At 46.8% G+C, this 70,969-nt stretch overlaps 1 protein-coding gene and 1 long non-coding RNA gene across 2 annotated transcripts; both read left to right on the forward strand.

Annotated features, from left to right (window-relative positions):
- The first annotated feature begins 7,211 nt into the window (after positions 1-7,211).
- On the forward strand, positions 7,212-15,109 carry LOC129736294 (uncharacterized). Its single transcript, XR_008732666.1, has 3 exons — positions 7,212-7,452; positions 13,901-14,127; positions 14,964-15,109. It is a non-coding gene; the product is annotated as an uncharacterized LOC129736294 (long non-coding RNA).
- Positions 15,110-22,948: 7,839 nt separating this feature from the next.
- Positions 22,949-48,482, forward strand: LOC102051540 (heat shock factor protein 5). Its single transcript, XM_055712001.1, has 8 exons — positions 22,949-22,958; positions 24,963-25,148; positions 25,520-26,134; positions 28,938-29,312; positions 32,263-32,360; positions 37,374-37,892; positions 42,625-42,784; positions 47,052-48,482. Exons 1-8 carry the CDS (start codon positions 22,949-22,951, stop codon positions 47,117-47,119), a joined length of 2,031 nt encoding a protein of 676 aa, XP_055567976.1. The 3' UTR covers positions 47,120-48,482.
- Positions 48,483-70,969: the final 22,487 nt, after the last annotated feature.

Raw genomic sequence — 70,969 nt, forward strand, 5'->3', positions numbered from 1 at the left:
AATGTTTGGAAGACATACTGAACCAATTTCCTTTCCGGAAAATCTGAAATTGCAAGCAGACAAAAAAAAATAATAAATCAGACATATAAGATAATTCATCTGTGATGATGTTCTGCGCCACTGTGCCAATTTTTCACCCACAGATCTAAAAATATCTTAATACAATCTCCAAACGTTAGGGAGTTGGAATTGATGAAAGTTTTGTTTTGTTTGGATTGGGGGTTTTGGGTTTGTTTGAAGATTTCTGCACAAAGTCTGTTTGAATGTAGCGGTCCTGAGGAATTGAGAGGATTGCTGAACACAACTTGATGATCGATGCAGATCAACATTTACCATGCTAAGCAAAAAGCAAGCTTAATCTGACTGAACCAACTTCAACTTGACTCTTGCTCTGATTAGTACTGCCTATTGATTTGTGGCCTGATGGCCAACTCTTGCTCACAGTCATGTTCAAGTACAAAAAATCTGTAACATCAGCAAGGCTTTGGGAACACAGGAAAAACCAAAGGATAAGGCATGGTAACTAAAAGTCTGCCAAATTAGGTCCCTCCTCTGGTAAATTTAAGGTTTTATCCGGAGAAATTCTTCCTGGCATCCACTTAGCTCATTATTGAAGTGGAACAACTGAATATGCAGCATCCCAACATCAACGTCTGCTGTTCTTTGGACTCACATGCAAATTTTGTATTGTACAGTAACGCCTGGACAAAGACAGATAAAGCAGTTACTCATTATGTCAAATCATAATGGCATCCTCTGTGGTCTGACTGTTAGTGTTTTGTATTATATACGGATTCCAGTGAGCACAAGAAAAATAATAAACATTTCCACTGTTTATAGTATGACTATTGTCAAGATTCATTTTTATTCAAAGTACTGCTACTATATGAACTAATGCTTAGAGAAAGAGAAAAGAGTTTGATTGTTTTTTGAATGTCATGCTAACTTTGGTAATCCTTTTATTATATACCTTTTCATCAGGCATTCACTGTATATCTATATTTTAAGAGAAAACATACACACAAAAAAATCCTGTCAGTTCAGTCTATTAAAGGATTTTTTCTCTCCCGAACTTTGTAATCCTTGCTTGGAGTTCTGACAGAGGAATGGTAATGGGAGAGCTCCACTTTGTCAAAGACTGAAAAACAGCAATGCTTGCTTGCTGACAAAATCTTGAACAAGTAAGTTGAGCATAATCAAAACAAATTTTAAAATAATTTCTCTCCTACTGCAGGATATTATTTGAGATTTCTCTCAAATTAATTGCAGTGCAACACTATTGGCAGTAGCATGGAACTTACTGAAGTCCTATCTCCTGTATTAAGAGAAATGTTAATACAGTGAAAACTTCCTATACGATACCCTTGACCTCATGAAAGAGGAGGGAGAGACTTGCCGGGCCGACCCTGTCTGTAATGCGGTGGATTTCTCTGTCCTGCAGGGCAATGGGTGGGAGTGAGCCATCACCCCCCCGCCCCCGCCCCCATCCCCCCCGGGCAGCAGGCAGTGAGCAGCAGGAGCAAAGGCATCTGGAGGGGCAGGAGAGGAGCGGCAGCAAACTGCTCTCCCTGCCTGAAATCCTGAGGCTGCAGAGCAGGCACAGAGGCTCTGCAGAAGTTTTATTACAGGTCGATGTTTGAGCGTATTCAGGTGAGGGAATAGCTGGGGAAATGGTAGGTGAAGAACTAACTGCTTAGTAAAAAGGCTGCTTATTCCGTCTGACGTGCGGAATTAAACTCCGTAACCCAGGGTAAGTTATAAAGCGGGGGTGTTTATTGCGGTGCCGGGTGCAAGGGGGGTCGCTCCTCCTGACTTGCACACGTAGTTTTACTCACGATACATATTTACACAGTGAAGTTGGTTAGTTCTGCCCAAAGTCTACACCTACGAGCTAAATATTGGTTAGTTGCATTCTTGCTTCAATTTAAAGGTAGAGTTCATTTTAAATTTACTCCCCGTGCTCCCCGAGCGGGGAGATTCACTCTCTTCAGGGGGCCCATTTGAGTAGGAGGTCGGGATCTCCCCCTACCACAGTGATTGTACCCTGGTGTCCTTGAGCCTTACCCCTTCAGCAGCCTGTTTTCTTCCAGCAGCTCGCAGGCCCTTGCCAGCAGGCTCCGTATTCCCACGCCGGTGGGGCTCAGCTCCCCCTGCCCTGGCTGCCCCCCGAGGCGCTGAGCGGGCCGAGCCCCAGCCCTTCTCTGCAGGCAGGGAGGCTCCTGCCCGCCTGCCGACGGCTGCTGGCCCCGGGGCGGCTCCTGCCTGCGGCCCGGCTTTCGGGGGGCACCGCGCGGTCTGGGGTCGGGGGGGCACGGCCCTGAGCGCTACAGCTTGCCTACCGGGAGGCAGAGCCGCTCCGCGTTAAGGTCAGCGTAGTTTTTGCGTGTGTTTGGTCGTGATTTGGCTTCAGGAAAATAATGCTTTGAGGTATTGATATGGAGAAATAGTGTGAAATGGGGACAATGGACATCGATTGTGATTGTATATGTTCAAAACTTGGAGTTATGAAATGTATGTTGAAAAATAATAATATTCTGGTAATTCTAGGCAAATAGCGGAAAACTTTAAACTCTGCATAAGACCAGGAAAAATTTGGTTTTTTGCTTGTTGTTTGTTTTTTGGCAATTGTTCATTGAAATGCATACTTTGGGAACTGTCAGTGTTCCTAAAAGTTGTACGTAAGTGCACGGTACCGTATAACATACTGCTTGTGTGACTGCGGGCTGCCCGGAGAGTGTGAATGGTGTGATTGAGATGCACATTTTGATTTTCCGTGTATAGCTTAGTTATTTTGACTGAGTGTGAGTGCAAGAGTGGTTGAGACACGTGTTTGAGTGCAAAACAAGTAAGGAGCTCTATCCACGTTTCCGACCTTGGGTGGCTAAGGCGGCCGGAGAAAAACAAAGTAATTAAAATTGCAAAATGGGAAATGGAAGAAGTAAGCCCTGTGAAAAATCGCCCTTTGGTTGTATATTAAAACATTGGAGGGATATTGTAGGACAGGGTGGTACCGAAAATAGAAGGAAGTTGATTAAATATTGTAATCAGTGGTGGCCTTTGTATAAATTGGAGAGTGATGCGAAATGGCCTCAGGAGGGAGGAACGTTAGATTACAACACTCTCCTGCAATTAATGTTGTTTCTGAGGAGAGAGGGAAAATGGGACGAAGTATCATATGCAGACATGTTCTTCGTCCTCCGGGACAAACCCGAGTGGCAAAAGGACTGTGGATTAGTACCCCCTCGGGATCCTATGGTACTAGCACTAGAAAGAGTGCGGGATTAACATCACCTGATCTTTGATTATGGCTCTAGAAAAGGATAAGGAAAAACACCTGAGACCTAAACTAGAAAGATGTTCTTGTTGAAATTTTTGTATTAAAAAGCCCAGGTTGTGGTTCCTTCTGTGGAGCAACCAGAATGAAACACGTTGTTAAGATAAAAACTTGTACTAATGTATGTAAAACCTGAGGCGGGGGGGTGGGGGTGGTGGAGAATCAAAGACCTTGTGAAAGTGTTGAAGTATTGGGGTGAGTTTGTACAAACCCCCGTACCCCCTCGAAGGTGCGACTGAATCATGCTGGGACGCATGGCAGGGTGTTTGCTGTTTGCCTGCGAAGGCGTGATATGTAAGAACACAGAGCAACAAGTAGCAGATTTGCATTCAGGGTAAGAAAGAGTTAAAACAGAAGTGCTGTTGCAGAGGCAGGCCTGTGTAACCTGCAGAGCAGGAAGAGCATCTCCTGCCCCGAACCCTTCTGGTGGTGAGGAGGAGGGGGTTGCTGTTGCTGACAATTGAGCAGAAGGACCTGACAATGTCACCCCAATTGCTGCAGCATTTGCAGTACAACGGGACCGGTAATGGCCCCTCTAGGGCAGGGAATGGGTATGAGGTGGAATTTTAGTGAATACAAAACCAACTTATTTGTTAAACTTCAGTAAAAAAAAATAATTTGTTACAGTTGTGGGAGCTGCTGGCCACCAGGAAAACATCCTGAAACCTTTAAAGTACAAACTAAGAAAACAAATAATGCCAAATTCACCAAAATCTTTGTTGGGATGAGATTTATTAGAACATCTAGGCGTTTAAAGAAGGAGAAATGAAACTAAAAGTTAAAAATGATCAAGTAATTGAAATATTGAGTTTATCTTCAATTCAACAGAAAAGAGGAAAAGAGGACCTCCCTGAAGTAAAAGAAATTTTTAACCAGGTGTATCTGAAAATAAATTCCAGGAAAGGTGAAAAATGCTTTACCTGTTACAGTAAAAATGATAAGGGGGAGGCTTGCCCAGTTCAGATAAAAACAATATCCCGTGGTCAGCAGGGCTGTGGGGGATATTGGCACAAAAACTGAAATAAAACGCACTGTGTAGTGGTTCTACTACCAATGTAAATCTGTGTGTTTTGCCATGGCAGCGACTTGTTATGGGATGCGCAGATGAAACTCTGCATTGACAACAAAGTACAAGGAATAAGGTTGGTCAAGTGCCTCCTACCGTAGTCAAGGGCAAGACTGGGTTGGCCTCTGTGTTTGCCACCAAGAAGAATCTTGAATTCTGCTGTTGGCTGCAAGCCAGTAGGTGCCGAGTGGTGGGAACATGTGCCATGCCAGACCTTGATGTGAGGAATGGCCCTCGCTGGTATAAGAGGGTCACCCAGGAAGGAAGAACATAAGATGGCCCATTGAGGCACTGATTTGGAAATTGGAAACCGCCTGGTCAACCATGAGGCCAGACAAGTAACAGAGGAGGTAGGAAAGGAGGAATTATCCTTAATACCAGATGATAAAATCCAAACTGAAAGTACAGATCAGGAGCCAAACTATTCTAAAGAAAACTTAAAGGTAATTCAGGACATGAATGATAAAATAAAAATAAATAAGTGGACTTATTTAAGGGATGGTCGTATAGTGGTACCATCCAATTTAATATTGACCACAGCCCTATTATTAATAAGACGCATTGGGGAGCTGATACTTTATATGAAAGTCTAAATCAGAAATTGATTGGGGGAAACTTGTATACTGTAATAAAACAGGTGACTCAACAATGTGAAATGTGTTTACACAATAATCCCAATACAGCAAATAAAATAAAACTAGGGAACATTAGTAGAGGAAATTATCCAGGACAACAGTGGCAAGATGATTTTCCGAACTCCCAAGAAAAGGGGGGTACCAATATTTATTAGTTATGTCTGATATGTTTTCAGGCTGGCCAAAAACCTTTCCTTGTCGAACAAATAAAGCAAGAGAGGTAACGAAGGGATTGTTAAATGAAATTATCCCCCGCTTTGGGGTTCCGGCAACAATCTCTTCCAATAGAGACTCACACTTTTGTGCCAAAATAGTACAACAAGTGAGTACAGTATTGGGAATAGATTGGCAATTACATACTCCTTATTACTTCAATGTTCTGTTTGGTGCTGCCGAAGAATGATCAGAAAGCATAATGATCAGAGAGCATAATGATAGTTTTTAGAACAGGGGGGATTGAATAATGAGCTACGTACAATGAGTGATGAATGGTATACTACTTTTTTAGAAAATGATGTGCTTATATATAATTATTCAAAGCTGGGAGGTGTTCAAGGACCCTTATTGTCAACATGATGAATACACCAAGACCCTTAAGTGTCAGCACCACGGATGTACTAGACACAAGGTCCTTGGATTTGTTATAAGGGCCATCTGGTCCTAAGTTTCTGTTGTGTATATAACGCTACCTAAACAAGGAATTTGAATCATGCTCATTAGTCTATCGAGGAAGAGAGTCTGCGCAGAAACAAGAAGGTAAAAAAGGTTCACTGAATCACCTACAAACCTGCAAGACCACCACATTCCAGGCAACGGACTGATAAGCTAATTAACATACTAAGTGAGAGTAAGCGGGTTTAGGTAACGAACTGTGAGATGGTTCGTCACTTCAGGCATGCACGCTTGTGGAGGAGCGATCCCCCGTGCATCTGTGCTCAATAAACATACCTACTTTATAACTTTCGAGTTATAGAGTCTAATTCCGCACGTCAGTATGATGTAATGAAATGATTTAAACAGAGTAGGCATTTGCAGTAGAAATACCAGCTTGGGTGTAAGTCAGTGAACTGTTTTGCCTCTCCGCAGCATTACCTTTAATGTTCGTTGTTGGAGGCAAATCTGTCCTCCCAGAGGTATCAGCCCAGGAGAGAGGGGAGGCTGCTGCAGCCCCGCGCCCCGGCTGCGGCCAAGAAAGTGTGTTCCAGTGGGCACACGCGTGCCGAGCGGGCATGCCCGCCACACACACGTGTGCATGCAGTTAGGGTCAGCGCTAGGTTATGCGGTGTACACACCCGCACAGGCAGGCAGAGGCAGCCCCCAGCCCCTGGTGCCTGTAAGCACGCCGCAGGGGGCTGCGCTTTTCCAGCGCCGGGTGGGCACCGGGGCCCGGGGGGCAGCGATCTCCCTCGGGCTCTCGGCAGCGGAGCTCGGCAGCAGCCCGGGCTGCGAGAGGGGGGCGGCTCGGGGGGCGGGGGGACACCCGGGGCGGGGGGACACCCCTCCCGGCCGGCGGGCGGTCCGGCACCGGTGCCGCGGGCTGGAGCGACCCCGCCCGCCCCTCCGTCAGGGACAGCCGGCGGCTGGAGCCGGTGGCCGCCCCCCGGCGCCGCGGTGCGCTCGCTGCGGGGTGCGCCGGCGGGGCCGCTGTGCCCGGGCCGCAGACCCCGCACGGCAGCCGGGGAGGGCTCCGCCGTCCCCCCCCGCCCTGCCCGGGGGCGGCTGCGGGAGCGGCGCGGGCGAGCCGGGGGAGCTGCGGGTGACGGGCGCCCCCCGAGCGGCTGCGGAGGACGGGCACGACCGCGGCAGAGGCCGCGAGTGCGGCGTGAAGGTGCCGGTCAGCCGGAGCCGCCTCCCGTGGGGGGCCCGGGCTCACTGCTGGGTCTCCGCGCGGTCGGGGCTGTCGCTGCCGAGGTTCGAGACGTTTCGCCGCCGCCCCTCGCCCCGACACGCTCCTGCGACGGCGGCGCTGGCCGTGCCCGGCTCGGGGCAGGCGTTGGCCAGCCGGAGAGCGGACCCCTTCTCCGGGAGAGGCCGGAGCGAGGCGGCGAGCGCCGGGGAGCGCGCAGGGAAGGGAGCGGGCAGCCCTGCGCAGGGGGCGAACCCGGGGGCTGCGCCGCGGCTCCGCACTCGCGGCTCCGCCTCAGCCGCCGGCAGCACCCGCAGAGGCGCCCCCGGCCCCGCACCGCGCCGCGCCGCAGGCAGCCCCCGGCGCCCCGGGAAGCGTTGCGGACCGACGGCTTGCACGTAGGTGGTCAGCAGAAGGCAGCTCTGCGCCTTAAGTGGCGACGTAGAGAAAAGATGTGAGGGTCTGCAGCGAAGCACAGCAGAGGGTCCGGAGGACAGGCGTGTCGCAGGCGCTTGGCAGCACACGGCCTCGGGAGAGGGAACAGACGCCATGGGTCAAGCTGGGGCATAAGGTAAGCTCAGGGAGAACCAATTGGGTAATGAGACCAAACAGAAATTACTTGAACTGTGCATGAACACTTGAGTGAAAGTAAAGACCGCTGTGCCTTTAAATGGGGACGAGGCTCGTAAGACCCAGTGAGGATTAAGTGTGACTAAAGGTCATTGTAAACGGTTTTTCCAGGTGTATAAAGTATTTTCCTGTTGCAAAGAGCTGTGCTAGCTTTGTGGGTTTGCCCCCCAGCTCCCGTCCCCGCAGACACGCGTAGCTGGTCCCTCGGCCGTGCGGGTGCTCGATCCGTTGCGCGGCGGGCGATGGGATCCGGCCGTTGGACGGCAGCATCAGGTCCCGAGGAGACGGTCGCTGCCAGCCCCGGCCGGCCTCGGTGCTCGGAGGGGCTGCACGACGTCCCGGTGCGACAGCGGCCCTTCCCGGGGCTCGCCCCCCGTCTGGGTGCGAGGGGGGTGGCGGCCCGGCGGGTGGCGGGCCTGCCGGGGTGGGAGATGCGGCTCCAGGTGCTTTGGCCGCCGGCCCGGACGGTGCTTTCGCCTCTCGTTACGCGTTCGGGGGAGGCAGGAGGGTCGCCGTTACCGTCAGCGAGCCCGTGCTGCCGCCGCTGCCCGGCGTCGGGGCTGTGTGGCATCCCGGGGTGGCGGGGAGCGGAGCGATGCGCCTCGTCCTTGCAGGGTGCTGAGCTGCCCTTCCCCGGGGCCAGGGCTCGCTGCCGCTTCCAGCTGCACAGGATTTGGTCCCGCAGCCTCAGTGTGAGGGCTGGATTTTCGCGAAACGAGGAGGAACTGCTGGCACCTTCTGTACTAACGGTCGGCTTGATTTCTTGCTGTGCTTTTCATACATTTTTAATAGCCAGGTGGAGTACAAATTGTAAAGGAAACTTCATACACAGAGTTTTAAAGTTTGAAGAGAGATTATTCACCCTCTAGCTGTCGTGAGGTTTCACCTCTCCTTCCTGGCAGGACTGATCTTCCAGTTAGAAGTGAAACAAGGTCAAACGGTTAAAAAAAAAGGTTTGCTTCTGTCAGGGCGAATCTAAATCAATCAAATTCCCGGGCACCAAAGTGTGTTGTGTAACAAATGTGAGTGCAAAGGTAAGCACGTAGCTACAGGTAGCAGAAGAGCATGTGCGAGAGAAGTTGTGGGTCTTCTCTCTAAGTTCTAACACCTTGCTCTTTGCGCTGTTCTGCAAATTTGCCTGGATTTTAAGTATGGACAGAAGAGGGAGAGAATGAACATGTGCATTTGATTTGCTTAATAGAAAATACCTTGGCAGAAACACATGCTTGTGCTGTGTATTCTGTTGGAGTTTGGCTTTTTAAAATACTCACATGTTCTGTCTAATGAAAAGCTGATAGTATCTCCCATTCACCTAAGAATATGTTCAAACATAGCTTGAGATATGCTGCTAATCACGTTAAGAAAAATGTATAGCTTAATATCAAACTAGCTAAAGTGCAGTCACTGGGGGATATCTTGGTGCTTGTAAACTTTAAATTAAAGAGTGCTACGAGGCTGGATTACCTGATAACCAGTACAATTGAAACAGCAGTATAAACCCTGTTTTTTGACGGAAGACTGTAGGTAATTTTGAACAGTGTAGAATCATAGAATCATTTAGGTTGGAAAAGTCCTTTAAGATCATTGAGTCCAAGCATTAACCTAACACTGCCAAGTCCACCACTAAACTGTGTCCCTGAGCACCACATCTACATATATTTGAAATGCCTCCAGGGATGGTGAGGCCACCCTGAAACTTGCCTGGGCAGCTGGTTCCAGTCCTTGACAACCCTTTCAGTGAAGAATTTTTTCCTAATGTCCAATCTAAAACCCCCCTGGGGCAACTTGGGGCCATTTCCTCTTGTCCTATCCCTTGTATCCTTGTTGGATCTGGTAGAAATGATCCCCAAATGGCAGTGTGTGAAGGATTAATTTAAATTCCAGATTCCTGTTGCCTGGCATTAGCAAAAATAAAGCTTTTGTGTTATTTCTCTTAACAGTTAAAAATTAGATGCAGGAAAAATAAAGAGAAACACTTAAGTTCTGAATTTTTTTTCCCCCCTCCATTTACGTTTTGGTAAAACAGAACTAATTTGCTCTCCTATCTGCTGTGCATCCTGCTGCTGAACTAATCTTTTCTATGCCCTAGATTGTTATTAGCTTTGTTTGCTTATTACTGAAAGATTTACTTTCTAGGACTCCTTTTAATTCCATTTGTTACTACGCTGCCTTTTGTCTTAAATGTTATTTTTTTGTAGTGTCCTTTAAAAGATTCTTGGCTTTTTCTAACCTGGGACAAATTTATAGTAGCCTGGTCAAGTTTTCCTAATCATTAATGATCTTCCCAGCAGGATATGTTCTTTGTCTTCTTCCTAACATGATTCAGGACACATTCTGTTTTAAAGTGCCCTTACCCTTGAACCATTGTGCTGGGATTTAGTGTATTAACCCAAACTCTGGTAGATTTTTCTTGAGGCTTTTCTCTGTCACTTTGCACAGCGCTCATAAGATACCTGCTGTCAAAGTGCTTGCATTTTAGTAATAACACCTTGGCATTGTTAAAGTAAGTATGTTTAAATTTTCCTTTGGCCGACTCATCTGTTTTTAATTCCTTAAATATTCAGATTTCTTCTGAAACAGGTCGAGGAAAGGAGCACTTGTTCTTTACAGATGATGAAATAGCAGAAATAAATGTGTAAATAGGCATGACCATTAGGGGTGTTTCTATGGGTGTGTCTGCTATGCCCAGAATGGTGTAAGAACAGTTACCGGCTTTGCAAATTTGGCTGTATGACCATATCACTATGTTTAGAGGTGCAGGCGTCAATAGATGCAAGTGTTTTCACAGAATTAAGAAAACCATCTTGTCCATGCAGTCCAGCCATAAATGATGCACAGAACAAAAAATGATAGAAAAAAAAAATGTCTTTTCAGACCCATATGAGTAAATAGAGTATTCTGTGCTGTCCTGTACACGCATGTGTGTACATGTATTCGCAGCCAGTGAGTCACGGCTCCTAAGCCTGATTTAAAAACTGAATGAGTTCATTATAATCCCCCCCCCCAAAAAAAATATCTGAGGAATCAATCTAATCTGCTTTACTAAATGAACATGTGAAAGTGCTTACTAGGGATAAACCTGGGGACTATACATATTTCTCTCTTTTTCCTCCAACAGAATGAAAACACCTTTGAGACAATAAAGGAGTTGGAAGAGGAGCCAGTGTGTCCCATTCAGTATTCTCTGTGTATCTGCGTGCACCGCTTCCCCTGTTTGGTTTCTGATCTAGAGGGGAAGGACAGGGAGGGTGTAAGGACATTGCAACTCTCAGAGAGAAGATAGGCTTTTGTGCTGGCTTCAGCCAGTTCTGAGCTCTTCGGGGCTTAAATCTCCCCAGAATGGGTGTTATGTTGAGTTCGTCTACTCCGGGGCAAATGGAGAGGAGGAGGGGCGCCTGGAGGGAGGACCACTGGCGCAGGGGACACCCTGAGCATCAGACGCTGTTGGAACCACTGATGACTAGAGCTGTGACCAGGGGGGACCTCTCAGATTTCTCTGCATGGGGTACCCCAGTTGCTGGGACATACATTAAGCAGAGATTGTGCCGTGTGGTGGGAGGGTGACTTGGTTTGCAAAGGGGGAGCTCAGGCCAAGCCCCTGCAAGGCAGGTAGAACTGCAGATCCTCCCTGTGCTTCGTGTTCACCTTGCCTATGGCAACCTGCCGCAGAGAAGCTGAGCACAGCCCTTTGCTGACGCCCAGCAGCTTGTGCTCCCTGCTGTGCCCCTCTGAAATATTTTGGTTGATCGTCATTTCATGGCGAGCTCTATTGTCCCCACAGCCAGGGCTACTGCAGCAGTAGCAAACCAGGGCTTCTAGTTACTCCCGGACGCCTGCCTTCCTGCCCCCTCTGCATCTCCCCAGCTCACGGAGGAGGGGTTGCCAGTGGTGCCTTCTCCAGGCAGGGCACATCTGCAGCTTCCCATTGAATACCCTCCTTCCCTTTGAAAGCCCTGCCTCTTTCTGGCGGGTGGGGTTTGCTCATTTCCGTGAGCGCTTTTACAGGTGGTGGTGACATGGGAAGGAAAGGGACATACAGTGCTGGAGGTAAAGAGCCGCTCTGCTTCTGTTTACACCGTGTTTGTACAGCTGAGGTGGATACAAATCACGGGTGGCTTTGCTGGAGAACTTTGCCAGGGATCTAACTGACCCCCTGTTTGGGAGTCCCAGAGCAGCACGTTCGGTAACAGGAGATCGCTGCGCTGCCTGCCCTTGCCGTTGCTCTTGTGCATGCGGCAGTAAACACCTCCTCTGCACAAAACTGGGTCCGGGTAGAGTTCATGGAGACAGTGTTGGTAAGAATCCCAGGTGCTGCAGAAAAGCAGTCTGAGGTCTCAGCTGAGCTGTACTGCTTCAGAAGGGAGATTAGCCATAGATGCGTACGTGCTCTCTTTCTCAAAGTGGGGAAGGATGGTGTGGGATAGTCCTTTGCTCGGTGGTCCTGTGGGCATGTGCACTGGAGAGGAGCCATCACAGGCCACCTCTTCTTGAGCAAGCCACCACTCTGGGACGCACTGAGATGCTCAGCAGAGGCAGTTTAGGAGCGACAGGGGTGGCTGGTGATCTGTCCCGCTGCTTGGAGGTAATCCCCTCCATACAACCCTGAGATGCAACGTACCCAGCTAGAAGGAATCCCAGTAGAGATGGACAAAAAGATGAACACGTGCAGGTATTGCTCCCCAGCAACATGCGAAAAAATTCATCAGCAGTACATATCCTGGCATGTATCCGTTCATATGGAAGGTGGATATTTATGGTTTTTAGTGTAAGTCAAAAGTTGTTGGACAGTCTGTTTTGCCTTGGAACGAAACTATAAAATTAAATTTCGCAAAGCAACCCGTGTTTCAAATCCGTGGACAAGGTGAAATGCCATGGCATGAGAGCGTTTCTCGTCAGCGCGGATCTTTGCTGTCTCTAAGGCAGTGCAGGCTGGGGCTGTGGGTGCTACTGGAGATATGCAGCCCGCCTGCACTGCAGGAAGGTCATTCTGGTCTGACTGTCAGATGGAGCTGTATGTTGTGCAGTATTGTACGTGTTGTGCCAAGCTTTCTGCAGGTAAAGAAAGAAGCAGTCATGTTATTTGACAACAGCAATCACAGGTGATTCTATGAAGAAATTCAGGGAAAATCTGTGGTGTATGTGATTTTGACTATTAGTAATGTGTCATCAATTTAAAAATAACCAGTGCAGTTAAAGAGCATGGGTGTTGGTCAGAAATGCCTGGTTTCTCATGTGTAAATTCACCAAGTCAGACGCACTGATGCAAGTGCCTGGATGAATCGGTAAAACAGGGCTGGGCTAGCCAGGGCGGGCACGGGCAGCGTGTGCAGCATGTAGTGGTTTAGGCAATAGCTCTAATTCAGAGTTATGGTGGAGGTGCTGAACGTGCTTGGTTTTGAAAGCACACAGTCTTCGTTAGCTTCAATGGAAACTGCAGGATTCTGCTGTCCAAATCAATGAAACTGTGAGATACAATCCACTGTTCAGGAAAGTCAGAACATGTTTTTAAGGAGGTCTCTGTTGGGAGGTAAAACCGCTGCTGAAGCAATAGCAGCGATGGAGCGTGTGTAAAAGAGCCTGGGGAGACCCGCAGCCTTCTGGAGCCAGGCAGAATATTTCCTCTTCACTTGAGCTATTCCTCATGAAGGGAAGATGCTTCCTACAAACCGGGTTTTGTTCTAATGGAAATAGGTGACTGGTGAATAAAGAGGGCAGTGGAGAGTTGTCTTTTTCCCCATTTTTGGAAAACGGAATGCATTATTGTTCCAGTTTAACAGTAGGTGGCATTCGGTTCCAGTGCAAGTAGTTATCACTTCATTCCCTTAAAAAGAAATCCATACAATTCTATCGGTTCTGATTCTGAATCAAAGAATGAAAATAGCTTCTGAACAGGGTCTTGACTAATAATTCATGTGCTGTGATATCTGCATGGTGTGTCTTCATTGCCTTTCACTAAAATTCCTCTTTCCTGTGAAACCAGTTGTGTTTGTGGGTTTGGGATCTTTTTTTCTTTCCTCCCCTTGTTCAGGGAGCAGTAGCCCAGCACAGTTCCACTTGATTTTTTTCTGGTGGTGTTACAACTAACATTGTGCAGTCCTCCTAACTCTTTGTCCATCAGTAATGCTTTCACTTTTTTTGTTGTTCATGTTTTAAGATACTGTTTTCTTTCTAAGGGCTGTATTTTTGTTATGTCTTGCATCATGAGTGAATTCAAAGTACTTTCAATGGCGTAATACATTTTGTAGTGTAATTTTGTGAAAATGCTTCTCTATGAATTAAAAAAAATATTTCATTTTAGATTATTTCAGGGGTAAACCCTGAATTAATCAATCTTGGATGTGGAGTTTCTGTCTTCTAGAAATACATGAAGCTTAACTTTGTTTTTATAGGTTGAGAACGAAAAAAGCAAACAAAGATGTTCAAAAGTGCAGGCCGTGGCAAAACAGGAATGTGTGGATAAATTAAATAACATCACTAATCGGCAAATGAAACAAAAGATTACTGTAAGGAAGAATGACTGTTTGAAAATGGAGAATGAAAACACGATAGAAGAAAAAGACAAAAAGAGTTTTTCATCTGGGGAGAGCTCAAAATTGATTAAAATGCCAATGAAATGGTAAGCTAAGGAAATAATCTCTAATTCTTATTTGTAGTACTATGTAAGTGTCTTAGGTTTTCTAATACTGTAGTAGTTGAAGTAGTTTCCTCAGTGGTGAAAGCCATAGTGAGTAGTCCACTGCTTCTCAAAAAATGAAGAAAATTTCTTTTTAGAAAACACGAAGTGCATGATGGAGGTTCAAATTTATTGCCTGCTCTAAAAAAAGAAAAGGGGAAAAAAAAAGTAAACCCCCACCCAAATTCCTGTGATTTCCTTGTCAATACTGAGGCAAAATGCATCTTCAAAACCAGAACTGAAGACTAGAAAAAGCAGTTATTTTTGTAGGAAATGGCCACCTAGAAAAGAAAAGTAGGAACTTGCGGTTTGCTACTACTCCCTTTTTTAGGTGATTTTAGTGATCTCTGTGCAGTTGGTGTTTTCATTAAGTTAATATGCCCTTTGTCAGGAAAAGATGATAGTATCAAACCAATCTCAAAAGTCTAAAGAAGGCACACATATTTTAATGTAAACCTAAGCAGGAGTTTTTTCCTGTCTGTTCTTCAAAGATGAAGAACCTCTCTGCTCTAGATGCTTTCTGTACTGTGGCTATTTGGATATAGTCCAGCTTAACCTGGATCTAGCTCAGATTCCATGTGTCCCCCTGACTCCTAGGGCAAGGATTTTAAATACTTGGGTATCTTTCATGATCATTGCAGTCAGGTCTGTGATTTTATCATAGATATTTGTTGTCTCAGTTGTTTCTGGACATCATCTTAAGTATATCTGTTTCACAGAAATATTTTTTGCAAACCTACTCACTTGGTGATTTTTTTCTTTCTTTCTGTTTAATGCAGTAAAATTGCCCTGAATGCCAAAGTTGCAAACAAAAGTAAAAGACAGCCTTCAAAGCAGAGGGCTCATCAGCAGATGAGCTCTTCCAGTGGCAATCATGGTCAAGTACCGGATGATAGCACTTCCAGTGAAACATCTGAGGATGAAGGAAGGTATGCATATAAGGAATGTTACAAATACAACTTACTGATAAAAATTGACCTGAGAGCTGGAGGCAAGTTTGGGGTTTTGTTGTGTTTCAGTTTTTTTGGCAAATATGATGCATATGAAGATTCTTGTTCTTTCGTGTGACCACACTACCTGATGCGCTTTGTGTTGACAAACACTTCTTTTTTGTTTAGAGTGCCTTGAGCATGCTGGCCAAGTTAACGATAAGGTCACGTGCACAAATTCTGATTAATTACATGAGTGTGTGCACAGGCATAGAAGTATTTCATGTGTTTAAAAAGGGTGAGGTATCTCAGGTTTTTGCACTGCAGGTATCTCAGGATTTTTTGCCCTGCTTCTCGCTCCACCTTTTCTCTTGCAGCTGTGTACCCTCCTGACTTCTTGCCCACCCTGAACTTACTTGTGTGGGTTGTGGCAAAGTGAGAAAGAGAAGTTGTTGACGCTGTTCAGCCCTAGGTAAAAATCTGGTGTGTTATCAACACTGTTTTGGTCAGAAATCTAATACACAGTGCTGTGTGGGCTGCTGTGAAGAAAATAAACTGCATCCCAGCCAGACCCAGGACAGCAGAGAATCCAAAATTACAGTTCTTTGACCTGTAGGGGAAGGATTCTCAGTACTGAAGAACTGCCTTTTCTGGTGGCCAGCTTTCCGAAGAGGGTCTCACACAGGCAAGAGACGAGCTTCTGCAGAACCAGAAGCAGGCAGGCTGTGTCCGGGCTGTGCTGGATGTGGCGTGCCAGACAGGAGAGGGGGTCTCTGCCTGTGCACTAACTCAGCCAGGGCCAGAGAGGTGCAGCACAGGCAACGCACAAAACCGACAACACGCTGTGCAGGATACAACAGGGCCACATCATTTTCTTGATGTCCACAAGGCCGAACCAAAACCTGGTTCATGCTCATCTGCGACCCAGGCACGTTCCAGGCTGTCTGCCCTCCCTCCTCTCCCCTCTGTGTGTGTAGCTCTCCACATTACTCTTGACCTCTGCATTGATCCTTTTTTTCTGCAGCCACTAATTCTTCCCACTGACAGCAGGATGCCCCAGATTATGACCTCCAGAAACTTTGCGCTAGCCTTTCCTCTTCCTTTAGTTTTCCAGAGGGAGGCAACTGGGTGTCTGTTATTATCCCTCCCATGGCTGGAGCTCTCTGGTTAGGGGCTTAGGGTGGTCTGTCAGTTGTCCAGGCTCTGCAGCCGCCGACTGCCTCTTGTACCAGGGAGATCCAGCTTCATCTGGAAGCCAGAGTGGCCACCCAAGCTCAGCCCACCCCTCCCGCCCACCCATCAAAATAGCTTTGGGGACCATGCTGAGTGCAGGAACGCGAAAGACCGGCCCTGCTTGTTTGCCCATGGTGTGACAGTGAAGCCACGGGATTTCATGTGGAAAACACCGAGGAAGTAAGAAGAAAGAGCAAGGAAAAGCAAATCTCTGAGACGGTAAGGGATTTTTCTGTTTGCTTTCCTTTTTTATCGTTAGTGTTTGTTGGGGGTTGCATTTAAGTCTGCAGGACTGTGTCACAGCCCCCGGACACACAGGAGAAACAGACACTTAAGGCAAACAATGTTTGCCTCATTAGCTTGCCCTTCTCTTGAGTAAGTTCACAGACGGCTTGTAAGAAAATGTCAACGTCCCACAGAATCTGTAGTATCTGAAGCAGGAAAACAAATTCCTCTTTTCTTGCTGGTGCTTAAAGACGGTGACAGTCCAAAAACTAATGCTCTCTTCCATTTGGCTTAATGCATATGTGGTACGTCTATTTCAATAGTGGAGAAAAGTGATAATTTTATAGGGAGATCAAAGCTTCAGGCACACTTACTGCATGACTAGTTTTCTGCTCTTTCCAAAGCCACAGCTAGTCACAGTTGCAGTATCAGGTGCATCATTCACCCTTCCACTTCCGTCTGCATCGGGACTTGCAAGCAGTGAGCTGCAGACACAGCATTTGCCGTGCACCGAGCTTCATGTCTTCTAGCACCACATCTCAGCATTCCCTTGCAGAGTTCTGCGAAGAACACGTGCACACCCACCAGCCCCGAGCCCAGCCATCTGCAGGAGGATAGCACAAGAGAAAGTCCAAGACCCTCTCTGACTCCCTTCCACCACTCAGAGGCAAATCACACCATCAGTCATCAGGGGCTGGTAAAGACTGAACTTTTCTTCATACCTTTACTTTGGTCCGTCTCCATTTTCTCTGCTGTTTATAAATTTGACATGTTGAGGCTACCGCTCATTTGTGATCAATACCTTTCACAGTGAAGTGACTAAGAATATAAATTTCTTGTGTCTGCCACCTACTACACTGTGCTTTACTACAGAGCAGGACATAAAACAAGTTTATGGTGCCATTTTATCACTAAGGACCAAGTGAAAGCAACCTGAGATGGGAGCTGTGAGAGAAAAGCAGAGCTTGTTTTATAAAGTATAGTTTATATTCTTACAGATTTGAGCATTACTTTTTCATGGCAATGAGGCTTTGGGTTTCTTGTGTTTCCAAATTAAAAATATGATGCACAATTGGGCCATACACCAAACTCCTCTGTAAATTTTGCTATGGCAAATGTCAAACAGGGACAATGGTAGGGAAAGTGTGTTTTCCTTTCGCTTTCAGGAGTAACAAGGGGCATATAAATACTTAACTACTTTTGGGTTTGGGACATTTTCAATAAGGAACACCTGGGGAACTAGTTCAGCTTCTTAACCTTAAGCACAAAGCAAGGAACAATTCCACGGTTAGAGCTCAGGCAGAAGAAAACAGAGCAAAGAGGCAAAGCCGCCCAGCAAGCCCCACTGTTCCGCAGGGGGCAAGGTGAGGTCTGCGGAGAGCAGCAGGAGCCACAGGCAGGTGCAGGCAGTGGTGCCTGGCAGGGGCGGCTGCATGGGCGACATCGGCCCTGGAAGGTGGGAGATCAGCAGGGCGAAGGTGGAAATAGTATCTCGACAAGGACAGAGGAGTAGGATTAATAGTAAGAGTGGGAAATGAGGATAGCCACCCTCCTTCAGTTTACAACATCAGGAGAGCTCCCAAGATCTGGTAGGGGCAGCAATGCAGCAACTGGGGAAGCGAGGAGGGGCTGCGTAGCAAGGGAAGAGCCAGCGCACCTGCTGGGAAGGGTACGGAGAGAGGGGCACATGCAGCTAGCAATTACTCAACTTCTCCTTCACAAGTAGAAGGGTCCTGGTGGCCTCTCTGTGGCCCTCATTAGCAGGGAGGGATTTGGGAAGCATGCAGCTAGCAAAAGAAAGGACAGTCCGCAGGAGCAAACCGTTCCCGTTCTGCTGAGCTCAGCAGCCACAGGGAAATCTTAGCTGCTTCCAAAGCTTTCAGTGAGCAGGAGCGTGCTGCGGCTGGACTAAGGCTTCCAAACAGAAATGACCTTACGTGTTTAAAACCTGTGTCTCAGCCTGAACTTTCTTGGCCTCAATATACAGCTGACGGGTCTTTTTGTAACTTTGCTGACTGGGATATCATCAGTTAGGCACAACATCTGCTGTCGCTTAAGAAGAGAAGCTGTTCCAAGTGTCCTGAGGGGAGCAGACCATAAGAAATGGCTGCACGGTGTCTAACCCTGTGTCCTGTTGCCAGTCGTGGCCACCAGCAGGTGCCTGGGGATGCAAAGCCTCCAGTGACACGTCCTGGTATGCACTCTTGCCAAGAATGTGCAGCTTATGGACCTCTCCAGAGGGATTCAGGAAAATCTTTGCATTTATTAGCTCAACAGAATTTCCTGTCCAGGCTTTTACACAGTGTCCTCTTGAGATCGTGTAAATGGCCATCATTCATAGCATCCTACAGCAAGGCTTTCCACCAGTTTAACTACATATTGTATAAAGATTCACCCGGTTTTGTTCAGTGTGAACTTGCCTCCTGCGAGCTTCATTGGCTGAACCCTAATTGTCCCACAGGGAAAGAAAATAAACAATAAACTTCTCTGGCTATTTGTGCTTTTATATGCCTCTGTCACATATTGGAGCTTTTCTGGGCTGAAGAGTCCTGGTCTGCACAGTCTTCCTTCACATGGAAGATACTCCATACCCCTGATCTTTGCTGTTCTCCTATGAGCTTTTTCCCACTCTGTCTTTATGAGATGAGGCAAATAAAGCAACACATTTAATAACTGGGTGCAAAATATATCTAAACAGTTTCTCAGTTTTGTTAGCAGCTTCTGCAGTCCTTGACAGTTGCTCCATCCTGAATAACTTCATATTATTTGTAAAGATCGATTCCTCATCTGTCATTGATACCTACTCCTAAGTTGCTCATGAAGGTGAAAAACAGCCTTCCGACCATTTACTGAACGTTTATCCTTATCTTCTGTTCCCTGTCTTTTACCCAGTTATTTAACCATGCAACTGCCTTCCTCCTTATAATGTCTGAATTTCCTTAAGAGCCTTTGGTGAAGGACCTTGCCAAAAGCCTTCTGGAAAACCAGCAGTCAAGCCCCTATCAATATGCTTGTCAACTCCTAGAACCTGCAGGTTGGTGAGACAGGACTGCTCATCACAAAAGCCACATGACTCTGGCTCAGTATCTGATATAATGGTCCAAATCTGCATTAGATAGAAATTAAACTTCTAAGATAACACCAAAAAATCCCAGACATTTGATGTGCGGAAGGAAGAAGACAGAAACAGGGCAGTCAGTAATACTATTGGAGAAGTGCTTCAGCAGAGATGGTGAAAAATTGTGGAGGATTAAGAAATATTTCAGACGGAAATAGAAGTAGCAGTGATGAAATTTAACTTGGAGTAAGTAAACACACATTAGCCTAAAATAATCCCATACTTCAATTACTTAGCACAATTACTGTGCTCTGGGTAGGCAGAACCTCTCCGTAGGAGCAAACATAAATAGCAATATCGATTTCTGCCCAGCCTCCACCAGAAATTACAGAAAATACAGATAACACATTTTTTAAATGAGCAGAGGAAAATCAAACATATGACATCTTTATATTCTTCAATGCTATTGTTGTATTTGAAATGCTTTGCTAAAGCAAAGATTTTAAGACACAGGGACTAGCTGAAATGGTAGCAGGAAAAATAAGCTTTAGAGTTCCTTTTACTGTAACATTTGGCAGTGCGAATGGAGAGAAAGAAAAGGAAAGAAGCGGCATGTTTTACAATTATTGGGAAATATATTTAACATGTGTAAGTAAACTGTGGGATTCACTGCTGCAGGAGGCAAAATGTCTGTGATGACCTTGAATGATTAAATGACACATCCCAAAATATCGTGAAGGAAATCACATGGGCAAGGCCACAAACAGGAGTCAGAAAAAGATATTCCACATTAATCTGTAATATTAGAGAACTGACTAACAACAATAGGAATTATTGGTCCTTGAGGAACTTTTCACTGGATGGATCAGAACATGGTGTGTGTGGGGTGATTTTCCTTTTGAAAATTGCAAAGTAATAAATATGAAATGTAAAAAAGTTTCTATTTTCCAAATGCTAACTTAACCCCTCCTAAATTATAGAAGCAGCTAAACCAAGCAATGTGTGATCAGCCAGCTAGCTGTCTGCAGTATTTATGGGTGTCATGGGAATAACAGTAAATGTCAGAACTGAATGTATGCTGTCATAGCCACTAATGCAAAGTCACAGCAACTTAATTCTTCCGGTCTTCTTGTTAGTGATACAAGGCTTAAAATGGTTTTAAATGCATTTAGAGAGTTCTTTGTTAAAAACCTTATGAATGTCCAAATGCTGGCACGTTCAAAAGAATTTTGGAATAACGTATTATGCTAAACTGTCTGAGAATGGCTACGCATCATTGTAAGTATCAGCCTGGCTTATCCATCTCCCAGACACTGTGAATTTGGACAATGAAGCCAAATCCAGAATTCTCATTTTGTTGTACCTGCCCTGACTTCAGTGGAGGACCTTCCTGAGCATGATCACAGCATTAACTGAATACAGGAACTTAAGAGCACATTCTGCGCGACACAAACACAATCCCACCCCACATCCCTCAATATAGAAAATCAGACAAAATTCCTGACAATGTGTGCAGAAGTCCAGATTTGGTCATTCTACAACCTTGGCGAAGAGTGAGCTACCAACTCTTCCTTGAAGATGATCATACTCTGATCTTATAGTCATTGATACATGAGAGTTTCAAAGATGTGTAAAGAGAGCAATGAATTTCACTGCAACAATGATGTAGCCAGGAGATAGCTTTTAAGGACCAGATTATGAGAGTATGTAACAAAGCCACTGACTTCCCTATTGTCATATTTTGTTTGTCATTTTACATATAGTCATATTACAATAACGGTAATTTTTCATTTCTGTGATTGGTTTGTGAGGACCAAAACTTTGGGTTTATCTTGCCTGAGGTAGTTCAGATACTTATCCACCTGGATCTGAAATATCTATGCTCTTACGATCCAGCCACTTGTCCTACATCTTGGGAACACTTCAAAATTTTTCCAAAGTATGTCAAAAAAGATGATCTGTGTGAATGGATAATTACAAGAAACAGTCATTTAAGGCTTGTCCTACCCTTAAAACTTTTTGTATCAGAAGATGCTTATCTAGCCAAACTGCTTTGCAACTCAGGCTGACCAGAGCACACCCGTTGCTACCGTAGCTCAGCTGACAGTATCTTATGAAGCTGCATTAGCTTGGTGGATTAGGACCACCAACTAAATTCCTGCGCTCTGCACCCCAAAATCATGATAGTAGTGCATGAATTTTTGGGAGCATGAATTTATAGAGCACTCGTCTTGATAAACATCAAAGTCATCAACCCTCTTTCCTCCACAGACAATGGAGTAGAGCCCTATGCTGGGAGCCCTCACCAGCATCTTCTGGTTCTCAAATGCTGACTTAGGGGGGGCTGCCTGTCCTTGGAGCGAGTGTGCCCTGGGCTTGGGGGGTGCCACCTCGGTACCCTTCCTGCCCCCACCCCCACCCCCGCAGACTGCTCACCCATCAGACCCCAATCCACAGCACAGAAGGGTGCTGTTTGCATCCTGCTGACCCCACACCAGGGAACAGCAGGGAGTGAAATGAAACCGGTTTTATAGAGGGTGCAATTAAAGGAAGCAAGGGGCAGAAGTTCATCATCCCCCTTTAACAGGTGGTGAGTTTAGGTAAGCTGCTCTGATGACAGAACTGCTGTGCAGTTGGATAGCCACAGACTTCTGAACTTTGTGGAAGACAGGTCTTTGGTTTACATTTTGGTCACAAAGGATTTTTCTTCCCACTGACATACAGTCCTTGCCCTGACATACAGCAGACAAGCTAACAATAACATTTTTGTTCAGCTCTGCAGAATCAGTTTGCAAAATGTGTAATTTCCATCGTTAAGTTGGTAGGGTTTTTTTGTACTATATATATGTATAAGCAAGGGAAATGTAGAAAACTAGGAGGTTATTACAAAAGGTTGGAATGGAGGTTAAGTACTGGCAGAAGAGGATTATGAATTTCTGGCAAAGGCGCCCCTTCTCGTCTGTACAATGGACACATCTCTGGTGTCCCGCAGCAGGGAAGGAGAAAGAAAGCTAGCTGCAGAGAAAGGCACAGCTGTGAGAGAGGCACACACCAGAGAGTAACTGCCATGGTACATGGCAAATAGGGGCGTGCGGGCTAACAGCAATTTGAGTTCATATGGGTGAACAAGAAGGAAAGCACTGAGTTCATATGTCAATGACACAAATTAGTAATAAGCTATTTATTCTTGCAGCTCCCATCACCTTTGGCTAATAACAATCTTTGACGATTAAAGTAACCATTTAAAGTCCTCAGGACCAAATTTAACCCACTGACCACGAAGTGGCAAATGAATCCACTCTTGTGGCTGAAGTCAAGAATGGCCAGTGGTACGAAAGGGACCGCTGTTTCTGTGTGTTAGTTTTAGGGAATCATGCTCTGCATTTCAGTTATGGACTACGTATTGCTGGCTCTGCCCTGAGTTACGGATGATACACTAAAAACCTCACCTGTCCCACCATCAGGTAGTCATGGTCTTCTGGCACTCTTGCTGCACAAGGAGAGAGAAACCCAGATTCATTTCACTGAAGTAATGCAAAAGACAACCTCAGGAATGCCAAGAAGAATTTATTGTGAAATGGACATTTTTCTGGATTTTTCAGATTTGCTTTACTTAAGTTTTAGCTGTTTACACTGAGCAACATAATTCTTAATAAGTTATTACCGAGGGGAAAAAAATTGCAAAGCGTCTTGGGAAGATGACAGCATGAGCTTACTAGAATCGTAGGCCATTAATTCCTTGGGTAAAGCAACATCCTTCTGTGGTGCTGGATTTTAGGTTTGATATGACAACACTGACAAAATTTCTGCTTCTGGTTTAATTTGAAGTGTGAAACTCTGTTAAGCAACCCAACCCAAACATCATTTTCCTCACTTCAGCTATGCAGAAGAGCAGAGGGATTTTGCTTTCAGTTTAAAAATAGGAACAGTTTCCCATCAGCTTATTCAATTTTGTTCCCTTTCTGGAACTTACTGCGCTTTTACTTGCCTTGGTGGTTAGGGGCTGTGCTGTAAACCAAAGCAATAAGGACGACTTTAGTTAAAGAAGAGGTTTGGTTTTGTACCTTCTTGCTAAGAAAACTTACGACAACTCCAAGATAATGTATTTTGAGGTCACAAAACACACAGGTGCTCAGTCTTCTCACTACTGTCTTGCTTTGAGGGCAGCCAAGACAGAGGAATGTCATTTTCTTCTGCCACTGCTGGTGACCTGTGGGCAAATGCAAGCAGAGAGAGAGATCACCGCACTCTTCCTTCCCCGGCTCCCTGCTCTTCTTTGCCTGTTGGTTCATAGCAGATTCCTGTTCTGCAGCGGTAAGGATGGTTCTGCTGGTTCCTGCAGTCTGCCTGCAGTCACAGCTGGCAGCACAAGGCTGAGGAGAGGGCAGATCTGCACCAGTGCAGCTCAGGCACCGCCTCAGAGCTGTGCCAGCGCACAGTGCAAGCACTCGCAGTGACAAAGGTGCCGCTTAAGAGTTCTGGCCTTTGTGAATGTAGCTAATCTTGTTCTTTTTTCCTCTCTCTTTTCTTCACACACACGCACCCCCCCACACCCTCCCTTAGCCAAGTAACATTATGGTACCCAAAACATCCTGTGGCAATTAGTTCCCCGGTTTCCCTGTGATTAAGTACCTGATTTGATTTCTCCTGTTTGAAATCCTCCATGAGTCGTGCTTGCCTCCTTTACACTAACTACAACTTTACTACCTATATTTTTATATAACTGCCCCTCTGAAGATTCCTTCTTCAGTATTTCCTTCCGCTGAAGCTAGTTCTTACCCTCGCTGCTGATTTTCTCTGCCCCATTTTAACTCCACTTGATCTGTTCTGGTGTGGGGATCAGAACTGCACAGGTCCTGGGGGGTTTTGGGGCAAATGTGACACAATTCCCGATTTGTTCCGCGTTCCTCTGCACTCCTTATAAATTTGCTTTTCCTTTTGTGAACTGCCAGTGGTTTTTAAGCCGACACTTTGCAACACCTGATCTGCCGGCAGCATTCCTCCCGGCGGGGTAAGCACCAGCCCGGTGCACCCCCGGCACATGGAGCAGCTCCCCAGCCCCACGCTGCCCGCGTCCCCCTCTGTCCCCCTCTGTCCCCCCCGTCCCCTCCGTCCCCGCCGCCCGCACCCCGCGGCAGCCGCGGCGCCCGGGCAGGTCCGGCTGCTCAGCAGAACCCGCCCCCGCCCCGCCCCTCCCCTCCCTGGGATTCGATGTTGTGTCACGTGGCCCTGCGGCCCCGCCCCCTTTCCCGCGCGCGGTCCCGGGGCGCCGGGCAGCCATGGCGGGGCGCGGGGCTGCGGAACGCGTGTTCCCCGCTCTGCCCCGCCTGCAGCCGCTTTCCACGGCCCGGCGCCCGCCCGCGCCGTGGTTCAAGGACGTCCAGGCTGCCCCCGGGACGGCTCCGGGCTGGCGGCGGGGCCGCCCCGAGCGGCAACTTTCGGCCCCGGGCCTCAGCCGCCCGGTCGCTCACGGAAGCTAGGGGAGATGCTGGTGGCAGCGGAGCTGAAGGGCCGGCGGGGTGAGGGGACCGGCGGGGCGGAGGGGGATGGCTGAGGGACATGGTGGGGGCTGAGGGACATGGCCCGGCTGAGGGGACTTGGGGAGCTGAATGGACGGGGGGAGTGAGAGGGATGGCGGGGCTGAGGGGGGGCTGAGGGCAGCGGCGAGCTGAGGGGGATGGCGGGGCTGAGGGGGAGCTGAGGGGTTGGCCGGGCTGAGGGGATGGCGGGGCTGAGGGGGGGCCGGGCTGCGGCCGTGCCGTGCCGAGGGACCGGGGCGCTGCGCGGACCAGCGCCGCGGCGGGGCTGAGGGCCGGGGGCCGCGCGCGGCGGGCGGCGCCTCGCAGGCGGGGCACGTGCCGTTCGGCGCGTGGCGGGGGAAGCGGAGGAGCGGGGCGGCGGTTGAGCGCGGCGTTGGCGCCACCTACCGACACGGACGCGTCGCAGCAGCCCGTCCCCGTCGGTGCCGACACCTTCCCCGCCAGGCTGTGGCGGCTGGTCAACAGCCCGCGCTGCCGCTCCGTTCGCTGGGATGCCTCCGGCCAGGGGCTGGTCATCAACCAGCCGCGCTGTGAGTGCGAGCTGCTGGGCGCCGGGCCGGCCGTCGCCGCGCAGCCGGGTGGCCGTGGGGCAGCGGCAGCCGCCGGTTTCTTCAAGACCAAGAACTTCAGCAGCTTCATCCGGCAGCTCAGTCTCTATGGCTTCCGCAAGGTGGGGATGTTGCCGGGGAGCAGTGTGGTGGGGCCCGGGCCTGGGCCGGGCCCAGAGGGTGGACAAGGCAACGGTGGCAACTGCACCGGGCCCCTGCATCGCTTCCGCAGCCCCCACTTTCGCCGCGACCGCCCCGACCTCCTCGTCCACCTGAAGCGCCTGACGAAGGGCAACAAGGCGAAGATGGCAGCGGGCCTGGATGTGACCAGCCGCCCACCCAACCGCTTCCAGCGCTTGCCTGGCACGCCACTGAACGGGCAGCCGCTGCCTCCGCCCTCGACGCTCAGCAGGCCTGGTGAGTCAGAGTGGGCCATGTGGGGCCTTGGTGGGTTTTTGAGAAGCGCTGGGTGGCATGGGATTTGAAAATCAACGCTCTCCTGAGGGAGAAGGGTTACCTGTCCTTGCCGGTGGCATCTCAGTTCAGCTGGTGTAGGGAAGCTGTTGTTGTTTATGCAGGTAGATCTGCTGCCAGTAAGCATGAGTAGCATGGTTCACATGTATTTCAGGTTGCCTGTAGACTACAGTACAGTCTCCATTGCGTGCTACACTAAGAACACCCTTGCTCGATCTCTGTGGAGCTGGCACAGCTCTACCAGATGAACGTTACTGCTTCTTGCCCGTCAGTAAGGATGCCCATCAGTAGGGATGCTTAATATGCTGTCAGTACATGTGTGTGAAGCAGTGAGTCATGTGAAGTGATAACTAGAGCATCCTGTTAGTTTTGTGCAAAGGAGACGAGACCTGGTAGTAAGATTTTTGTCAGTTGTCTCCTGAAAAAGAATTCACAAGCTATGTAGTTTTTAAAATGGAATGAATAAGTAGGTGAGAGCTAATGAGAAAATAATACTGCTGAAAAGCCCTAGAACATGTTTTCTTTCTTTCTAACCCTCTTTGAGAGGATCTGAGTTTTCCCAAGATAAGTGTGAGCCCTCAGGATTTTTCCACAAATTTTATATCAGCCCTAAAGCTTTGTAGTTGGCGCTGTGTAAGGAAGATGTGAATATCTTGCTTTGCAGTGCTCTTGGGCTGCTGCCAGAAGAGCACTCCGGCTTCCCATTCCCTTGGTGGCGTGTTAACTGTCGTCTTCCTTGCAGCTGATACAGCAACATGTTGGTTCAGTTCAATGATCGGAGAAGACTTTAATAGCCTGGCTGGCTCTTGGACCTGGGTGATGCACCCCATGGGTGCAGAGCTGTAAGGTGCGGTGTAGGAGAAGCGGCAGGACTGTGCGACCAGGAGAAGGGGAGAAGCAGTTGACGGTACTGCTGTCTGCAGCACCGGCTGGCCTTTAGAGCAGAGTAGGGTATCCCCATACTCTTGGTTACTGTGTCAGGGTAGGAACTGTCATCTAATTCAAGTGGTGTTTTCTGTGATGTGTGTGGAACTGCACGTGCAATACCAAGAAGGCAAAATGAAGCATCTGAAAAGGGATGGAACTTACTTCAGTAGGGAGGCTAGGAAGCATTTAAAGTAATGACTTGATGTTAACCTTGTTAAGGCTAAGGTGAGTCATTGCAGACTTCAGTGACATGTGGTTTGTCTGATGTAATGCAGACCATTGGTAAAGGAAATTATTAGAAAGAGATGACACTTTCATTTTTTGTCCTCTTTTTATGGCTGCAGTTTCAGAGTTTTTGCTCTAGGAGTCTCATTTTCTAGAAAGACAGAACAAGGAAAACATTGGGGTTTCTATGCAGTCAAGTTCTGACAGACTGACAATGCACTGTGCGCTCTGTACTGACTATTCAGCGGCATGTCTTTGCTGTAAATGTGAGGTAATTTGATAGATAAGAGATACTTGTGTTTGCAAAGCGTCAGTCTGTTCCCAGTGTCTTGCAGCGTGTAACGCTGTGTTAAACATTCAGGAACAATTCCTGGACAGCAACTGGAGGTTGGTAACTTGGCATCCCGTGGTGTCTTGTTTACGTGTTAGAACTAGATAATCTTCATGTCCCTATCCAAAGGTAAAATATAAACAAAAGAATTTTCATACCCCTGTTCCTTCTCTGTTTATAAATGGTGAAAGTACTGAACAGGAAATAAACGGTCCTATACATTAAGTCTTAGCAAATCTTCAGGGTCAGCTGGTATTTATTTAGTGATTCTTAATGGTTAAATGTGAACTTGCAGAATAATGACTGTATGTTACTGATTTCATCAGAGGAGTGCAAGAGGTAAATGTGAGGCTATTTTTAAAAAAAGTCCTTTTGGGTGAGAATTGGAAACTACAGGTCTGAGAAAGCCTGGCTTCTAGATAAACCCTATTGACGTGAACCATCCTGAAACTTGTAATTCTCATGGCTAAATGCAATCCTGCAGGGGAGTCACAAATGCAGTAGTTCTTGCAGAAATCAATGAGCACAGGCGTTTGCGGTGTTACTGTCAGTGTTTCCACAAAGTCACCAAAACAGAAATTGAGCTGTCATGGTATAAAAGCAAATGCCATTTCATGAAACAGTAACTGTCTGAGAGAGGAAACTATAAAATAATAGAGAAGAATAAAAGGACTGTCTAGGAAATAACAAAATGGCAAAGACTGGGATATTTTAGTCTGCACTGAACTAGTTGAGCTGACTGAGAAAAAATTGGCTTTGAAATTTTTTCTTGACCAAATAAATGACTTGTCATAAAGTACTTGCAAAGTCCATTGGAGGATTTTGACATTGCCCTTCCCTTAGCTGTTTGTGAGCTGTCAGTAGTGGAGTTTGGTCAAATCTTGCTTTATGATGTCCCTTTTTTAAAATGTATTGTCTGATTTAACACACAGTATTTTCAAAATTGCTTTTGTTTGGTTTAGTAAGTTACTACACATTTTGATTTATAGCACATTTCTAAATATGGGTAACTCGTTACTGCCAGTTTAAGGAGATTGAATGCTACGCAGACACCTCTGGGTTGGCGCTTCGCTCGTGTGCCACACAGCAGTTAGTGCATGCTCGAGTCTAAGAGTACAGTCTCCTTTCTGGATTAAGTACGCTGGAGCAAAGGTAGTCTTCCCAAATCATGTTGTAGAGCCTTGGCTCCTCATATTGCCTTTCTTTGCCTGTGAAAACTCCTTTCCTTAACACTTGTTTCGCTTTATTTTGTACCCACTGCAGGACTGCTGACTGTAGGACAGTTTCATCAACTTTACGGTCAAGGTGTTTTCCCTCCTTACTCCTACATGGCAACCTCGTGCCAAGCCCCCAGCACTTTACCAGCACAAAGATTAGATCCGACTCCAGTCCCTTCCACTTGGATCCAGCAGGGACCACTTGGGTTGCTGCCAGGGCAAGGGGCTTCCCCAGCTTTTCCAGATAAAGGGGCTGCGTTTCCTGTACTCCAGACACTTCCAACAGGAGCCACGTACACCCTCCAGCCTGTGGCTTCTCTTCCGCCACTTCAGCAAGGGACTCAAAGCGTTGCCGCATCCATTGCAAATTGCAGCAGCTCTGCATCTTCAGTGCCGTACTCACAAGCCTGCTATCCAACAGGTATGAAAAAAAATTCTGCATTTGCTTTTCAAAAATAGATTTTAAAGTGAGACTTTCCAATATTTTTCTACAATACTCCACCATGTGTATATCTCAAGTGAGAATTAGAAAGTGTCAAGTCTAAAAGGAAGATGGACCTAAAGCAAAAGGAGTTTCTGTTTGGTATTCGTGTCCTTCCTCCAGATTTTGTGTGTCCCCTGGTGATTTTCTGGATAGCCTTTCTGTTGAGGTGAAAGGGCGAGGAGAAGAATATTTGTCCAATACTAGTCGGTGTGAGGCTAACTTTCATTTTTGTTTTTTTAATTAAGCAAAACTTGGACAATGGTATTAAAGCACTGAGACCTTGTTAAGAAGTAGTATCCTAGGCCTTGGTCTCATGTTTTTCCAGGTTAAGGTTTTAAACTCAAAGATCAGTCAAAAGTATTGTGCAGAACAGGGGTCCTCAAACTTTTTAAACAGGGGGCCGGCACGCAGATTAGGTGGCAGGCAGTCATCTGCAGCTGCTTGGTTTCCCCCTCCAACCCCCGGTGGGGTGGTGGTGGTGTGGGGGTTCTGTAAATACGGGGGAGCGGATTGAGGACCTTGGGGGCCATATCCGGCCCGTGGGCTGTAGTTTGAGGACTCCTGGTGTAGAATATTTCGTTCTGCTCATACTGTTTTTGTATCTAAATTTTTTTTCTTGCTTAGCTTCTTTATGTTGTATTTTTTTACACACTGAAAACTAGAAAGTACAAAGTCTTGGTTCCTTTCTTTTTTCTAAATTATTTCTGCCACAATTGTCAGTCACATTTAATCACTCAATTACAAAGTAAATCAGTCTCACTGAAGTGTTTTTATCCTTCAGAAGAGGAGTTGAAGCAAATTACTGTTCTTTTCCTTGCCCTTACCTTGAATGGGAAAAATCACATGATAGGTTATTTTCTGGGGAGTGGTGGTGTATTTGTTGTGGGTTTGTGGTGTTTATTTTAATTTCCCTAAAACTTCTGAAATTCAGAACAGTGACTCTTTCCTTGAACAAACTAAAGCTCAGTTGTTATTCTTTCCTTCTGCCTGCTCCTCCTTTGGCAGCCGCACCTTCACAAAGACAGCTATCTATCCCTGTTTAGAAATCCTACACAGTGAAATCATTACATCTTTTGTGCATGTCTTCTGAGACCTCTGCTGAGAACATTTCGGACAATAATCAACAGTTTCTGTAACGTCATTTTTGTCAAGGAAGGGTTCTGAGGAGCTGGGCATTTCTTGTAGACACACTTAAATGTTTAAGAGACAGGCAACTTCTGCCACGTGCTCCTTGCCTTGTGCCCCTTATGCAGAGATTACTGTGGTGGCCAAAGTGTGGAGCCTGCCTTACCAGCTGCTAACTATCAAGTCTTCTCCCAGGAGCAGGTGTCCTGAGAGTCATAGAATGGTTTGGGTTGGAAGGGACCTTAAAGATCAGCAAGTTCCCACCCCCCTGCCATGGGCAGGGACACCTTCTATTAGACCAGGTAGCTCCAAGCCTCATCCAGAATACTTGCTTCATTAAGGTGGGAGGTGGTCCCCGCTTTGCGTTTCTATTGGTTACAGAGCATAGGCTGAAACTCATCATGATGAATTGTAGTTGTCTCTGTCTCAGCTAAGGCCCCAGCCCTCTCCCGTAGTCAAGGGAAGGAAAGGGGCGTCTCGGGTGCGATTTCACGTAGCTCGGTTTAGAGTTTGTCTTGGGGTAAGATTACTGGTGTCCTGGAAGTGCCTGTTTTGAAGTACTGCCTGTAGGGGAGCTGAGGGAGACCAGCGTAGATTTAGACATGAATATGGAGATCTCTCTCACTGGATGACGCTCGTTGCTTTAAGTTTAAAGGATAACTTGGCTATGTTGCTCAGGTAGAATCTTCTCGGGTGGGAGGTGGGTGCGAGAACGCAGTGAAAACATACCAAATTTTGCAAGGTGTAATCAAAACTAAAATACAGAAACTTAGGGAATCTGAGGCGTTTGAAACCTCCAGTGAATTAATTAGCGTTTCTGAGAGTGTAAGTGACATTTCACTGGAGTATGATAAATCTTTTAATTTTCACTGTCACTCTAGGACTGTCTCAGCGGTTTTACTTCTGTGCCTGTGTATCTCTTAATCTCTCCGCTATCCTTTCTTCTATATATTATAACATACAGAATGCTGAAAGCGTGTTTCTTCAAATGTCCACATGAAAAAGTCTGGTTTCCTTCATCATGAAAGCACAGCAGCAAGATTAGTTTGTTTGGAAAGTGATAGTTAACCTTAAGATATGTATTTAGTAAGTGAGAGAACTAAAGAATGTATGTTCAATCTTATTCTTGACTCTCTTCATTTCACTTTTGAAGTCCCATTAAATGAAATCAAAGTAGAACTTTGTCAAAAGATTTCTTTTTGTGTGTATTCAAACTTGTTTGTTAACTTCCGTGACAAAAAGATTTCCCTGGTTTTTCATTATGATTCTTATTGAAAAGTCAGTAACATAAAATACGCTCATCTAAGTCTTTTTTTTCCCCACTAGCCTTAGACCATAATTAGTTTAAGGATTTAGTTCTGTTTACTTTCAACTATCTGCAAAACCTTTGACAGTAGTAGAATCGCGTCAAAGAAATGCGTTGAAGCTTTATTATCCGAGAGTGTCTAATAATGAAAAATCAGTCATGGAGACCATGTGAGAAATATTAGTTATTGGTGCCACCTGACAGTGCAAGTCCAGTCGCGCCTTTTGAATGCATCTGTGGCTGTAGGGTTCATTTACCTATGAAGACCTTTCTGGTGAGTGGTAGTTTAGGAGTAGTCATGATATTCTTCGGAATGATACACTCTTGGTTAAGAATAAATTTCTGGAATTTCGCTTACTGTGTGATTATTGAAATGTTTAATCAAAGTAAGCAATAGAACTCTGCACACCTGGCACAAGTCCCGGCAGTCTGATAGCTGTGTTTGAATTCTTGCAGCCACACCGCAGAGCTGTTCAGCAGCAGCCCACACAGATCCTCTGGCTGGCTGTGCTGGTCCTACTGCTTCAGCGTGCACCCACGACAGCTTTCTCCAGGTGAGCGTAGCCTACTGAAAGGAGGTGAAAGCGAAGGAGACTGTATGAATGAACTGCAGGTTTATACACTTGTGAAATTAAGGATATAAATTTGAAAATGGATCTGCTTGATAAAGTGAAAGTGATGTGGTTTACAAATACCTATTTCAAAGAACCACTGAATGTTAAACGAGTAGTTTTGTAATTCAGGTTAGGTTTCAGGGTAGCAGCATAGTGGGTGTCCTCATCAGTGGAGTGTTTTTGCTTGACTTCACCAGAATCACTTTTAGTTAATGAGCCTGCATTTGTATTGGAAGAATGTTCTTGCCTGGACAAAAAGAGATTCTTTAATATTATGAAAATACTGAGAAGCAGCTCCACTTCTTTGTCTCAGATAGTTTCCTGCAGTCCTGAGTTTGATTTGATGAACGAGAAAAACTAAGGTGACTTTGTGGAATGGGCCCCACCTCGGAGATCTCTTATTAAAGATAACTCCAGTACTTCCTGTAAATGCTTTATGTAATTTTAGTGGAAACTGCGCCTTATTTGGAGGGCCTGGCTTATCAGATATCAGAAGATCTGAAGTAAAAATGCAAGAGCTTCCTTTTTTATTACAGCATAACGCATATACTTTTTTCCCCCTCACAGAGGACAAGCAAAGCAAGTTATGCTTATGCGTGTTGAAAAAGGGTTGACCTACCCAAGCTTGATCATCCAGTTTCCTGTCTTGCAAATATCAACCTTTCTCTTTTATTCATGACTTCTTTTAAAAAATAAGCTTATCCAAGATGGGCAGGTTATGGCCAGGGTAACACGTTAGTGTAAGGCTATAAATAGCCAACAGCCAGTCATGCCGTCGATATTGTAGTACTTATTTTTTGCACAGTGCATCTTTGTCATCTCACTTTCATTGTGAGCTGCTTTTTTCCTCCAGGACATGAGGATCCATCTGAGCGATGGGCAGTCACAATTAAATAGCTTATCTCGGAAGGCCGAGATCCATGGGATAGTAAATCATTCCAAAGGAGTTGTCAGAGGTGGTGTTGTGGCTAGATTGAAGGATAATATACAGTGTCCGAAGGGTCTAGTAAAAATCAGTTGTTTGGAGAAGCAAGTCCATGGGCAGTGTGTGGAGTCAGAAGAGCTTTAGGCCACTTGCTAGTGGTTGCTTTGTTTCCTGGAAACCCCCAGCAAAAAGCTGCCGAGCATCTGGGCAGACTGCGGGAAGGCGATCCTCTGCGTGAGAAGGCCAAAGGCGAGCAGTGCCCTGTATCAGTTCCACCAGGTCAGTAACCGGCTGTCTCTGAGCAGGGTAACACAGCTATCGTACCGCGTGGATCAACGGGACTTCTAGAGATTTCCGATCTTAGCATAGCCTAGGTCATTGCTCCTGGAACGTGGTGACAGGCTGTGCAGGTGGTACAGAAGACAGCAGTTTGCCTGCGGTTCTTGCTGAGCTGTGGGGAATAATCAGTTTGCCTTTTGTGTGTTCTGGGGCATATACTTCCCCAAACTTCTGCTGGGCGATGTGGCAAGCTGCAGTATTGAGCATCCTGCCCGGCTGGTGTACTGATCATCCATCAGTAACCACTTGCACAAATCCTCAAAAGCGGTAAAATTTATCAGCCCTGGCTGACTAAGCATTTTTATTGTTCTTCACAAAAAATAGAACTATTGCATGGTATATTTCCTATCGTTCCACTCGATACCTTCTACCAGTTGCAGGAATTCAGTGCGATGCTGTTGAAGTGTGGTTTGCGGGGTGTTTTAGGCTGTTTGGTCACGCTGTGTGCTGCTAGGTAGGAGTGGCAAAGCCTATACGAAACTGCTGGACCAGTCCCGAAGACAGCGAACCGTATCGGCACACTAGTAGTCAGCAAGCTGGTTACCAGCCCCGTTTCTGTTGGATCCAGACGGTGCTTTGTGGTCTCAGAAGGAAAAGCGGGCACTCTTGGACAAGGAAGCCTAACCTTGTGCTGTTCTTACTGGGTCTTGCAGAGAGCATCACTTTTAAGTTTAGGAGAGATTAAGACAGGTGGAGTTTCTGGGTCTTGGAGGCCAGCTGCTGGGCTTGTACAGTACGCACCTGAGCTGCTGAAAGTGTTAGGTGACCCTGACTGGAACATGGGCAGACCAGGCCGGTAACTAACTGGTTGGTTGGCTGCAGTTTGCTCTCCAGGAAAAGCTACAGAGAATTACTGCGTGGAATGGCAAGGGGACATAGGTGGTTATACCCAGACACGGTGGCTGATGATGGTGTATCTCACCAGGTTTCTGAAATCGGGGTTTCAGAGGTTTGTATTACACTCTCATCACGGTTGGTTACAAAACAGGGAGCTCAGGTACAACTTCTTACCCATTTTTCATTTGGGTTCTCTTAAGTGGGGTTTGGATTAGTGTGGTGAATCAGTATCCTTGGGTAGGAATGAGTCTTTTGAGAGACCTCCTGCTATCTTCTGCAACAGCAGTGCTGGCAGCTCACAACCATTAGCTCAATACTTCCCCGCTGCTTTATCATAGATGTGAACTGAGGCTACATATTGGATTTCAGCGATTTTTTTAATTTTTTTTTTCCTGCCCTCACCTCGTTTTGTTTTTTTTTAATAGCAGCCCTGCCGTTTGATTATTGCTATTACCGTGGTTATTAAGCTGTCGGTATTTCCTTGTGGAACTGAAGCAAGAGGTAACGGGAAATGGAAGAAATAAACGTGCAAGAAAAAAGAACAACTTTCTGACCTTAAAAGCAGTCCTAAGTAGTTTGCTTTTATTTGTAATAAGGAATGATAATCAGCCATGTTATTTCAAAAAGAAATCAAGTCTGAACTAATTCCGATTGTCCAAGCACTCAAGCCAGATTTGTGTAGTCCTAGCGGTCCCTGAAAAGGTGTGGTTGTGCTTTAATTCCTGCACACGCTACGCTAATCTTGTAAGTGAAATGCCCGTCTTCTCTTTCACCACTTCTGCTAAGTTAGACCATTTTTCCTCTTGAGCTTGAATGACCAGCAAGCTATTAGTCTTTCAGGCCCTGACTTCTCAATCTTTTATCGGTTTTCCTTGTTTCATTGCTGCCTCCCCCCATCCTTCTCCAGGTGAACTAAAAGGATTTAAATTGTACCTTTGTGTGGCCCCTTTCTCCTGTTGGAAATACACACGAGATCCTGTAGTGCATCCAAGAGGACAATATGTGCTGTAACAGCTTCAAGCTGAGGTCCCCTAAGAAGAGGCAGAAAAAGATTCAGTATGGGTGGGTTGGTTGGTTGGTTTTTGGCAGGGATGATCTTATTCCTGGATGGTTTGGTAATCCAGATCTTACTTAGAATCCTGACTACTTATGACACTGAACAAGCAATGCAACAGAAATGAAACACCTTATTAACATTTTAAAAAAATAGAACTGAAAAAAAAATCAAATGAGAGGAATAATGTTTGAACCTATCTCATAAAAACATAAAGGTGGCTTAGCCTTTAATGAAAAGATTTTGCTTAACTTAACCTAAATTTCTCAAATTCCAGGTTTTATTTCCCCCTCCGTTTCCCCCCACCCTCCACAGTTTGTGGCTATCTGCAAACTGGCACATCTACACGAATCCACACTAGGACTTGCCTTCACACACCCAGGAGACAGGATCTCATCTCTTTGTGGTATCTCCATCAGGGAGAGACCAAGTCCTTCACTGGCATTTGATCTGATACGGCTTTCCTAGTAGGTGATCCTGTAGCTTCCTGTTCTCTAATTTACTCGTCTCTGGAAGTAGCTTTTCATTAACCATGACCTCAGCTAAAAGGTCTAAGGATAGTCAGGCACTAAGGACTACTCCTTCATACTGGATCTCTTCCAAAAGAAGGCTGTATTTTAAATAGACCTGAGTTTCTGTTCAACATCATTGTATGACTTGTATTTGTCAGAAGAAATGACCCTTCTAGTGTCCTTTGACTGAGTCACCTCCAGAAGAAGTAGCAGTACAGACACTGGCTGTTAAAATGCCATCTATCATTTCACTTGGGTAGGACTTGCTGCTTTGGAAAAACTCTTTCATTGTCTTCATTCTGTTTTAAAGGTTATTCAATATATATGAATGCTACTAAAAAAATCATCACTGGATTGCTGATTGTGTCCTGTCATCCTGTGATGTCATTACAGTGAAAAATTTTAGTAGTGTTCAGACCTGATCTGTGATGGCAAAGGCAGTCTCTGTAGGTTCTACAAGAAGTGTTTCTGACCTGAAATTCTGTCGGGTTTTTATGCAGATCGATGCAGACTTTGGGTTGTGCCTCTGTGGGACATTGTCATGACCGGAGAGTCCAGATGTGAGGCTGTGACAGGCAGGGCAGTTTTGCAGTATTTGCTTTCACCGGTATTTGAACTCCCACTCATCCTGGGACTGGGGCGTTCCTGGGGGGCACCCCTTGTGTAGATGTGCCTATGGACAATCACTTGAGGAGGAAAATGGTATTATTGGTTAAGAAGCGGTGAGTTCCTCAAGTTGTGTTGTCCATATGCACATTTACAGCATGTGGACCTTTTTCTTTTGCTTAAAAATGATGTGGTTTATACTGATTTTTTTATACTACAACAACAGGAATGCTTGAGTTTTAGAAGGAACTGAAGGCGGGTGGATTTTCTCTCTCATTTTCTATTACGTATGTGGCACATGAAGAGGGTGGTTCTAGTGTACCCCCACAGGTCCTACTAAGACCAGAAGTCTCTGATTTGAATGCTTGGGTATATTTAACACCTGCGGTGCAAAGGGTGTGCAGACAATGCATCTGCAGGCATACACCAGCTCCTAGTAAGTAACCTTCTCTCCAGGGTAGACCATGAATAGAAGAAAGGAAGCGTGCCAAGAGTAAGGTGGTTAATGAAAACCAAGACAAAGCAGTAGCTTTTTTCTTTTTTCTTCTGGTTAAACTTGCTATTTAACTGAGAATAACGGACAATCTTTCAAGCTTGGATAAATGGATAAACAGAATCAGTACACATCCTGTCACGGTAATTTTTTGATACACAAGTTCACTGTATTTTGTTTTTTCCAGAATCCTCCAATGCAGTCATCTTATGAAGCTGAACTGATGCCGTCTGACTGGCTATGTAATATATCTGAAGAAAACAAGAAGGCAGAAGTCAGTCTTGAAGCCACGTTTCAGGTTGCCGCTGAGGTGCATTCATCATGCAAAGCTGAAAAGGTGGGAGTGGCACCTGTAGAGAGCCAGTATTCGATCCTGGAGTTTAATGGAAATCAGGCACCGCCTGTTAATAGTTACGCACCTTCTTCAACTGAGGAAAGCCAGCTGGAATGTCTCACTCCTGTAACTTCAGACACATCATTTCTGGTGGAAGCAGATGGAGCACTGAATTTGTCTCCATTACAGCCTTCTGACATTCTTTGTGCTGCCGATCCCACTCTGTCTATGGAAACTGCTGCTGCTGCTAAAATACTACAGGAACTTCTGACCACACAGGAAGCAGATGAAAAATGGAGCAAAGAACCAGATCACTGCCCAGCTGAGTTCTCCCTCATGTTTTTTCAGGAAGAATTGTTCAGTCCAGAGCAGGTAAGGGGTAAGGGGAGGTAAACCAACATCTTTCTTGAGCTAACTATATTTGATAGTAATGCTAGGGTCTGGACCGGTAGCTTTTCAATATTCTTGCCTGCTTAAGAACTGAAGGCTTCTTTAATTAAGCCTTTTTATGGCTTTTTTTTTATGGACAGTGAAGGGTTTGCTTGGTAAAGCAAGATATAAAAAAGAAGACGGAATGAAAAAGTATCCCATGTTTCCCATGTTAATGAGCATGACATGTGTCAGCCTGTTGGCCAAGTTAGGGTGCTCATTTGCATGGGAAACATGCGTAGTGCAGGTGTATTCGTGGTGATGAAGTGGATGCTTTTTTAGGTTGTAACATACCATCTTTAATCTCCAACAAAGAAGGGTATTTTGAGAATTGCTGCTGGAGGCAGATTTTTGCTTAAATTTAGATAAACGGTTAGATTGTTTCTGATAAATAGTTGTAAGTTCTGTTTTCTGTGGAAAGTATAGTTTATTCACATTTGACTGGTATAAAGCATCTTCATTGGTTTATACTTTGTGGTGTACAACAAGTTGTAATTGTACTTCGGTCTACCTGTACCTGGTCTTCCCGGTATGTAAAATTATAAGTCTCATGAGGGGTGAGGGGCATTCTAGATGTTACTCTGTTAAGGCAGCAAATGCGTGCTCTGCTTTTTTTTTTTTGTTTTGTTTTGAAAACAAGGTAAGCTCAGGAGATTGACTGCATCTGTTTCTGCTGCATGAGACCTACCTTGCATGTAGGCACTCAATCTCATTTTTGTGTGTGCATTGAAGCTACTGTCTTATTGTTCTGTCGGTAGCTTGACGCCTTCACTGAAGTTTCTAGATCGGAAATCATCAGCTGGCGCAAACCTCCCGTTGTTGCTTTCAGCGTTATAAAGATTAGTCATCTTCCTCTTGGGTATCTTTCTAGAAAGGGGTGTGTATCCTGATCAAGCCTCTGCATAGCTCAAGCCTAGACTAGACCGTTCTGCTCAGTACCGTGTAGGGAAGAGCACATCCCTGTGCCTAGTGCATAGAGTTGGCAGCACTCCTTAATTGGTGCCCACTCATTATATTAAGTGTTGACCGCACTTTAAATGTTGTCAGTTTTAGAATTTTGGAACTGCATTTTTAGAATGATAGGTTGTCCCTTGTTGAAGGCCTTTGGAGTCCGTGACCCGAACTTCCTTGTCAAGAACTGGGGGAATTAAGCACACGAACCACGTAGTTGTTTGGGAGGGAGGTTTTGTATATTTGTGAGAATCCTGATGTTGGTCCTGGACTGTAACGGGTTAAATAACTGGCCTCATTTTTTGAGCAATTGAAAAGCAATTCAGGGACTGTTCAGCGTTTTGTTTGACAGATTCCCTCTTTCTGTTAGAACTACTCTTTAACTAGTCTCCTCCTCCCAAACTCAGGAGAGGGAAGGTTAACTTAACACCCTACTTGTCCAGAGCCTGGGGTCATGGCAGGTGCAGAACTCTCCAGAGGAGGCTTCGGTGCCTGTACTCCTCACATCAGGCTCCAGCACAGTTTTCTTCCTCATCCCTGAATCTGGAAGCACTCAGGCTTTCAGTGGCTGTTGGTACCATGTGTTTTAGAGCAAGCTTATGACAGAATAGTGGGCGTGCACAGAAGACCGCTCTATTCCTCTCTACACAAGCAGAGGGGGAGCAATTTCCTCCACTGTTCATACAAGAGCATCAGAACAGCTCTGCTGGGTCAGATCAAAGGTTTGTCTTGCCCAGCGTCAAGTCTCAAAACAACAGCTGTAACCTGATGTGTAGGGAAGAGCAAGAACAAGGAGCGCAAACAGAGCAGGGCATTCCTGCTTACACATTCCAGCTACTTTCAGCCGGAAGACTTGCGATGATGCTGTGTACTTCATCTTGGGTTTCTGCTCTGTGGACTGAAGTCAGCCCTTGAAACTGTCGGTTTTAGCATACGGGACCTTTTGACCAAGCTGGTACTGTTTTGTTTTCTGTTTCGTTCACAGTATTTCCCAGCATTTAATTACTCTTGTGACCAGCACTGAGCCTTGAACTGTCTTCCTCGTAGAAGTAACAGTTTAGTAGAAACCTGCTTTATTCTGCTTTCCCGATTTCCTAAAAGACAGCAAATTAAAGAGCAGCTCTTTACATGAAAAGAGTTAGTACATTCAACAGTTCAGATCCAGCGTTGTCCTCTCAGCCTCAGTGAATTTCTGTCCTAGACTTTTAGAGGCTTTGGCCTTCTATGGGCACCTCTTATTCCACTCCTACTCCTAAGAAATGTTTTATTTTCTTCTTAAAGTGGAAATAGAACATTTCTGTAATGCTTGATCAAGAGGAATTTGCCTCCGATTTCGTTCAGTCTCCTTGGCAGCATACCTATGTGAAGGCTGAAACGCTTGCTTTCTTTGGGGAGGGTTAATCCAGCAAACCCCGTTCATGCGAGTTGCTAATTTTAGTACCTCAGCTTCCCATCATGGTTCCAGCTGGGTATAGGTATAGTCCAGTCAGTGTCTCGTAAGTCATGTAAGTAGTGAGATGCAGCAGTTTTGGCGTTTTTCAGTAACTGAAGTGAAAAGGCAAAACTTTCACGTCTGTCAGCTTTGGCAGCTTTGCTTGATTCTCTGCCAAACAATGTTTTGGACTCTGAAGCTGCAGAAGTATCAGACCTGAGTGGAAGGCCTGTCCACAGGTGCGGTGAATCCATGGTCAGAAACATGTTCGCTTAAAAGACCGAACAATAAAAAAAAGGGATAGCTTGGGAACCAGACTTGTGTGGGCTAGGCTGATGCTGTTAGGATGAAAATGGTATTATTACCTATTACATTAGATTACTGAAGAGTTGGTGTGTAAGATTCTATAAACACAGTGATAAAAAGAAATCTGAAAGGGGTGCTGTGCAGTATGACTGCTCTTCAGTTTCCACACACGCAGCTTGTAAGGGTTAAAATTGGACACAGCGTTGGAAGTACAGGTTCACCAGTGAGGGGGAATGAAATTTCCTCAGTTTGCTGGCCACGCTCGTCCCGGTGTAGCCCAAGGTGTCGTTAGCCTTACTGGGCACTGCAGCATCCCCAGGTCCTTTGCAGAACTGCCAGTTAGAGTGTCTAGACTACTTTCACCACGTAGGCTAGTAACGGTTTCTTAATAATGGTGATCCCAATATGCATGTTACTTGTTTTTTCTTTATCAAACACTGCAGTTTGGTTTCTACATCCCCTGCCTGGTATTGCTTTTCATTAGTCTCTTCTTTTTAAATAATGAAGTTTGCAGAATTGTTTCTAGAGCAGTTGTCCAGTGGAATATCTGGTTTAGAATGCTTACCTGAGAAATCTTCCCTTCTCTCACTACTTGATGAAGGCTGCTCACTGATTTTTCTAGAACTTGCTATTATGGAAATGTCACCAGGAATAGAGAAGTCATCATCACTCGTGAGACTTGGATTCTAGCTGGTGAAGGTAGTGACCTACAGCCTGCCTGCCTTCTTTGTTTTTGTGCCTGGGAAGGAGTTGTGGTTCAGACATCAGACAAAAGGCACTGCTAGCCACGTGTTTTTCACGTGGCCTTGTTAACAGTACTAAAGCAATACATCCAGACAGCACATTTCAAAGAGGAAAAACCGAGTCAAATGGGTATCCAGCAAGTGCAGGAGGTGTGTGGGAGGGAACTAGTTCTCCCTGGAGTACTCCATTACTGTATTTGCACAGGCCTTTTTGAATGTTATTATACAACTTTGTCAAGCAATGTATGTGTGTTTCTATTGATACGTATACACATAGCCTGTTATATACTCAACATTGAGTAATGACAGACTCAAGGTGGTGAGCATGATTTTTGGAAAGACTATCTTATTACCAAGTGTGACCTCTTGTCTTCTGTAAACTCGCACATAATGGTTTTCAAAAGCTTTTTTTCCCCTTAATAGAAGGAAACATTGCAGGCTCTGAGCAGTCATTCATCTTTAGGTTATTGATGCATAAGATATTTGCAGAAGAGATGACTATTCTAGAACAGGTGATACTGTGAAAATTTTTCTGTCTAAAGGTAGATTCCAGGTGCTTAACTTTGGGCCTGTACTGCCTCAGTGAAAATGAAACAGAACTTGGTTGTCCGGGTCTTTTTTTTTTTTTTTTTTTTAAGCTACAGGTTTTTGCCACATGATCATGGAAATGTACCAGTTTGCCAAATGGTTGCCTGCAAAATACATGTAGAGCAGCAGCAGAGGGCTCTAAAAAGCAAGCAACACGTTGTAACTTAACGTCTTAACGACTGTGTGGGGTGGGGTGAGATTCCCAACCAGAAATGTGTGGTTCACGTGTGGTTCTGCATCACACAGCTCTGTCAAGTTGAGCTAGATCTGTCGTTATTATTACACGTGCTGGTAAGAATGAGTGCACCTGTATTTCTTCTAGCTTATTTCTTCTAGCTATTTTAATAACTGAGGGAAAAGTTCAGACTGTGGGGACATGTACCCTAACTTTGTGTATTCTAGTTTTCTGATCTCATATTTTGCTTAATATGATGTTTTGTAAGAGGTTGTTTCAATTTAGCAACCTTACTTCTGAGTTAAAAACACTTACTATGTCAACTGTCTAGGCAGTGTTCACCACCTGTTAGATGCCCTTTTGGAGTGGAGAAGAATAGCTTTTATTTTGTTTTATTGGTTTTATATTAGTTTTATTATAAGATAACATTGAGTGATCTTTGGTTTTATTTCTTTTGGTGTTGTGTTGTGTTTTTTTAAGGAGAATACTAGTGTTAAAAGTGAATCCAGGACATCGGAGACAGAAGAGAGACAATTCACTTCAGGAGCTGAGCCTGTGAACGAATCTGTAGAACAGACAGATTCATCTGTAAAATCTTTCTCCTGGAAAAGACGCAGTTCAGACACAGGCAACTCTCTCGGTAAGAAAGATTCTACGTTTTCTCAGAGATTACGGTGACAGCTACTCTGAAACTAACTATTACAGAAAGGGGAGAGTAGAAGAATTTACTTGTTGTCTGCCGTGTGAGTACTTCATTGTTCCTTCCGTTAAAATACTAAACTTGTACAACCTCTTAGTGTACTTACCAACACACTTCAATAGAGACACTTATGCTAATTACTCTGATGTGGGCAAGGGTATAAATTATGTAAGTAAATAAAACTTGAAGTTCTGGGAGTTGTGCCAGAAACCTGGATGTCACAATACTGAGATTAAGTCCATAGATGTGTTCGCTGGAGGGCGACAGTGCTGTGAAGGAAACACTGAGTAATGAGGTAACTATGGAAGTTCCAGGGGCAAAACCCACCAAACTGATGAAGCTAGTGTAGAAGTCTGAACTCTTTGTCTCAGATCACTGAACACATTGTACCAGTCTGGTAGTGTCCTGAAGCACATGAGAAAAACAAGCCACAGAGTATCTGAGGCTAAAAACTTCACACATCTAGTAACTGAAGGGAAAACCGAAATGCCCACAGATTAGAGAGACATAAGAGGACACAAAAAGTACTTGGGATCCATTCTAGAGGGGAATTTGGTTCAGCCTGCAAGTCTCTAAGAAGCTGTTTCCCTCACAGCTGTTCATCAAAGAGCCGATGGTGGGGTTTGAAGAGCTGTTGCTCACTTCAAAGGGTGGTTTCTAGATTCCAGATCATGATGCTGGTTAATAGTTCAGCTCATAATGCCCATCAGTTTCAAACATTTAAGTAAGGAATAAAGTCTTTCTGTCAGGAAGCTGAGAAAAAAGGTGGGATGCCACCTTGAAAAAAGACAAGCTTTTGTTTAAAACACATAATCGAGAGTTCTTGTTCAATTACTTCCTGGTATCACAGATAACTAGCAAACTTCTCAGCTTTCATATCTGAAGCAAAACATTTGCTTAACGTGCCAGTTGTAAAGTTATGTACAGGAACATGTTGGAAAGCATTCCCATGGGATTGTTCCACAGGGATGAAACACTGTTGTGCTAACGCTTATTAGCAACGATTGGCATAGTCTACTCTCTGGGAAATGTGACGGTCATCCAGGTCTGCATTTCCACTGTTGTACCTTTGGGGCTTGGTGTGCGTGTTAAGGGTAGAGATAGACAGCACACCTGAGCCAAACGTGATCAGGCTCAAGCTAGCCCAAAGTCAGTTGGGTGCATGATAGAAGCCTCCAAGCTGGCATAGCCTGTCAGCTGCACGTCAGCTGTAAGCCTGAAGCAGGCAGGCTCAAGTGCAAGCTGACTTCTGCTGCTCTGACTACACCTTTGTCTGTCAGCACCTCCTGTCCTCTGTGAGACTCTGGAAACAACTTCTTTTTTAATCTCTCTGTGCTAAAATGCATCACGATGATTTCCAGGTGTTTCTTGGCAACTTGCCCTCTGAGTGTGATGGAGTCCTCTCTGTTTTCCTGTTTTCCTTTGGGCACTCCTTTGCAAGTTTTCTGAGCCTGCACTTTGATACATGCACCCTGCTGTGAAAAAGGCTCTTCTTCCATCTATTTCAGTAGGCTGTTTTTTTCTATGTTAATGTCACTTTTCTTTAACATCACTTTTCTTTGTTACGTGGTGACACCAAGTTCTAGATACCACACAGCGAGAGCCAATATAATGTGGTACATTTCAGTGACTGGGAGCAGCTCTGAGCCCAACCCGAGCTGTTAATCTGTAAAAACGCACCAAGAATCAAACCCGCCTTTGTGGAGAAGGCATTGCTTCCCTCCAAAGAGTGGACTGGACTTCTTTGCATTTCACAGCTGTTCTGTAGCAAGAAAAGACAAGCGTCCTTTCCCTAAAACACCGTCCCCAGGGTTTCCCTCCATAGCTGCCAGCCCATCTCTGCAGCACCATAAATCACCGAGATGGGTTATCTGCTTCCTTCAAATGGAAAACCAATGTATTTAACCAGCCTTCTCAGCTAAATTCTAGTTTACCAGTTTTAAGAACATTCTGCCCAGCAGAATCTAGATGAAAGGTGTCTCTAGTTCATTGTCCTGTCTCCAACAGTGTCTTCGGCATTTCTGTACCATTAAGCAGAAAAGGCCTCAGTAACCTTCAGTTGATTTTTAGAGTCCCTTTTTGAAGCTGTGCAAACATATAGCATCCACTGTGGTTTTTGTAAGTTAATGTCATTAATGCAGATTAACTACACAGCGGGTGAAGAACCCTCCTCTTCAACTACTTCTGAGTCCTCCCGGGAGCCAGAGTCTGCTACAAAGGGTGCAGAACTTAACTCGGCGCTAAGATACATCATTGCAAATGATTACAGGCTGTGCCATCTGTTCCCTTCCCACTCCTTTTCTTGAGAGGCGATGGGTATGGTGCTCTAGCTCCTGCCGTGTTTATCACACGGAGGTGCAAGGAATAGTTCACCTTTCAGGGACTGCTTTTTTTCAGCCCCAAGCTCGCTCTTAGGACATAGATTTGAAGGTGCTGATGATGCATCTGCTTTTCCCACTACTTTCTAGCTGAGCTTGTCTGTTAAAATGGGAGTTTTGAAATAAATCTGTCCGCTTTTGTTGGCAGCATACACACTTGCAACAGGAGTCCTTTTGGACTTCACAAAGGATTGAGAGGAACTCTGTACATACTTTGAGTCTCCTTCCCCATCTCCTCTGCATTGTGCTCCACAGGCACACTCAGCTCGTGAGCACAGCTGTACTGGACCTAATATCTGTGGCTTGTGCTTCCTCTTCTAAAAGAGCACGGGAGAAGGACCAGATTCTGATGGGAGGAATTTTTGTTTGCAGCCCGTCTTTCTGGAAATAGGCATCTCAGAATGGAGCAGGGGGCATTTGTTACTTGTGGATTGAAGCATTTAAGCTGATGCTGAGACATTAAGCAAAAAATCTTTCTTTCTCGATGGCTGACCATATATTTTCTGTGAGTCGTCTAGTCCTGCAAATAATCTGATGACTTTCTCTGACTTTTTTTCTTTTTTATGCTGCAAGGTGCCCTAGACATTTACCACCCACTCCCATGCCGCTGCAGTTGTGTCGCTGTGTGTTCTCTCTCATTCCCTCCAAGGTAAATAGATTTCTAGGTGCAATTGCTAAGGGCAAATCTTCATTCAGGCAAGGTCTCCCATGCTGACATCTGTTCCCTTGAACTGTTTCCTGCACCTTCCAGCCAAAAATATTGTTAATGTTCATTTAGTTTTCCTACCCGGTCACAGTGAGATCTCTTCCTACAAAGGTGTTAAGAGTTAATGTGGGGACAGGCCTGGCCCTGAGCTCTTGAACATCTGTGTGAAGCCCAAAGCGAAGTTGCTCTCGGGAGTCCGAGTGGCAGCTGCTTGCTCCAGCTCAGTTGCCATTACCTTGACGTCATTATATATTAATTGAAGGCATTTCAAATTGCCTGTCCTGGCAGTCTGCTCTTTGGGATGAGTGGGTGTCATACCCTGTGTCTTAACTTGCCATAATTTAGAGGTGCATTGTTACAAGCCCCCTCATTTCTCCATCCCTATGCGTTTTCAAGATGTGTTCCCAACAGAGTCTGCTTTGGCAGGAGGCAGGTGTCAGAAAGTGCAAAAGTGGTGCCTATTGGGCAGGAACTTTGTAGTACAGAGAACGAACAGAGGCTGGAAGATGTGAATGTGTTAGTTTAGAGGTTAAATTTCTTGTGGGTGATGTTTGCAGTGGTAGCGCTGTTGTGACTTTATCGGGGTACTTGTTCACTTTCTTGACCTGCAAGATCTGGCCATACGTGGGAAGTATCTCTGTGTTGCTGTGGATCGAGGTAACTGTCAAAAAAGGAGCCTCTTGTCTGTCCTCTCTGTGACGCCACGAGTTTTTTTCTGGGATCCTGGCGCTGGCTGTGGTGTGCTTTGAGGCAATTGTGCCTTTTCTGGGTAAACAAAGGGATATGGCACAAGCAGGTCAGGCCTTTCTGTAGATACTGCCAGGGGCTTATAGTAATTAATGTTTGGCTTTTGGTATCCATGGTGGCAAAGGCATTTCTAAATAATACATACTGAAGAATGGGAGCACTTTTCTTATAATCTGCTTTGGGGTTTTATATTTAAATTTTTGAAAAATTGGAAGAATTCCTGTTTCTTTAAACAGTAGGCCTCAGGTGATCAGGTTATAGTCTGACATTGAAAGCATATTTTATAGTACCTGATAGAAATGCAATTGCTCTGTATGCTGCCAAGGGAAACATATCCAAGCACTGATACGTACTCGGTATTCCCTTTTCTTCCTAGATCTCCGTCTGCCGGTGGATGTACCTTGGAAGCGGGGGTGCTTTCTGGAGGATGAAATAAGAGAGTGAGAAGTGGGTGACAAATGTGCAGCAGCTGCCAGCTGGATTCCCCTGTCAGACTCCAGCAGCCGTGGAGCTTTGCCCACAACAGCCACTTTGGATCATTTCAGCTGTGTTTAAAAAAAAAACAACAAACCCCAACAAAACACCAAAGACCACACACAAAAAAGCCCCAAACAAAACAACAAAAAACCAGCAAAAAAACCAGCCCCACACCACTCTATTTTTTGCTTTCTTTTTAACTTGGTAGGGTATTGTTCAGTAGGCCTCTTTCATTACATTTTCTACCTGTCAAGTTATAAAGCACCGAGTGGTCAGAGTAATTAATATGAAGTAATTCCTTAGCTGTTTGTATTCTTTAGATTTGGAAAGTCTGAACTTTACAGGAACCCTTAAACACTTTCTTGAGACATCCTTACTGGGAAGCAGATGGGTTTTAGTGCTCTGTTAGGAATCTGTTTCACTTATTTATTTATCTATTTAACGTTGTTGGGAGCTACAGTATGCTCGGCATAGGTGGTGGTTGGTGCTCTCGCTGTCTTTGCTTGCAGTCGTACCGTGGCCCTTTACTGGGGATCGTGTATGAAACAAAAGCATTGGAAAGTCGCAAGATTCTGGGTCTGAATGGGTCTGAGATTTCAGGAGAGCAGCTAAAGGAAAGATGAGCTAATTTTCTAAGTGATTAACCAGGAAACCTTCTTCCTTCCTGAACCAGCTCTCTGTTTCACCAGCAAGTGTATGTATGTCACAGCTGCTGATCTTTTACGTTCCTGGGGAATTCTTCTGGTTTAATAATTTCCTTTTGATGCTAATGGTATCTGTAATGATAAGTTATTTATTATTCTAGTACTCTGTTCTAATTATGTCTTGAAAATATTTTTTAAACTTTTAGAGGAAGATTGTACTTATGTTGATAGCAGATCTTAAGTTTTTAATAGCTATACATTTGTGTTCATGTTAAAATACTGTTTGAAGGATAAAGGGGGCACATCCTCTACTTGTGGTGTTCAGGAGATCCATGTGGAAGAGCACCTAAACCATCCATGTAATGGCTTCATGCGTGTTCATACGAGCCAGCCCTGAGCAAAACGCACGAGAAGGGAGCAGAGAAGCTGTCAGGACCGCCTCGGCTTGTGTAGCTCCCAGCTGTGGCCGGGATGTGCTAAGGGAGCACCGGGCAGTAAGATGAACTGAGGCGAAACCTTTCCTTACAGCTTCTGTAATAAGATCTTTCTTAACCAGTAGTAACTTCTGTAATAAGGTGGTTTGTAACAAGATACTACTTTTTTAAAAATAACTTTTGTAATAAGATGTTTTGTAATAAGGTATTTTAAATAAGTAGCACCTTCTGTAATAAAGGTGTTTTTACCGATAGTCTTGTTACCGGGAGCAGGGTGGGATGTGGTTTCCCGTGTGTGCCCTGTTGTACCCCTGCCCAGGCAGGGTCGGCCTCAGGTGATCAGGTTCTAGTCTGCCGTTGGAAGCGTATTTTGTAGTGCCCGACAGAAATGCGGTTGCTCTGTACGCTGCCGAGGGAAACATACCCGGGCCCTGCTGTGTACTCAGCGTTCCCTTTTCTTCCTAGATCTCCGTCTGCTGGTGGACGCCCCTTGGAAGCGGGGGTGCTTTCTGGCGGTGACAGATGTGCAGCAGCTGCCAGCTGGCTTCCCTTGTCAGACGTGTAGCGATGTTGCAAGAAATGGAGCTTTGGCACGGCAACGGGTGTCGCATCGGTGTTCTCTCCGTGTTCTCGATGACCAGGGGTGAGTGTGTCACAGCTGGAAGAAACAGCTGCTTCCTGTTCCAGCGGTTCTCGCTGACACGTGTATCACCCAGCGGCCGCTGCCCGGCGGAGCAGTTCCCAGGCCGGCGGCCGCTCTTCCTTTGCGCCATGTCCCGGTTCCTGCGGGGCGGCTGCGGCAGCGAGGGGGGGCGCCCCGCGGGGGGGCGGTGCGCGGGGCTCGCGCTGCTGCGGACACTCCGCTCTGCTCGGCCGCGCTGCCTGCGGCGGTGGGTGCTGCCCTTGATGCTGCTGGGGGCTCTGGGCTCCGCTGGCACCTGCCTGCCTGCTGCCTGCGCGCCACCGCGGGGACTGCCTGCTGGCTTTTAACCCTTTGTTATTAGAAATACCGACTGGGGGGGGTGTGGGTTTAAAAACAGCGACCAGACATCACCAGACCCACGCAGTTTTCTTAAGCTGCAGGAAATAACTCTGGCCCAGGATTTACAGCCCAGTTTCCACCCGCCCCGGCCCTGGGCTTCCCGGGCTGCAAGCACACGTTGCTGGGCCAAGTTGAGCTTCTCATCCACCAACACCCCACAGTCCTTCTCCTCAGGGCTGCTCTCCATCCGTTCTCTGCCCAGCCTGTGCTTGTGCTTGGTGTTGCCCCAGCCCACATGCAGAACCTTGCACTTGGTGCTTCTTTCCTACTTTCCGTTAGATCTAAAGATGTGGGTGACTTCCCTTCTATGGAACATGCAGCAAGAGCACTATGTCAAATCAAGGTTCTCTCTCTTTGAGTTTCAGATTTTTTTCACAGATTGGTACTTGCGTAATGGCTGCTTAGAAAAGAAATCTTTGCCCAGAGGAGCCTGCTGTGTGGCCCAGCCCTCAACGAGGTGTTCAGGCCTGGACATAACTTTTAATACCAAAGTGCAAACCAGTTCTGTTTTGATGGAGTTCTGAGAGTTCTGACACCGTTTAGGTAACAGCATGAAATGTTGGCATGTGGCTGAACTTTGTTGATTCCATAGCTGGTAAATATTCCCTGGCCAGCCTTCCAAAAGTAATCTGCCCAGGGGGATGCAGGAGGCTCGGCAGCAAGTAAAGCAGGGCTTTGCAGGGTGGGGGGTGGTTTCTCATTGAACGTGTCCTCAGGGAGACTGACATGTTTGAAGCAAACGGGAGGCTGGTGGAATAGGTGCACACAGCCAGTGTGCGTGTTGTAAATAGATGTTATGATTGCTAGCCTTAGACTCTGTGTTAGCAATTACTATATCCAAATATAAAAAAATTGGAAAATATCAGAGCTGCACAACAAAGGACAGCCCTGGGAAGCACAAAAGCCGGGAAACAAAACCAGTGCATTTACAGGTACCTTAACTCTGCATCTTCGTGTTATATGGTTTGCTGTTAGATGCTGGCAAAACAGAGTGTATTACTTCTGGAAGAACTAAATTCTGCAGCAGAGTAATAATGGGTGCTGCTTATCGTATGGAGCCTTTCCCTCTTTGTAGACAAGTCAGCTAAGAAGTTAACTGTATTTGTGATTGCTTTTGCTAAAAACGGTCTGGCGCTGGAGGCTGTCCCAGTGTGCCTCCCCAGCCGAGGGCAGAGCTGTGTCTTTTTGCTACTCTAACGTTGTTCCTTACTTGATAATACCGCTGTAAGGGTACCCAGTAATTCACAAGTGGAGCTGCGACCCTTTGCAGCCTGGGATCAGATGAGAGGATGCCAACAAGTGATGTTGCAAGGTGGGACGAGTGCTTGCCCCTGTGTCTCTCTCACTTTCATGCACTCTTCAGCCTTTGCCCTCAAGATCGAAGTCTTTTGGCCAGGAGGCTCGGTGAGGCCGTGGCTGCTTCTGGAGTGCCTTGTGCTGCATGAAAGGGGAAGAGATGAGAAGCCCTACGCTCAGTTCCTCCTCCTCCTTGCTCATAGTTCAGGAGAGAGCGCAGAACCCAGCTGGAGTGTGTGCATCCCTGTAGGGACTCTGTAACCGTAAGGCTGGTAGACTTCAGAGCTTTGGGAGAGCAACTCTGAATTCATTGGGTCACAGATCTATACAACTTGCCACCAAAGGTACCACGTGATCAGTTTTCTATACAAAGTGTAATTTAGCTGTTAGGCAAAGCAGAAGTTCAGGTCTCCATCTCTGGGTCCTCAGTGGAGATGTACAGCAGAGATGCAGGAGCCTCCAGGCACAACAGTGAATTGTGTAAAACAACGCCAAGGATGCAATTAACTATTCAGCTGACTGCAGAGGCAGACGGGCACTGTATGCCAGCCGCTCCTCGTTATTACTCTGTCTGCACAGCCACCTTGAGAAGACCTTGGGACTATGTTAGCGAGAGAGCTCCTCACAGACGCTCAGCATCACCTTGCCTTGTTCATGCTGCAGTGGCTGTCGGGGCAGCAGCGGGAAACCAGCGGGCGTTGCTCCAGCACCATGGCTGAGCGCTCAGTCTCGGGCTCTTCAGATCACGCCAGAGTGAGCCAGGAGTTTAGTTGAGACTTGAGAAACGAAAGCACCTGTAGACGTGCCTCTCAGCTGGGAACCTTTAGGTGACAGCTGTGTAAACCCTCTCTCGGCTTTTTCTTGTTTCAGGCTAAGCTGTTTGGCTTTGCGTTGTGGATGAGCACTTTTACAGCCAGAAAATAACAGAGAGGTTACTTGATGCTTTCTGGATGATTGCTGTGGGCTAAATGGCATGTACTGATGGTATCAGATGCACTTTAGCCTTGTGCTCCAAACGAATCTGGGAGTAAAAACTCAACTGATAAACTACAAATGCACCGCATACTCTGGCTTTGGGTTCTTGAGTCATTAAAAGTAAACTGAGGCTCTCTAAAGAATAATTTTGTCCACATATGTTAAAACACGATGGCACCTTCTGCCATTCCAGTTTCAAGAAAGGAGCTTTTTCCTTTCCCCCCCTCCTCCTCCTCCTCCTCTGCGGTGCGCGGCGGGCGAGAGGCACGGGCATCTCCTCTGCCGGGCAAGCTCAGCCGGCAGCCTCTGCACTGCGAGGCCCAGCCAACTCGGGCGAGTCGCCAGAGCCCCGGCGCGGCAAAGTCCCTTCAGTCCCTTCTGGCCACCCTGTCCGGACTGCGCGGCCGGGCTGAGGAGGGGGGCGGCTCCCCCGTCTCTCCCTCCCTCCAGCTCCCGGGCAGGACGAGCAAGCCAGCACCAGTGGGAAGCGCGCGCACCATCATGTCAAAAAAAAAGAAAAATGGACTCCGAGTGCGGGGTGTTCCAAGAAAAGTGGACTTCTGATTATTTTTTCAGGGAGTACAAAGAGCGAGCTGTTTGTCTGATATGCCAGAATTCAGTGTCTGCGTTCAAGGAATACAATTTGCGTCAACACTACGAAACTCAACATAAAGATAAATATGATTCTTTGGTCGGACAAGTGAGAAAAGTTAAAATATTAAGACTGAAACATGGGTTGACAACTCAGCAAAATACTTTTGTGAAGCAAAAGCAGCTCAATATATCATCACTTTGAGCAAGCGATCAAGTTGCCAAGCTTATAGCATGCGCTGGCAGAGCATTCATAGAGGGAGAATTTGTTACGTGTTTTGGTAAAGCGTTTAGAAGAAGAATTAAATTATTTAAACTAACTCTGGTACTGAATTAGAAATTATGATTAAAAACCATACCTGCATTGTGGCAAAATACGTAGATACACTATTCATGGTGGGTGGGTGGGGTTTTTTTGTTTCGAATGATCTACGCAAGTGAGTAAAGTGCTTCATATGTGAAACTGTATTAGGAGTCATCTGAAAATACTGAGGAAAAATAAAATATTGTGGAGGCAATATTGAGGCAAAACCCATCACTCGGATGCCTGGAAAAGGCAAGAGCATGCCTGCAGTCCCGGCAGTGAGGCTGTGAAGAGGCTGTGTAAGGGCACTGGTGATGACTGATAGGTTGTCCTCTCTAGATGCAGACTTGTGTGGTTTGCAGCAAAACAAAACAGCACGTCAGCACAGGATACGGATGCATTTCCACAAGTCATGACAAAACGAGCTGGTTTGCCTTTACAATTCATTTATCAAAGCCGCGGGGGTCCCGGTCCCGGTCTGAGCCCCGTGGTTCCCGGCCCGGTCCGAGCCGCAGGGGTCACTATCCCGGGGTTCCCGGTCCCAGTCTAGGTCTCGAGCCCTAGTCCGGTGAGTCCCGGTCCGAGCCCGGGGGTCCTTGTTCCACTCCCGGTCCCGAGCCGCAGGGGTCCCGGTCCTGGGGGTCGCGGTCCTGGTCCGAGCCGCGGGGGTCCCGGTCCTGGTCGTCCAAATCCCGAGCCATGGGTGTCCCGGTCCCAGTTCCAGTCCTGAGCTGCGGGGGTCCCGGTCCTGGTCCCGACCTCAGAGAGCCTCGTCCCGAGCCGTGGGGGCGCCGGTCCCGGTGATCCCGGTCCCTGTCCCGGTCCCCAGCCGCGGGGTCCCGGTCCCTGTCCCAAGCCGCGGGGGTCCTGATCCCAGTCATCCCGGTCCCGGCGGTCCTGGTTTCAGGCCTGACCTGAGCTACGGGGGCGCCTGTCCTGGCTGTCCCGGTCCCTGTCCCGGTCCGAGCCGCGGGTGTCCCGGGCCCAGACATCTCGGTCCAGGTCCCGAGCTGCGGGGGCGCCAGACCCGGCTGTCCCGGTCCCCGTCCCGATCCGAGCCGCGGTGGTCCCGGTGGTCCTGGTTTCGGAACCAGCCTGAGCCGCGGGGGTGCCGGACCCGGTCCCGAGCCGCATGGGTCACGGTTCCGGGGGTCCCGGTCCAGGTCACAAGCCGCAGGGGTCCCGGCCACGGGGGTTTCGGTCCCGGTTCGAGCCGTCAGCCGCAAGGGTCACGGTCCCAGGGCTCCAGGTCTTGGTCTCGCTGCGAGATGCAGAGGGTCCTGAGCCGCAGGGGGTCCCAGTCCTGGTCCCTGATCCAAGCCGCGGGGGTCCCGGTTCCGGCCGTCCCAGTCCTGGTCCCCATTCGAGCCGCGGGGGTCCCAGTCCTGGTCCCTGATCCAAGCCGCGGGGGTCCCGGTTCCGGCCGTCCCAGTCCTGGTCCCCGTTCGAGCCGCGGGGGTCCCAGTCCTGGTCCCTGATCCAAGCCGCGGGGGTCCTGGCCCAGGGATCCCGGTCCTGGTCCCAAGCTGCGGGGGTCCTGGCCCCGGAGATCTTAGACCTGGTCCCGGTCCGAGCTGTGGGGGTCCTGGTCCCGAGGGTCCCGGTGCCGGTCTCTAGCCGCGGGGGTCAAGGTCCCGGGGGTGCCGGTCCCGGTCTTGAACCGCTAGGGTCTGTGTCCCTGGGGTCCCGGTCCTGAGCCACGGGGGTCCGGGACCCGGTTCAGTCCTCAGCTGCCAGGGTCACGGGTCCCAGTGGTCCAAGTCCCAGTCCTGAGCTGCGAGAATCCCGGTCCCAGTCCCGGTCCTGGTCCCTGTCCGAACCGCGGGGGTCCCAGTCCCGGGGGTCCGGGTCCTGGTCTCGGTCCCCAGCTGCGGGGGTCCCGGTCCTGGGGTCTTGGCCCCAGTCCCGGTCTGAGCCGCGGGGATAACTGTCCCTGTCCCGGTCCCGAGCCGCGAGGGTCTCGGTCCCGGGTGTGGCGAATGAAGAGACGGGACGCCGCTTGATGCAAGCAAGTGTCCATTTATTAGTGATTTTCTCACAATTATATACGTTTCTACCTTCTACATATTACACACTGATTGGTTAAATCTTAAGCGTAAAAAACACTGATTGGTTGATATTTAAGGCACGCCGTTAGAACAATAGGTACTTACTAGTTTATCTTGACATAGCAGTAATTTCTATTCCAAGGTTAGGGAGTTTCTTTCTACGCGGCTTTCTTGATTACATATCGGCGCCATCCGTTCCGTTATCTGGCTACTTGTTTCTCTGTCCGTCTGGTTGCCTCCTCAGCCGTGACGGCTCAGGGGTCTGCAGTTAGCTGGTTCCTTTGCTCCCAGGGCTTGTGCCCTACAAGTTCTAACAAGTCTCTGTTCATCAGGCTATCAGTACTTGGACTCTTGTCCTTGAGGCCTTGTCCTACATCTCCCCCTTCCTGTTGCACAAAAAGAACCCCTGAAATCGAACAAAAACAAGGCACAAGTAATAGAACAAATAAAAAACCAACTAAGACATATTATCAATGTCAAAATAACCCCCTGTCTTTGTTCCGTACAATTTTACAATTTCCCCTTTTTGTTTTTGAACAGCTAGTACCAGGTTTGCCATGTTCTGCAGGGCCCTTGCAAACATGACAGCAACCAAGGTAATAGCAAACAAACAATACTGCCAATGGAGTGAATGGATGCCAAAAAAGGCTGAAATTTTCTCAGATTTTGATAAAATGTTGTTGCAATGGGCGCCTAAAATCAACACAGCACATACCATCCAAATCCTCACAGCCATGTCCTTGAACCAACAACAAAAAGCAGTGGCAATTTTGACTCACATTCTTAACTGCCTACCAAACAAGGTGATTTAACTCTTTAATGCTTTCCCTGCTGTTACTCTGGATAAGAGAAGAACCGTGCGACACGTTCCCATCATAGCCTCCTACTACATTAGCATCTACAGAAAGACAATTATCGACATTCAAAGTGTAAACAATATCAGCTTCTTTTGGATTAACATTATACATAGGTGGAAGGGCACACCAAACAAGAACTGGTTCAGTCAAAAAGTTCGAAACATCGCATGCCTTCTCTGAACATACCTCGGGGTCATTCCCTTCATTCCTTCTCTTTTTTATGCAAAGAGAAACACTTTTACCATAACAGAGAAGCCCCTATTTACACCTCTGAGCCCGGACACAAACCGCAGCTGTATGCTCCACCAGGCTCAGGGCAGGAATCATTCATGTAGTTACATAGCTATGTATCACTACAAGCATGCAGACACCTATTAGACACTAGATAACCATGTTTATCTTTCCTAGTCTCCTTCACAATACCTAGCTGTTCTCTCATCTCTTGTTAGGTCAAATATTCTCCAGCTTCCTCTCCTATCTCTCTCTTCAGACATTCTCTATCCTCTTTTTTGCTTGTTAATTGTGACAAGGCAAAGGGTGTGTGTAGCTGGGTGACCATGACCTGCTTTAAGTTACAATCAACTAAACAATGAATACAGAAGAAAAAAGCATGGGAGACATAAGGCAAACATCGATAAGGTGGTTAAAGATAATTATAATAAATCCTGTAATACTTTTGAGTCAGGGCCCAAAGTTTCCCAGCCGTGAGAAGAGACCAAAGGCCTCCCGCCCCTGGCTCTGCTGCAGATCTTTGTTTTAAGGCTTTTGAGTTTTGTATACTTTTGTGAATTAATTCACAGTGGTCACTCAGATTCACGTAACACATCCTATCAAAGTCTTCACACTTGTGTCCCTGTGCTAATAATAAAAATCAATAGCAACTCGGTTCTGTAGCAACATATGATGGACAGAATCAACATCTGTTAATAAGCCAGAAAAAAAAGAACAGTATTTGTAGTATTACTTTGTTTAGCAAGCTAGCAGCCTAATTTACTAAGCAAGTTAAGAGCGTGTACTATTCTTACAGAAGAGATTAGAGAAGCAAAAATGTGTTATGCTGCGTTCCAGAACTCAGCCTGAGAATTACAGTCCGCTGTGAGTTCTGCGTTACAATCATTTGACACATGTTGGGGTTGCAATTGTGAAAGTTGCCCGTTTACAATTTTCATTGGCATTATCACAGCTAGCTGTTTTAAAAGCAACCCTTGAGCTTCCTGATGTTCGACTTGTTGCAAAATATTCTGAAGCCAATCAATCAAGTTAGTATTAAAGTTAGTGACTCTCTAGGACCCTGCAAGACTGTGGCAAGACTCCCGCATCCTGACTGCCTTAATAGCCATTCCTTCATTTGCAAACAGTTGTCCCTGGGATACCTTGCCTGAGTCACAGAATCGGCACAGTTATTTTCTCCAGCCAACTGCTCATAGTTAACAGCAATTCCCCGATTAAGGTTTTCAGTCAAGGCCACTACACATAGCTCACAAAAATCAGATAACCACATCATATACTGTATCAGTTAGTACCATACAAAGCAATGACTTCCAATCATGCAGTGTGAGCGTATAAGGCTCTGCCATCGCTTCAAGAAGGGACATAGCAAATGTATTATGAATCCTCCCTTCCCGCACTGCTTTGCTTAACTCTTTAACAGCCTCGTACTGCACAGGCTGCCACTCTGCAGGTTGATTTGTCTGACAAAATACTGAACATGCCATAGCGACTCCCAAAACCCATCACTGAAGTGTTTCCCACTTGCATTCCTGTCACCAATCCCTCAGACTCCCTTTCACCCTCCCCAAAAATACAATCAATGCATCAGGAGAGACAAGGGGGTGGGGGAAAGGTCTAGCTCCTTTTCCAGATCTATAGGACCTGGATCAAAAGGTTTATCAGTGTCAATAAAATCATTGTCCGAGTTGTCCTGTTCCCGTGCTTGGTCCTGTGTTGTGACGGTCGCTGCAATCAGTGACAGAAGCTTTGGGGGCAGAGGAGGTGTGGACGGAATCGCCATCGCTGACAGTGTCTTGAGAAGAGTCGCGCTGTCGGTGGAATTTACAGCTTCCTCTGGTTTAGCACCGTTAGTAGAATTAGTCCACACTTGGCAAAGAGTGCAACGAGCGAGGGGAAGCATGCGGCTGACTCAATGTGAGTGATAGAGCAAGCTTCAATTTATTATGGCGCGATTATGTCTTATATACAGTTCCAGTTAATTATGCCTACAAATCATCTGCTGATTGGCTAAGCTCTAAAGGATTACACTTTCATACGTCCTCCTATTTGCGGTTTCTGCGGATAGCTAACTACATATATTTTTTTTTCTCTCTTATCTATGTGAATTCCTCAAAGTTATTTACAAGGTCAGCATAACCTTATCTCTCTTCCCTTATTAGCAAGCCTGGTAATTCTCCATTTTTAGCAAGCCTGGTAATTTTCCATTTCTAGCAAGTCTGGTAATTTCTCGCTGCGGCCTAGCTTGGTTCACTCCAGACTTATGTCAAAAAGCTGTATCACACAGTCCTTCTATGGAACCGTGGCCGTTCTCTTTCGTCCATTCTGCAACAATTCCCCCTTTTTCTTTTTGGACAAGGAAAACTGGTCCAGTTACACGCTCAAATAATTTTCGAATACAAGAGAGAGCACAGCTTAAACATATAAATCCAATGATAACAATTATCACTATAAGCAACACACTTTGCAACAGTCTTTTTAACCAGCCTCCTATCCCAAGCCAGTTTGTTAAGCTTTCAAGGCCAAAAAATCCAACATTTTGTTGAATTTTTTGAGAATGTTCCATCAATTGTTTGATTTCTTTATGTATGGAGCTTGAATTATCTTCAAGGTCCATACAACACATGCCTTCAAAATCTTCACAGCCATGTCCACGTGCTAATAGTAAAAAGTCAATGGCCATGCGGTTTTGCAAAACAGCATGTTGAACAAAAGTTAAACTATCAGCTAGGTCTGATAAAACTCTGCTGGTGAGGTTGGCTTGTTTAACCACCCAACAAGAAAGCTTTTCTAAATTTTTGTGGGCCTGAGCAGCAGCAGCACCTGGGATAAATAACGAAGCAAAAAATACCTCCCATTTGTTCCAAAGTTGAACGTTATCATCACAGGTGTTACCAAGGATCTGGGAAGTGTCTCTTCTCCATCTCACTGGATTTGATTTGTTAGGATGAATATGTGGTAAGGCTAAACTCAGACGACCGATGGTACATGGACCACCTACAGGCATTGAGGGTATTCCATTCCATGCTCTATTACCACAAATAAAAAACAAACCAGGGGGTAATTTCCCAGGATATAATACTCCAGGTGCAGGATTAGACAGATTTCGACTGGTATGGTTACACCAAACACTCCAATTAAACTGATTCTTAATTGGATATACGGGAGTGATAGCAGTTGTACTACAAGGCATGTTAGAGGCTTCACCAGCACAAGGGTACCGGGAAGAATTCAAATATACACAATAAGAGGCATTTAGTGAATCGACTAGTTCGATTTCTTGAGGGCTAGGACCAATAGGGAGTTTGTCATCTCAGTTATCAAATTTTTCAAAAAAGCTGCTCATATTATTACCTCGAGCCAATATGGTAACTTTTGGCATCTGGTTAAGAGACTGGTTAAGGGCGATCCAATCTGAGTCATTTAATGGCACACCTACTAAACAAGTTAAAAAGGGTACGCTAGGGGTTGACAAACTTGCACAAAACGTGGTTGTGTTAATAGCTCTACTTAAAGTTACCCATACATTTTCTCGCAAATCAAACAATGATTTAGGCACAAAAGCTACAACTAAGACAACAAAATTAATTAACACAACAATTCTCAACATTATGCTTAAAATATAGCTAAAACAATATTAATAAATCAATCACAAGTTGACATTGGTTACTGGAGCATCAGTCACTGCTGCTTTGGTCCATTTTGCTGGGATCCACTGCGGCCCTGTGGGGGTAAGTACACACATATAACCTCTTCCAACATACTTTACTTCTGCTGGCCCTTTCTACAAACCAGTTGAAGGATCCCTGTACATAACAAACATTGGAACATCATCTTTACATGTTTTAAGATACCCATGTAACCATGCAGGTGATTCTTGCTGTTCTGCAAATATACATAGATGATTCAACACAAAAAGAACTTTAGCAAGTCTCTCTTGTACATCTGTAATCTTCTCAGACTTTTGTAAATATTGCTTTAATGTCTGATGTGTTCTTTCAATGATTGCTTGTCCCGTGGGAGAGTGAGAAATACCTGTAATATGTCGCACTCCCCATGCTTGACAAAAACGTCTCATTTTTTCACTGACATAAGCAGGGCCATTATCAGTCTTTATTGTCTGTGGCACCCCCATGACAGCAAAACAACTTGTTAAATGCCTTATTACATGGAGTGCTCGTTCCCCTGTTTGTGCTGTAGCCCATACAAATTTACTATATGTATCAATTGTAACGTGTACATATTTTAATCTGCCAAATTCAGCAACGTGAGTGACATCCATTTGCCACAACTCTCTGGCTTTAAGTCCTCTGGGGTTCACTCCGATACCTAGTCCCGGTCCATGATGACTGCACGTAGGACAAGCTCGTACAATTCCTCTAGCTTCTTCCATTGTAATGTCAAATTGTCGATGCAGTCCCCGCGCGTTTTGGTGAAATGTGTTGTGTGATTCTCGTGCTTTAACAAACTCGCTTAGTGGAGCTGCTACAGACACGAGCTGGTCAGCGCGCGCATTCCCTTCCCCCAAACCTTCAGACCATTTATGACTTCTAATATGTATAACGCAGTAGGGTTGCGTGCGCTGCTCAACAGTTGCCTAAGGAGTTCAAACAGCCGTTGACTTTGCACTTCTTTAAGGCGAGCATCTTCAATTCGGCTTACGATTCCAGCAACATACATCGAGTCCGTTACAATGTTTAACCTCGCATGTATCCATTGGGTACATACCCATACAACAGCAGCTAGCTCTAAAGTTTGTAACGAATCTCCTGCTTTCGCAGGAAGGATTTGGTGGTGCCATTGATTGTTCTCGTGCCATGTTGCTGCTGCTTTTCTTGAGCGTTTCCCTGCATCCGTATAAACTGTGATAGCATCCGCTAAGGGTCGCTCACTTCGTTTCGGACGCTTTAACCAGTCATAATTACTAATCCATTTTAATATAGGTGCTTTTAAAGGCTCAACTTTAATCTCCAGAGCTTCACTTAATAAACTTAACTGTAAAGCTGATGAATTCTGCAACCACCACTCCAAGTCTTCTCTGCGTATTGGTAGATACACGACATTTGGCTCCATTCCGGTAATTTGTAAAATTCGCGTTCTTCCTTTTCGAATGATTTCTGCCAAATTTTGCGTTTTTTCTTGGATGGTAGTCTTTGGTTGCATTTTGGTAAAGATCCACTCTAATACTCTCACAGTCTCCCCCTTTTTCTTTTTGCACTGTGTAAGTGCACCAGTAAAGTGTGAGGGACCATTTAACACAGTGAGGTCTACAGGAAGATTAGCGTCAATTTGATCTACTGCACGCTCTACAACCCGCTCACTGAGTTGTTGAATCATAACTTGTTGATCCTTAGAAACAATAACAGGATTAGATGGATCTGTTCCTTTTAATAAAGGTCGTAACACGTCTAGTTCCTCATTGGTGATGCCTGCTACTGGGCGTAGCCATTGGAGGTCACCCAATAACTTTTGAGCATCATTGAGGGTATGCAGATCTTTACAAATGGTTAATTTTTGTGGACTCACTTGTGACTGAGTAATATTCCAGCCAAGATATTTCCATGCGGGTGAACGCTGGACCTTTTCAGTTGCTATGACGAGATTTTGCGTCTCTAACTGTCGTTGTAAAAAGGTCTCCTGTTGTTCAGTGAAAGGCTGTTTTTGAGCAAATAGAATATCATCCATATAATGGTAAATAATAACATGAGGCCATGCTTTTCGAATAGGTTGGAGAGCAGCATCAACAAATAGCTGACACAGGGTAGGGTTATTTTTCATGCCTTGTGGTAACACAGTCCATTCAAATCGCTGGTCAGGTCCCTCTCTGTTAACCGATGGCAATGTAAATGCAAATCGTTGAGTGTCATTGGGGTGTAGCTGAATTGTAAAAAAGCAGTCTTTTAAGTCAATTATTAATAAATGCCATTCGGTGGGCAACATAGCAGGATTAGGAAGACCCGGTTGTAAGGCTCCCATTGCTTGCATTTGTTGATTCACTGCTCGTAGATCATGTAAAAGCCGATATTTTCCTGATTTTTTCTGGATTACAAATATCGGTGTATTCCAAGGACTGGTTGACGGTTTAAGATGACCTTGTGTTAACTGGTCTTGAACTAACAAATGTGCTTGTTGCAGACTTTCCTTTTTCAACGGCCACTGTCCGATCCAAACAGGCTCTTCTGTTAGCCATTTCAAAGGAATCGGGAAAGTCCAATTGACAGTGACCGTTCCTAAAAAGGTGAATTTGTAGTAAGTAGTACTCCTAATTGATTCAACACTTCTCTTCCGATGAGTGCATTCACTCCACTAGGTAAGGGCATAACAGTAACATGTAGTATCGCTGTTTTTCCATCTATGATGATTTGTATTCTTTGTTGACTGCGCTGAACAGGCGCTATTCCCCCTACTCGTTCAACTCCTCCAGGGACGTGTTGCAGTGGCCAATAAGAAGGCCACTGACAACGTGCGATGATTGTGATATCGGCACCAGTGTCCAAAAGTGCAGTCATGTGTTTTTTATCAGTCCCATGTACAAGAATAATTTGGGCGAGTGGTCGTCGGTTCATAGGTACAGTCAACATCGCTAAGCCTCCTGTGGATCCAAAACAATCTGTCCCACGATCGTGATTGGAGACTGCAGACATTTGGTGAGTTAAGTGTTGGAGTGGTATTAATTGAGCAATGCGACTACCTTTAGGAATATATATAGGTGGAAAACTTGTTTGAACAATTATAAAAATTTCTCCTTTATAGTCACAATCAATAAGTCCTGGTAAAACAAAGAGTCCCTTGAGGCCACTGGAAGAACGACCCAGCAGCAAAGCTCCATGAGGTTGTCCGTTTATCATTATAGGTCCTTTGATTCCTGTGGCAACTTTCTGTGGACGATTATCAAGTAGAGTAATGTCTATTGCTGTTGCCAGATCCGATCCGAGGCTCCCTCGGGTTGCTGGTCGTAAATTTGTGGCTGGTTGAAGGCGGGAGGTGTTGGTTGTTGGTTGGGGAGCTGGCTGGGGGCAGTCATCGGCATGCAGGTTGCTGGAGCCGCTATTGGGGTCGGCGCGCCGCGACTCCTGGCGCTCCGCTTCCCGTTTCCCGAACGCCGGCAAGCTGCGGTATTATGATTATTTATTTGACAGTTTTGGCACCATACTTGGCATTCTCGACACTGCCGGTGCATATGACCCGAACGTCCACAACGAAAACATATATAGTCCCTTCGATGGTGTATTCTGTCTCGACGTTCATCTGGAGGTTTCAGTGGAGCGAGGGCTGCAAATGCTTGCTGCTGAGCCTTAACTAATTTGTCCCCTACCTCTCTAAGCGCTTCAACTAACAGAGCTTGGGGTCCTACAGGAACTCTGCTCATTCGCTCTAACATGGTTTCAATAGAGGCATCCAGAGGAAGAGTAACTAAAATGCCTTTTGTATAAGAGTTACAATTTTCCAGCACACATTGTCTTAACAAAGGTCCTTTCATAAAGTCAGCCATATCTGCACGATTAATAGCATCTGTAACCCTATCTACAAAAGAGGCAAAAGATTCATCCCTTCCTTGTTTGACTGACATATATGAGGGCGTAGCTGGTGTAGTTTTTAAACGATCATTCGGTGCACGAGGCATATGTACAGACAGTTCACAAAGTTTCTGCCAATGGGCTTGCCATAACAACTGTTGTGATTGTTTCAAAATGAGTCTCATTATATTTTTAATGTCTTCTGGACAAAGCATTCCGCTACTCCAAATATAGTTTAACATTTGCCTTGCAGGTTCGCCATGTAAACCTGACTCATTAACTGTACTCCGTAACTGATTTAATATTTTCCAGTCTAAAGTATGATGTTCTCCTGTCATTACTCCTGCATTATCAACAGTGTAAATTACTGGATAGGCTTGATGATTAATTTGAGCTACGACATCAAAGTCTTTTTGTTCCATCACTTCTCGGACTATTTTGTCCCAACCGACTCGAATTAGTCGTGGCTGCGGGTGAAGGCAAGGCGGTTTAAAAGTTTTATTAGCTGAATCAGTTTTTAACTTCCCATCGTCTGCCCCCTCATTTTTGTCACTTGTCTCCTCCTCAGTTTCACTTTCTTGTGATTCTCCCTGCACCTCCTCTTGAGGTGGTGCCGAGGGACAAGCTTTTTCTTCCGGAGAAGGAGGGGGAGGAGGATGGTCTGAGGGTCGGCGAACAACAGGAACAGGGATTCCCGAGGCAGGGGGGGTAGAATAATCACCTCCTGCCGTAAGACGCCCAGCAGCCGGGTCAGACCATTCGAGTCGGCTGGAAGCAGCTGCTGCCATTTGTTTTTCAACTTTATATCTTTTTAAACAATTAATAACTTCTCTCCAAGGTTTCATTAATTTCTTAGCAGCTTTATCATCATCAATTACTGAATCCCATAAACAATCCCCATAATTACGCCATTCTTCTACTTCAAACATATGCTCAGGATCTGCAAAATATCCTTTTGCTCTACCTAATGCAATTAACGCGGCCAGATCTTTTAAAGGGCCTACTCCCCGCTTTTCTAAAAAGCATTGTAAAAGAGCGAGTGCTACCTCTTTTTCCATAGCGCGCTTTAAACAGTTCTTTTCCTTGATTAAGATGCAGCCTTTTCCCTGGGTAGTCACTCACGGACGGCGAACCTTTCCTTGATTAACGTTGGTTCAAGCACGGATCGGGTACGATGCCAGCATCAGTTGATCTTTGCTCCCTGGTCGCTGCTACCAGTGCTTCTCCGTCCTCGCTGTCCGGTGAAGAACAGGGATTGGGGGTCCCTGTTCGGGCGCCACTTGCGACGAGCGAGGGGAAGCATGCGGCTGACTCAATGTGAGTGATAGAGCAAGCTTCAATTTATTACGGCGCGATTATGTCTTATATACAGTTCCAGTTAATTATGCCTACAAATCATCTGCTGATTGGCTAAGCTCTAAAGGATTACACTTTCATACGTCCTCCTATTTGCGGTTTCTGCGGATAGCTAACTACATATATTTTTTTTTCTCTCTTATCTATGTGAATTCCTCAAAGTTATTTACAAGGTCAGCATAACCTTATCTCTCTTCCCTTATTAGCAAGCCTGGTAATTCTCCATTTTTAGCAAGCCTGGTAATTTTCCATTTCTAGCAAGTCTGGTAGTTTCTCGCTGCGGCCTAGCTTGGTTCACTCCAGACTTATGTCAAAAAGCTGTATCACACAGTCCTTCTATGGAACCGTGGCCGTTCTCTTTCGTCCATTCTGCAACAAAAGAGTAGTCAGAATTTGCCACCAAGGTGCTAAATGCATTCCCGACACGGAGTTCCCCTCTGCGGCAGCATCATGCAATTGTCTGCTGACCGCTTTAATTTCTTTCAAAGTCTCTAAAGTTTCTTGACTGCTCGCCTGTCTCAATGAGTACAGGTTTCTAAAGCTTCTTAAAATTTCTTCAAATATTTAAAATCTCTAAGGTTTCTTTGCTGCTCACCTGTCTCGATGCATACAGGCGTTATCCTCGGGGTTTAGGTTGTCCGCCTGGTCCAGACAGCAAGACGATCCTTCAGCCAAGCCGTCTCCTCCGGAACGCAGCCCTCTTCCACGAGCTGTCTTTTTTCCGTCCTTATTCTTCCAAGCCTTCGGAACACCACCATAGGGGTCACCATTTGAGGAGACTGAGGCACGGACTCCCTGATCTGACTAGAAGACCCTTTATGAGTCCATATACGTCTTTTTCTGGGGACGAAGCCTGATTCCCCGTTACAGATTTCCCACAGCTCACCTCTCAACTCTGGAGGGATTTATGGCCAGCCGGCTCCTGCTTCCTTTCAGCAGATCATTCAAAGTTCTGTGGGATTCGCTGCATGTCGCTCAGATAGGCGATTCGAGAGCCCTTCACGTTAGATCCTTAAACGTATCACGTCGGGGTCACCAATATGCGGCGAATGAAGAGACGGGACGCCGCTTGATGCAAGCAAGTGTCCATTTATTAGTGATTTTCTCACAATTATATATGTTTCTACCTTCTACATATTACACACTGATTGGTTAAATCTTAAGCGTAAAAAACACTGATTGGTTAATATTTAAGGCACACCGTTAGAACAATAGGTACTTACTAGTTTATCTTGACATAGCAGTAATTTCTATTCCAAGGTTAGGGAGTTTCTTTCTACGCGGCTTTCTTGATTACATATCGGCGCCATCCGTTCCGTTATCTGGCTACTTGTTTCTCTGTCCGTCTGGTTGCCTCCTCAACTGTAGCGGCTCAGGGGTCTGCAGTTAGCTTGTTCCTTTGCTCCCAGGGCTTGTGCCCTACAAGTTCTAACAAGTCTCTATTCATCAGGCTATCAGTATTTGGACTCTTGTCCTTGAGGCCTTGTCCTACACCCGGGAGTCCCGGTCCCGGTCCCTGGTCCGAGCTGCGGGGTTTCCGAACCCGGGAGTCTTGGTCCCTGTTCCGGTCCCGAGCCGCGAGCTTCACGGTCCGGGGGGTCCTGGTCCCGGTCCAGGTCCCGAGCCGCGGGGGTTCCGGTCCTTGGGGTCCTGGTCCAGGTCCCGAGCCGCAGGGGTCCCGGTCCACGGGGTCTGGAGGTCCCCGTTCTGAGCCGCGGGGGTCCCAGTCCTCGGGGTCCCCGTCCCAGCCCGAGCCGCAGGGGTCCTGGGCCCAGCCATCTCGGTCCCGGTCCCGAGCCGTGGGGGTGCCAGTCCCGGCTGTCCCGATCGTCTCCATCCCGGTCCGAGCCGCGGGAGTCCCGGTCCGCAGCCGCGGTGGACACGGCCCCGGTCATCCCGGTCCCGGCGGTCCTGGTTTTGGGCCCGGCCTGAGCCACGGGGGTCCTGGTCCCGGCAGTCCCGGTCCCGGTCCCTGGTCCGAGCCGCGGTATTTCCGGTCACCGGGAGTCTCTGTTCCGGGACCGAGCCGCGGGGGTCTCGGTTCCGAGGGTCCTGGTCTCGGTCCCTAGCCGCGAGCGTCACGGTCCTGGGGGTCCCTGTCCCGGTCCCGAGCTGCGGGGGTCCCGAGCCCTGGGGTCCCGGTCGTGGTCCCGAGCTGCGGGGGTCCCGAGCCCCAGAGGTCTTAGCCCTGGTCCTGGTCCGAGCTGCGGGGGTCCCGGTCCCGAGGGTCCCGGTGCCGGTCTCTAGCCGCGGGCGTCAAGGTCCTGGAGGTGCCGGTCCCGGTCTCGAACCGCTAGGGTCCGTGTCCCCGGGGTCCCAGTCCCAAGCTGCGGGGTTCCGGGGCCCAGTTCGGTCCCGAGCTGCGGGGCTCACGGGTCCCAGTGGTCCAAGTCCCAGTCCTGAGCTGTGAGAATCCCGGTCCCTGTCCAAGCCGCGGGGGTCCCGGTCCCCGGGGTCCGGAGGTCCGGGTCCCACGCAGCAGGGGTCCCGGTCCCCGGGGGTCTGGGTTCGGTCCCGAGCCGCGGGTGTCACGGGTCCCAGTGGTCCAGGTCCCAGTCCTGAGCTGCGAGAATCCCGGTCCCGGTCCCAGTCCGAGCCGCGGGGGTCCGGTCCCGAGGTCTTGGCCCCAGTCCCGGTCCCGAGCCGCGGGGGGTCCCGTTCGCGGTCCCGAGCCACGGGGGTCCCAGTCCCCTGGGCCCCGGTCCCGGTCCCGAGCCGCGGGGGTCCCGGTCCCCGGGGTCCGGAGGTCCCGGTCCCGAGCCGCGGGGGTCCCGGAGTCCCGAGCCGCGGGGGTCCGGGTCTCGGTTCCGAGCCTCAGGGTGTCCTGGTCCCAGTGGTCCCGGTCGCGGTCCCGGGCCACGGAGGTCCCGGTCCCGGGGTCCCGGTCGCGGTCCCGAGCCGCGGGGGTCCCAGTCCCCGGCGTCCCGGTCCCGAGCCACGTGGGTCCCGGTCGCGGTCTCGAGCCGCTGGGGGTCCTGGTCCCAGGGGTCTAGGTCCCGGGCCGGTGCAGTACCCACCTTTGGTCAGGAGGTGGCAGCAGGTCCCCACCAGCCCTGTGCTGAGCACCGGCCGGGCGAGCACTGGGCCGGGTCTCAGCCCAGTTTACACCACCGGGCCCCGGGAGTGCTCGCTGCGGCTGCGGGGTTCCCTGCGCTTTGCCCTTTGCCCACTCGCAGCCGGCATTCACACTCATTGCCTCCGTATGCAAAAGGATCTACGTGCCTCAAGCATTTCAGTCCTTTGCGTATGATGCGCTCTGTTTCGCTGTGGGGAACGGGTGCATTTGCTCTGTTTGCATTTGGAAGCAGCTGTTAGTAACAGCACCTTTAAATTATTTTTTTACAAAAGAGAAGAGACTTTGCAAGACTGCACTTTCTAAGTAGGGAAAAACGAGCGGTGTAAATGGGTGGCTTAGGAGAAGCTCACACTAGGTTTCCCCTTGCACAACTAACTAAGCAATAAGGAGCTCTTGTGTTCAGAGCCGCTCCCTGTGATGGGAAAGAGAGCTGTTACCTCAAGAATTCCTTCCTGTCTCATTGCGCGGTGAAGTTGTGCATGGGGTGTGCCTTGGAACAGTTTGGCTCCTGCGGTTCCCCTCCTCAGCCCAGAAAGCAGGTAGAGCAACTTTTGTGGTGCCTTTCAGCTGGCTACAGGCACAGTGTAAGAACTACCATCAGAACTCCTTTCTGGCACCTTCCCCAGAGAAGTTGTGCATGGGGTGTGTTTGGAACATTTTGTCACCAGCCGAGTCCAAAATTCAGCGGTTCCCCATCTCAGCCCAGAATGCAGGTATAAAACTTTTTTGGTGCCTTTCCTCTGGCTACCGGGGCAGTATAAAAACTACCAACAGAATTTTTTACTGGCACATTCCCCGGTGGAGTGGTGCATGGGGTGTGTTTGGAACATTTTGTCTCCAGCCGAGTCCAAAATTCAGCGGTTCCCCATCTCAGCCCAGAAAGCAGAAAGAACAACTTTTGTGGTGCCTTTCAGGTGCCTACCGGAGCAATGTAAAAAGTACCAAGAGAACTACTGTCTGGCACCTTCCCCGGTGGAGTTGTGCATGGGCTGTGTTTGGAACATTTTGTCACCAGCCGACCCAAAATTCAGCGGTTCCCCATCTCAGCCCAGAAAGCAGGTAGAACAACTTTTGTGGTGCCTTTCAAATGCCTACCAAGGTAGTGTAAGAACTACCAACAGAACTCGTTTCTGGCACCTTCCCCGGTGGACTTGTGCATGGGGTGTGTTTGGAACATTTTGTCACCAGCCGACTCCAAAATTCAGCGGTTCCCCATCTGTGACCAGAATGCAGGTAGAAAAACTTTTGTGGCGCCTTTCAGCTGCCTACCGGAGCAATGTAAAAACTACCAACAGAACTCGTTTCTGGCACCTTCCTCGGTGGAGTTGTGCATGGAGTGTGTTTGGAACATTTTGTCACCAGCCGAGACCAAAATTCAGCTGTTTTCCATCTCAGCCCAGATAGCAGGTAGAACAACTTTTGTGGTGTCTTTCATATGCCTACCGGGGCAGTGTAAAAACTACCTAGAGAACTTTTTTCTGGCACCTTCCCTGTTGGAGTTGTGCATGGGGTGTGTTTGGAACATTTTGTCACCAGCCGACTCCAAAATTCAGCGGTTCCCCATCTCAGCCCAGAAAGCAGGTAGAGCACCTTTTGTGGTGCCGTTCAGATGCCTACCGGAGCAATGTAAAAACTACCAGCAGAACTCCATTCTGGCACCTTCCCTAGTGGAGTTGTGCATGGGGTGTGTTTGGAACATTTTGTCACCAGCCGAGTCCAAAATTCAGCAGTTCCCCATGTCAGCCCAGAAAGCAGGAAGAACAATTTTTGTGATGTCTTTCAAATGCCTACAAAGGTAGTGTAAGAACTACCAACAGAACTCCTGTCTGGCACCTTCCCCGGTGGTTTGTGCATGGGGTGTGTTTGGAACATTTTGTCACCAGCCGAGTCCAAAATTCAGCGGTGCCCCATCTCAGCCCAGAAAGCAGAAAGAACAACTTTTGTAGTGCCTTTCAGGTGCCTACCAAGGTAGTGTAAAAACTACCAAGAGAACTCTTTTGTGGCACCTTCCCCGTTGGAGTTGTGCATGGGGTGTGTTTGGAACATTTTGTCACCAGCCGAGTCCAAAATTCAGCGGTTCCCCATCTCAGCCCAGAAAGCAGAAAGAACAACTTTTGTGGTGCCTTTCAGGTGCCTACCGGAGCAAAGTAAAAAGTACCAAGAGAACTACTGTCTGGCACCTTCCCCGGTGGAGTTGTGCATGGGCTGTGTTTGGAACATTTTGTCACCAGCCGAGTCCAAAATTCAGCGGTTCCCCATCTCAGCCCAGAAAGCAGGTAGAACAACTTTTGTGGTGCCTTTCTGGTGCCTACCGGGGTAGTGCAAGAACTACGAGGAGAACTCCTGTCTGGCACCTTCCCCGGTGGTTTGTGCATGGGGTGTGTTTGGAACATTTTGTCACCAGCCAAGTCCAAAATTCAGCGGTTCCCCATCTCAGCCCAGAAAGCAGGTAGAACAACTTTTGTGGTGTCTTTCAGATGCCTACCGGAGCAATGTAAAAACTACCAGGAGAACTCCTATCTGGCACCTTCCCCGGTGGAGTTGTGCATGGGGTGTTTTTGGAACATTTTGTCACCAGCCGAGTCCAAAAGTCAGCGGTTCCCCATCTCAGCCCAGAAAGCAGGTAGAAAAACTTTTGTGGTGCCTTTCAAATGCCTACCAAGGTAGTGTAAAAACTACCAACAGAACTCCTGTCTGGCACCTTCCCCGGTGGAGTTGTGCATGGGGTGTGTTTGGAACATTTTGTCACCAGCCGAGTCCAAAATTCAGCGGTTCCCCATCTCAGCCCAGAAAGCAGGTAGAACAACTTTTGTGGTGCCTTTCAGGTGCCTACCGGAGCAATGTAAAAACTACCAACAGAACTCCTGTCTGGCACCTTCCCCGGTGGAGTTGTGCAGGGGGTGTGTTTGGAACATTTTGTCACCAGCCGAGTCCAAAATTCAGCGGTTCCTCATCTCGGCCCAGAAAGCAGGAAGAACAACTTTTGTGGTCCCTTTCAGATGCCTACCGGAGCAATGTAAAAACTACCAAGAGAACTCCTGTCTGGCACCTTCCCTAGTGGAGTTGTGCATGGAATGTTTTTGGAACATTTTGTCAGCAGCCGAGTCCAAAATTCAGCGCTTCCCCATCTCAGCCAGAAAGCAGGTAGAACAGCTTTTGTGGTGTCTTTGAGGTGCCTACCGGAGCAATGTAAAAACTACCAACAGAACTCCTTTCTGGCACCTTCCCCGGTGGAGTTGTGCATGGGGTGTGTTTGGAACATTTTGTCACCAGCCGAGTCCAAAAGTCAGCGGTTCCCCATCTCAGCCCAGAAAGCAGGTAGAACAACTTCTGTGGTGCCTTTCAGGTGCCTACCGGAGCAATGTAAAAACTATCAAGAGGACTCTTGTCTGGCACCTTCCTGGTGGAGTTGTGCATGGGGTGTTTTTGGAACATTTTGTCACCAGCCG

This window comes from Falco cherrug, chromosome 5, assembly GCF_023634085.1.
Source record: "Falco cherrug isolate bFalChe1 chromosome 5, bFalChe1.pri, whole genome shotgun sequence".
NCBI classification, from domain to species: domain Eukaryota; kingdom Metazoa; phylum Chordata; class Aves; order Falconiformes; family Falconidae; genus Falco; species Falco cherrug.

What these genes read in the sequence shown, in the direction of transcription:
- LOC102051540 (XM_055712001.1), top strand. An exon ending in CCCACGACAGCTTTCTCCAG is followed by an intron (nt 32,361 to 37,373) that starts GTGAGCGTAGCC and finishes TGTTTTTTCCAG; the next exon opens with AATCCTCCAATGCAGTCATC. An exon ending in AATTGTTCAGTCCAGAGCAG is followed by an intron (nt 37,893 to 42,624) that starts GTAAGGGGTAAG and finishes TGTTTTTTTAAG; the next exon opens with GAGAATACTAGTGTTAAAAG.